This window comes from Drosophila eugracilis, unplaced genomic scaffold, assembly GCF_018153835.1.
Source record: "Drosophila eugracilis isolate 14026-0451.02 unplaced genomic scaffold, ASM1815383v1 contig_1930, whole genome shotgun sequence".
NCBI lineage: Eukaryota > Metazoa > Arthropoda > Insecta > Diptera > Drosophilidae > Drosophila > Drosophila eugracilis.
In genome coordinates, this window is record NW_024572789.1 from 1,570 (window position 1) to 73,658 (window position 72,089).

Sequence of the window (72,089 nt, forward strand, 5' to 3'; positions counted from 1 at the left end):
TGACAGACTGACAGACTGACAGACTGACAGACTGACAGATTGACAGACTGACAGACTGACAGACTGACAGACTGACAGACTGACAGACTGACAGACTGACAGACTGACAGACTGACAGACTGACAGACTGACAGACTGACAGACTGACAGACTGACAGACTGACAGACAGACCTGACAGACTGACAGACTGACAGACTGACAGACTGACAGACTGACAGACTGACAGACTGACAGACTGACAGACTGACAGACTGACAGACTGACAGACTGACAGACTGACAGACTGACAGACTGACAGACTGACAGACAGACAGACTGACAGACTGACAGACTGACAGACTGACAGACTGACAGACTGACAGACTGACAGACTGACAGACTGGCTGACAGACTGACAGACTGACAGACTGACAGACTGACAGACTGACAGACTGACAGACTGACAGACTGACAGACTGACAGACTGACAGACTGACAGACTGACAGACTGACAGACTGACAGACTGAGAGACTGACAGACTGACAGACTGACAGACTGACAGACTGACAGACTGACAGACTGACAGACTGACAGACTGACAGACTGACAGACTGACAGACTGACAGACTGACAGACTGACAGACTGACAGACTGACAGACTGACAGACTGACAGACTGACAGACTGAGAGACTGACAGACTGACAGACTGACAGACTGACAGACTGACAGACTGACAGACTGACAGACTGACAGACTGACAGACTGACAGACTGACAGACTGACAGACTGACAGACTGACAGACTGACAGACTGACAGACTGACAGACTGACAGACTGACAGACTGACAGACTGACAGACTGACAGACTGACAGACTGACAGACTGACAGACTGACAGACTGACAGACTGACAGACTGACAGACTGACAGACTGACAGACTGACAGACTGACAGACTGACAGACTGACAGACTGACAGACTGACAGACTGACAGACTGACAGACTGACAAACTGACAAACTGACAAACTGACAAACTGATCAAACCGACAAACCGACTGACAAACTGACAGACTGACAGACTGACAAACCGACAGAACCGACAAACTGACAAACTGACAAACTGACAGGGATTGACAGACGTCGGACAGACTGACAGACTGACAGACCGAGGCAGACCTGACAGAGACTGACAGACTGATACAGACTTTGGGACAGACTGGACAGGGACTGGACAGACTGACGGACTGACAGACTGACGGAGGACTGACAGACTGACAGACTGACAGAGCCCGACAGACTGACAGACTGACAGACTGACAGACTGGACAGACTGACAGATTTGACAGGACTGACAGACTGACAGACTGACAGACTGAGCCAGACTGACAGACTAGATAGTAGTAGACTGACAGACTGACAGACTGACAGACTGACAGACTGACAGACTGGACAGACTGACAGGACTTAAGACAGGTATAGAACCTTACAGACCATAAACCCTTACAGACTTACAGACACTGACAGACTGAGCCAGACTGACAGACTCGACAGACTGACCGACTGACCGACGGACCGACTGATCGGGACTGACCGACTGAGTCAGACTGAGACTGACAGATTGGAGAGACTGACAGACTGAGCGCAGACTGGACAGACTGACAGACTAACAGATCAACAGACTAACTGACCAACACAGACTAACAGACCAACAGACTAACAGACTAACAGACTGACTAACAGACTAACAGGACTTGACAGACTGAGCCAAAAGACTGACAGAGACTGACAGACTGGAAATGTGGAAAGACGACAGACTGACAGACTGACAGACCGACAGACTTATTTGTGACTGACAGACTGACAGACTGACAGACTGACAGACTGACAGACTGACAGACTGACAGACTGACCAGACTGACAGACTGACAGACTGACAGACTGACAGACTGACAGACTGACAGACTGACAGACTGACAGACTGACAGACTGACAGACTGACAGACTGACAGATTTGACAGACTGACAGAGCTGACAGACCCGGACAGACCTGACAACATCAGACAGACTGACAGACTGAGTGACCTGACAGAGACTGACGACTGGACAGACTGACAGACTGACAGACCGACAGACTGACAGATTCGACAGACCGACAGACTGACAGGACGGACAGACTGACAGACTGACAGCCTGACAGACTGACAGACTGACAGACTGACAGACTGACAGACCGGAGTGATCGGACAGACCGGACAGACTCGCACCGACAGATTCGAGGGTGGATCGACAGACTGACAGACCGGACAGGGGACACCGACAAACCGACAGACTGACAATGATTGTATCGACAGGACTGACAGACTGACAGGACTTGACAGACTGACAGACTGACAGACCGACAGTATTCGACTGGACTGGACTGACCGACAGACTGACAGATCGGACAGACTGACAGACTGCGATGACTGGACAGACTGACAGACCGACAGACCAACAGACTGGACACTGGACAGACTGTGGACAGATCATCAGACTTGACAGATTGGGTAGACTGACAGACTGACAGACTGACAGACTGACAGACTGACAGACTGACAGACTGACAGACTGACAGACTGACAGACTGACAGACTGACAGACTGACAGACTGACAGACTGGACAGACAGACTGACAGACTGACAGACTGACAGACTGACAGACTGACAGACTGACAGACTGACAGACTGACAGACTGACAGACTGACAGTGACTGACAGACTGACAGACTGACAGACTGACAGACTGACAGACTGACAGACTGACAGACTGACTGACTGACAGACTGACAGACTGACAGACTGACAGACTGACAGACTGACAGACTGACAGACTGACAGACTGACAGACTGACAGACTGACAGACAGACTGACAGACTGACAGAACCGGACAGACCGCGGACAGACCGACAGACTGACAGACCGACAGACTGACGGAGACTGACAGACTGACAGACTGACAGAGACAGACTGACAGACGGACAGACTGGACAGACTGACAGACTGACAGACTGACAGACTGACAGACTGACAGACTGATGACTGACAGACTGACAGACTGACAGACTGACAGACTGACAGACTGACAGACTGACAGACTGACAGACTGACAGACTGACAGACTGACAGACTGACAGACTGACAGACTGACAGACTGACAGACTGACAGACTGACAGACAGACAGACTGACAGACTGACAGACTGACAGACTGACAGACTGACAGACTGACAGACTGACAGACTGACAGACTGACAGACTGACAGACTGACAGACTGACAGACTGACAGACTGTCAGACTGACAGACTGACAGACTGACAGACTGACAGACTGACAGACTGACAGACTGACAGACTGACAGACTGACAGACCGTGGACAGACCTGACAGACCTGGACAGTGACTGACAGACCGACAGACTGACAGACCGACAGATTCCGACAGACTGTGACAGACTGACAGACTGACAGACTGACAGACTGACAGACTGACAGACTGACAGACTGACAGACTGACAGACTGACAGACTGACAGACTGACAGACTGACAGACTGACAGACTGACAGACTGACAGACTGACAGACTGACAGACTGGCAGACTGACAGACTGGACAGAGTGCCCAACAGACTGACAGACCGACAGACTGACAGACTGGGATATGTGACTGACAGACTGACAGACCAATGGACAGACCGACACGACTGGGACTGATGACCGACAGACTGACAGACCGACAGACCGGACAGACCGATTGTGACTGAGACCGACAGACTGACAGACTGACAGACCGGGTCAGACGACAGACTGGACAGACTGACAGATTGACAGACTGACAGACTGACAGACTGACAGACTGACAGAGACAGACTGACAGACTGACAGACTGACAGACTGACACACTGACAGACTGACAGACTGACAGACTGACAGACTGACAGACTGACAGACTGACAGACTGACAGACTGACAGACTGACAGACTGACAGACTGACAGACTGACAGACTTACGAGACTTTTTGCCGAGACCCTGGGAGGGTGACAGACTAACAGATTGCAACGTGACAAGACTGACTGGGTGACTGACGACGACTGACGAGACTGACAGACTGACAGACTGACAGACTGACAGACTGACAGACTGACAGACTGACAGACTGACAGACTGACCGACTGACAGACTGACAGACTGACAGACTGAGAGACTGACAGACTGACAGACTGACAGACTGACAGACTGACAGACTGACAGACTGACAGACTGACAGACTGACAGACTGACAGACTGACAGACTGACAGACTGACTGACTGACAGACTGACAGACTGACAGACTGACAGACTGACAGACTGACAGACTGACAGACTGACAGACTGACAGACTGACAGACTAAGACTGACAGACTGACAGACTGACAGACTGACAGACTGACAGACTGACAGACTGACAGACTGACAGACTGACAGACTGACAGACTGACAGACTGACAGACTGACAGACTGACAGACTGACAGACTGACAGACTGACAGACTGACAGACTGACAGACTGACAGACTGACAGACTGACAGACTGACAGACTGACAGACTGACAGACTGACAGACTGACAGACGACAGACTGAGCCAGACTGACAGACTGGACAGACCTGACAGACTGACAGACTGACAGACTGACAGACTGACAGACTGACAGACTGACAGACTGACAGACTGATAGACTGACAGACTGACAGACTGACAGACTGACAGACTGACAGACTGACAGACTGACAGACTGACAGACTGACAGACTGACAGACTGACAGACTGACAGACTGACAGACTGACAGACTGACAGACTGACAGACTGACAGACTGACAGACTGACAGACTGACAGACTGACAGACTGACAGACTGACAGACTGACAGACCGACAGACTGAGGTGACTGACAGACTGACAGACTGACAGACTGACAGACTGACAGACTGACAGACTGACAGACTGACAGACTGACAGACTGACAGACTGACAGACTGACAGACTGACAGACTGACAGACTGACAGACTGACAGACTGGCGGACTGACAGACTGACAGACTGACAGACTGACAGACTGACAGACTGACAGACTGACAGACTGACGGACTGACAGACTGACAGACTGACAGACTGACAGACTGACAGACTGACAGACTGACAGACTGACAGACTGACAGACTGACAGACTGACAGACTGACAGACTGACAGACTGACAGACTGACAGACTGACAGACTGACAGACTGACAGACTGACAGACTGACAGACTGACAGACTGACAGACTGACAGACTGACAGACTGACAGACTGACAGACTGACAGACTGACAGACTGATAGACTGACAGACTGATAGACTGACAGAGACTGGACAGACTGACAGACAGACCGGGATGACAGACTGACAGACTGACAGACTGACAGACTGACTGGACAGACTGACAGACTGACAGACTGACAGACTGACAGACTGACAGACTGACAGACTGACAGACTGACAGACTGACAGACTGACAGGCTGTCAGACTGACAGACTGACAGACTTACAGAATGAAAATGGTTGTTTTTATTTTTATAAACTAACACCCCGTTCATTTTTGGTCCTTTGAGAACTACTGCAGTTTTCCCTGACCAGTGGTAAGACTCAGAGGAAAGGCCAGCTCCCTAAAAATCTGTACAAAATTCTGTTATTAAGGATTGCTAAAAATTATTGACTTCTGTTTTTCCCCACCAGTGACAGAGTACAAATCTAAATCTAAACAGAGTATAAATCTAAAAGCAAAGAGTCATAAAAGAGTCTTTATTGTTTAAAAAATTTTAAACAATTATTGACATCAAATTTTTTGTACAAAATACAAAATTGTGGTCGAGAAATCGAAAAAAAAATGGAAAATCAAAAATTTGTGAAAAACTCAAATTGTGGTCGAAAAATCGACAAAAGTTAAAAAAAATATAAAATAAAATATGAAAATAAAATATATTTTAAAATAATAGTGCCATCGAGCAAATATATTTTGGCGTTTTCAAGGTCTTAAAAAAGTAAATTGTAAGATCTGGCGTAAAATTAAAAAAATTTTTTTTCTTTTTGTATTTAAGTTAAAAATAATTAAGATTATGTCTGCTGAGACAATTGCCCTTATAAAAAGGCAGGTAGAAATAACCGAACCCAGTCGACAGTTAAAAGAGCTTCCAAGCGCTTGCAAGCCTAAGCTTAAATTATATTAAACAGTTAGATGATTTAAAGCCCGAATGCTTAAAATATCATTTGGCACTATTAAGAATTGGAGTAGTCGATCACGACTATTTCAAAAAGAAGCCTTTTGAAGCCACGATGTCGTCTTTTGAAAAAATGAAAACTAAAATTAAAGAAGCCCTGCAAAAGACAAAATTGAAATTGATCAAAAAGTTAGTAGTAGCAGGTTAGAAAAAGCGATAGAGCAACTGAATATTTATTTAAAAGAAACCATAGAAGATATCAAAGAGGATAAATGGAAATCCTTTGATATTAGAGTTCAGAAAATTGATTTTTATTGGAAAAAACTAATTAGTCCAAAAGAAGCCGAAATGACTAATGTCACTAAGTATGATGATAGTCAAGATAAGCTAGAATATGATATTTTAACCGTCACAAATGACATAAAAGAAACTCTCGCAGAAGTTGCGCCAAATGAAGGTACCAAAAGGGTACCAAAAATTCAGGTACACACATTTTTTGAGATTCCACATATTGGGACCTGTTTTATGAGTTATTCAATGAACTCATTCATTTAAGGGAAGACATGAGTCCGTCCCAAAAATTTAATTATCTTAAGATCTCAATTAAAGGAGAAACCAGGAATGTGATTTCCCACTTATTGTTGGGATCAGGTTAAAATTATGAAGCCGCTTGGGAACTACTATATAACCAAGGGGTACGAAAATAAACGGAAAAAATACGGGAAAAACGGGTATAAGAGGTTATTAATGGCTTAGAGCGACTTAAGGTCATTACTTTACACTTAGAGCCGTTAAGATTTAGTATCTTTGCAGAGCACCAAAATTGAAAGTTGTTTAGGTAAGATTACAGTTTTCCCTGGTAGGACACATCTCTATATTGAATACAAAGTTTCACATCATCTGCGTACATTAATATAAAATAATTTTTTTAAGCGATTGGAAGGTCATTAATGAATAATGTGAAAAATAGCGGACCTAAAATGCTTACTTTCCTGAGGAACACCAGATAAAGCAGTAAGCAAACCAGACAATACAGCTTTAAATAAAACACGTTGCGTTCCACCAGTCAAATAACTTTCAACCCACCTAAAAGATCAAATGGGAATCCAAATAAGTCGAATTTATGTACAAGAAATGAGGAATTTACAGAGTCAAATGCTTAAATAAAGTCAGTGTAGATGACACTTGTCTGAAGACTTTTTCGGAACCCAGTGATGACATAAGATGTTAATTCGAGTAAGTTTGTTATTGTAGACCGTCGTTTCATGAAACCATGGTGATATGCAGATATTACTGATCTACACAGAGGTTGCAAATGGGGCACAATAATTTTCTTAAAGTTTTTGTTTTGTTTTGAATTGTTGATGATTTAGAGATACCTCTATATTTAAAAGCATCCGAAGTTTTCTCTTTCTTATGTAAAGAAATGATGAAAGATTCCTTCCAAATAGGGGGAAACGTAGCCGTTTCAAATGAGAGATTAAAGAGTTTGAGAAGAGGATTGCTCATGGAAGAAGCGCAGTACCTAAGCAGATAGCCGGGAACGCCGTCAGTGCATGGGGAAAAGGTCGGCTAAACACTCTAAATATACTTAAGAATACCACTCTTAGACGTCGTGTGACGAGGTTTGACTGCGGAACACCGTAGACATAAGGATGCCTAGGGGTTGTCAAACGAAATTATAAAATTGTTTCGGATCCAGTGTAAATTGGGTCCTACAACGAGCTAAAAATGTTTTCTAAGACTGAGCGTTAAGCGCGGTAAAATTTGACCGAGAAACTAAGTATTGAGAGTAACTAAGCGGAGTTCTAGTTTTTAAGTATTTTTTCTGAAGCCTGAACTTTATTTTTTATGGTGCTTAAGCCCTTGGTATAACAAAGGGGTTCCGTTCTGGGCGGTACCTCATCGGAACACATATATCAAAAATTAGGTTTAATGCATGGTAAAATGTGTTTAAAGATCTTCAGGGCGTGTAAGTGTAGGAACCCTAGATATAAATACGGAGTCCGAATCTGAGATAAAGCATAGCTCGAGTAACCGACCCAAAGAGTTTTTAACACGGTTAATTTGTTCCAGGGTCATATCTAACATACCTGCAATAAAATTGTGATGTGAGTAGGGTGTTAAAGCTAAACTACTTTCGTTTGTGGACCAGTTAATTTGTGTATGTTAAAATCACCCAGAACCACTAGCTGTCCCAAAACGGATAATAGCGTAAAAACGGACTGTATGGCCTAGGGAGGGATGTAAGAACTTGTAATAAATAAAATCCTACCAGGAAGCTAAAGTTTAACACAAATGAATTTGATAACACCAAATTGAAGATTAATATCCTCGGATACGAGTTTAGAGTCTACAGGAATTAACTCTCCTCCCCCGGATCCGAGTGTTCGATCAAGCCTATATGTTACATACCAACCAGTAAAAATTTCAGGGCTAAGAATTTCCGAAACTAGCCATGTTTCGGTAAAAACAATTATTTGGGATGCAAAAGAAAGACTCTCAGAATATAGGTAGCTTAGAACGCAACCCACTTGTGTTCTGATAGGAAAGAAAGAGAGAGGAAGTTAGTTTATGCCGGGGTTGGCTTTTGTTTGAGGGGAGATTTACCGCCGCAGGTCGATTAATTTTCTTTTTTTATGTCCCGGTCGATGTTTTTGGACGAAAATGTGATCCGGCCAGAACTTGGTTGTGCACATTTTGTCAAATTCCACCGAGGGGACGCGTATCTTAAATGATGATACTTTCCTATTATCCTGACTCAGACGTATCATCGGAAAGCCGGGAAACGAATATATGTTTCTCAGGTAGGATTACCTTTAGGGGCTTTGGTGTATCAGGTTCTAATCCTGCACTGCCAATGCATGACGGTAGTCCGGGCACGGAATTCCCCTGCAGAGTATCGGGCGGGTTCATTTTTTTTTCGCGACTCCAGTTGCTTGACGTGCAACCCACCTCCAGCCCAACAAACCGAGGGGCGCTGCCGTCTTACGTACGGCTCGCAACACGGGGAGCCGTGTTAAGCTAAATAGTTCTTATAACACTGAGTGTTATGCACGGTAAAGTTAGACCGAGCCACCATATAATTCATATAACAGTCATTGCTATTAGTTCTTAAGTATTTTTTAAAGAATCTTAATTTGATATTTTTTAGATTAGAAAGGTGCCTTGTATACCAAGGGGGTTATCCGCCATAGCCGGATACCGCAACGGAACAAAGCAATCAAAAATTAGGCTTAATGTACTATAAAATATATCTGGAGCAGTCGACATATCGGTACATGCGTAAAAATGGGACCAGTCAAATTCTGAACCAAAGTTATTAATTTTTTTAAAGTCGGCTTTTACGAAAACATCGAATTTAATTATCAGCGTATTTCTTCTTAGGCTTAGTACATAGCCCCGTATCGATCGTAAGATCTAATGTTGGATGATAAGGATCTTCAGGGTGTGTGAGAGGTGGAGCTCTGTATATGGATACTGCGTCCGTATCAGAGAGAGACATGTCTAACATGCCAGCAGTAAAGTTGTTACCTTTACGAAAAACAACCAATACCTGACCGAATTTTTAGTCTGCCGCATAAACGTGAAAGGGAGTTTGAGAGAAACAGTTAGTAAGCGTAAGCGAGAGTAGAGAGAGTAAGCGAGAGAGTGTTAGCGAGAGAGAGGCGTTATAAGAGAGTACAAGTTGTATAAGTTGTATAAGGAAAGAGAGTGTGTTTTCGAGAGCTACAACCTGGTGGGAGATACAGAAAAGAGATCTACAGATGTTGTGCTGGAGAGGTAAGCGGTGGAAGTTCCGTTCCTAATAGCACAAAGTAAAGTAAAAAATATGTTAGAATACAGACCACAGTTGTTAATATTTGCTTGCAATAAATGCTTTATGCAAACAGATAACAATAAATGCACTGCACGACGCGGAATCGAAAGACGGATTTTTCAAGTAGATAAACGTTTGCAAAAAGTAGCAAAAACGAGGTTATTCGGGGAATAAATTCAAAGATTAAATCGCTAGAGAGAACACGCAAAAGCCAAAAACACAACCGTTCGCTCTGAAAGAGAAGTGAAGTGTCATTATTATTATGATATTAATTGAAATTGGCTTTATAGCAGCAACTAAGAGTTTTTAGTTGCTTTAGAATAAATACATCGGTTTAAATCAAAACCAAATAAACTCCGCAACAAAACCACGCCGAATGCAAGAAGAGGTACAGCTTTACTACAACAGCTTCGAGCTACAGCAATTCTACAAAAGCATACACAAAGTTTATGTACAAGAAATGAGTGATTTACAGAGTCAAATGCTTTAATAAAGTCTGTGTAGATGACACTTGTCTGAAGACTTTTTCGGAACCCAGTGATGACATAAGATGTTAATTCGAGTAAGTTTGTTGTTGTAGACCGTCGTTTCATGAAACCATGCTGATATGGAGATATTACTGATCTACACTGATGTTGCAAATGGGGCACAATAATTTTATTAAAGAGTTTTGAATAGTAGATCATTTAGAGATACCTCAATATTTAGCAGCATCCGAAGTTTTCTCTTTCTTGTGTAAAGAAATGATGAAAGATTCCTTCCAAATAGGGGGAAACGTAGCCATTTCAAATGAGAGATTAAAGAGTTTGAGAAGAGGGATTGCTCATGGAAGACGCCCAGTACCTAAGCACACAGCCGGGAACGCCGTAAGTGCCTGGGGAAAAGGTCGGCTTAACACTCTAAATATACTTAAGAATACCACTCTTAGACGTCGTGTGACGAGTTTTGACTGCGGAACACCGTAGACATAAGGATGCCTAGGGGTTGTCGAACGAAATTAAAAAATTGTTTCGGATCCTGTGTAATTGTTTTCTAAGACTGAGCGTTAAGCACGGTAAAATTTGACCGAGCAACTAAGTATTGAGAGTAACTAAGCGGAGTTCTAGTTTTTAAGTATTTTTTCTGATGCCTGAACTTTATATTTTTTAAGGTGCTTAAGCCCTTGGTATACCAAGGGGGTTCCGTTCTGGGCGGGTACCTCATCGGAACACATATATTAAAAATTAGGTTTAAAACATGGTAAAATGTGTTTAAATCTGAAGTTACATCATTGCATGCGAAGAGATCGGACCATTCAATATTAGGGATGAGAATATTAAGTTTATGAAAGTCTGACATGCTAAAACAGCGAACCTTTTTGACAGCCCTAATAGGCTCAGTCACTTGGAGTGGTCCAGCATCGATCGCCAACTCAAGAGTGTGATGATAAAGATCTTCAGGGCGTGTAAGTGGTGAAACCCTAGATAAAGATATGGAGTCCGAATCTGAGATAAAGCATAATTCGAGTAAAAAGAAAGAGTTTAAACAAAGTTAATTTGTTCCAGGGTTATGTCTAACATACCTGCAATAAAATTGTGATGTGAGTAGGGTGTTAAAGCTAAACTATTTTCGTTTGTGGACCAGTTAATTTGTGTATGTTAAAATCACCCAGAACCACTAGCTGGTCCAAATTTGATATTAGCGTAAAAACGGACTGTATGGCCGCTACGTGAAATTAACCCTCCTCCCCCGGATCCGAATGATCGATCAAACCTATATGTTACATAACAACCCGTAAAAATTTCAGGGCTAAGAATTTCCGAAACTAGCCATGTTTCGGTAAAAACAATTATTTGGGATGCAAAAGAAAGACTCTCAGAAAGTAGGTAGCTTAGAACGCAACCCCCTTGAGTTCTGATAAGAAAGAAGGAGAGAGGGTGTTAGCTTTTACCAGGGGGTTGGCTTTTGTTTGAAGGAGATTTACCGCCGCAGGTCGATTAGTTTTCTTTGTTGTATGTCCCGGTCGATGTTTTTGGACGAAAATGTGATCCGGCCAGAACTTGGTCGTGCACATTTTGTCAAATTCCACCGAGGGGACGCGTATCTTAAATGATGATACTTTCCTATTATCCTGACTCAGACGTATCATCGGAAAGCCGGGAAAGGAATATATGTTTCTTAGATAGGCTTACCTTTAGGGGCTTTGGTGTATCAGGTTCTAATCCTGCAATGGTAATGCATGACGGTAGTCCGGCCACGGAATTCCCCTGCAGAGTATCGGGCGGGTTGATATTAATTGAAATTGGCTCTATAGCTGCAACTTAGAGTTTTTAGTTGCTTTAGAATAAATACATCGGTTCAAATCAAAACCAAATAAACTCCGCAACAGAACCACGCCGAATGCAAGAAGAGGTACAGCTTTACTACAACAGCTTCGAGCTACAGCAGTTCTACAAAAGCATACACAGCCTAGACACCGCACGCCTTGTCTTTCTAACAGCTGTCTTTAGTTCTATTTATTTTTATAGATCAAAACACTGCAGCTGTCAGCCTCTAATGGCCATCTCATTGTTGCCCCTATTTTTCCCTTATGTTTCACGGACTTGCCCACGGGATTGATCTCCTTGTGCTGGTACTCCTCCCGATGTCCTGATACTCCTGCAGTTGATGGGTCATCTCTTCGCGCATAAGCTTCTTCTCGAGTTGACCCACCTCTTGGCCGTGATGCTCGCGAGTGTTATCTAGTTTCTGCTCCAATTCACGTACGATCTTAAAATCGTGAGTCTTGGCATTTAGACTGTCAATAGGAACGCGTGTCGAGCGTAACTCTTTGATGGACTTGTGCGTAGAATTGGATGTGCGTGCAGCGGCTTCTTGTAGACGACAGATGTCCTGTGAGTGGATCTGATCCTTGAATGACAGCTCCTCATGCAGGCTTGCGCGTGTCATTGAACTGCTGGCGCAGACGATTGAGCTCCTTGGTCATATGGATCAGTTCATCAGTAATCTTCTTCCGATCTGCATTGGCCAGGTTGAATTTGCTCAGCTCATTGAAACGCGACTCGTACAATCGGGCATTTCCCTCAGCAGTGCTGCACTCCTTGATTTTCTTATCCAGACGGTTCTTCAGCTCCTCGTTCTCCTCCCACAGACGCTTGCTATCGATCTCTCCACAGGCACAATCCCTGGCCTATCATCCCGAAGACGACACGTCTCGTGTCCCTGGTGGTCTGCACCTCAATGCTAAGGCGGGAGTTCTCTGTCTCTAAGTTATGCACAAGGTCAATATAGGTAGCAGGCGATCGTTCAGGCTCAACAGCTCAACCTCCTCAGCCACGCGAGAGTGGCAGGTGGAGCTTAGGGGCTGGGTTCCGCCGATGAAGCGGCCACACGAGGTTTCCCTGGGGTGCAACCATCTCCAGAAACGACCCATCCAGAGCGCGTATTCTGCAAAAGAGGCAAACCGTCTTCTAGTTGCTGAGAGCAGATAGAAAAACAGTCAGCAAATCCACACCCTGCGCTCTGTGGCAGTTGGGATCTGCCAGAACCACATTGACAGGAACCTTCCAGTTGATGTTGACGCTCGGCGGTGTGAGACGCCACAACTGCCGCAATGCAAACGGAATAAATACGTGGATAGGCGAACATTAACCGATGCTCTATTCGTAGTGACTTCAGTGTCTTTAATAAAGCTGAAGTTGGCTGGCCAGCCGCGAAGTGATGACATGAACTAGCGAGGCAGAATCAAGTAGCGCTCAGCAGGGAAGGAAGACTCCTGATCGGCCACGAACCAGATTGTTGGCTGTTTGCAGGAACACTGCTTCAGCGTGGCTTTCCTGGGTCACAAACACGTTAGCTGGCGGAGCCCGTGAGGTCGCAATGCCAGCCTCATTGGCAGGATTCACGCAAGGATGTAACATGCCATGATGTCGGCCATTACACGTTGGGTATGAGCATCCACGGGCTAAGTATCCAGACTTGAGGGAAATGAAGCAGAGGTCAAGTCTCCGGATTTCATCGCGACGTTCCTCAACTGACAAGGCGTGGATCATTGGGCAAGAAGGAACAGCATGCGACAGGATACCGCACAGGGCACACGCAGCCGGCGGCGCATTAATGAGCATGCACCAACGATTATTAAACGGCCTACGTCGGCTCACTTGATCCGCTGGCAAATGCGAAACTAAGGCCAAATCCACAATCTCAAGTGTACGGCATCTCTGTACCAAAAATCGACCCATAGATCCCCAATTTGGCAGGCTATCAGTACTGTTTCCTGCGAGAGAGTCTTTCCACTTAGCCTTTGTGGCAGGGTCCAGCTTTTGAAAGCTGATCTGGCTGAGGAGCCATCCTTGAATTTCTTCTGCCGTCCCGGAACTTATGAGGACCAGCATATGAGCATTAAATCAGTCGGATAACTTCCGAAGAGGTGCAACGGATCCCGGTTCGAATCTCGTTGATGTGAGGCTGAAAAATGAATCGTCGATTACTGAAATGTTTGCGCAAGAGATTAAGGGCAACATCATAATTTGCGTCAGTAGTCTCCAACGCTCTCACAGTCTCCAAGGCTGACTAGCGCAGACATGAAATGAGCCACCTGAGTTTCTCCATCTTGGTCAAGTGAGGATGGCTGTCAATCGTCGTCTTAAACAGGGCGCGGAAATCCGGCAACTTGGCAAGCCCACCGCGGAATGTTGGCATCGGCAATGAGGTTGCAGGCGTGTATGGAGTGGATGAAATACCAGCATCACTGGTTCCATCCAGTAGCGTAGAGTGGGCAGCAACTGTACTGGACCGCTTGGCAACTTTCACCTGGATGTCAACGTGCACGTCCATGGCTAGCTGGGAGAATTTCCACTACAAACCACTTCCGATTTCACTCTTTTAGCTCCTCCAATTCCTCCTAAAGTGTGGCAAATCGGTCAAGCAGAAGCTTCGCCATTGTCTCGAGGGCTGTGACCTTCTGATGCAGAGCATCTATTTCTTTACAGGTCACTTCTGCTCGTCTCCATAGCATCCTCTCCCTGCTTGCAGCAGCAGATCCAACGGCGTCAGCTCCAGACTTCATTATGTAATTAATGTAAGTACACGGTTATTACAATAAAAACAACAATTTTCCGTAGCACTTTTAAAGTGATCACAATATTCAAAACGCGCGGTAATCACGTCGGGGTCACAAAAATCGCTGGCTTTACGAAAAGCGCCGAGCCACTCAAGAAAACCATTTTTTATCTGCCGCATAAAAGATCTAATTTCCCTTTAAGTACCCCGACAACTTTCACAGCAGTAATGTTAGCCGGAATTGCCACGTGCCAAAACGTCCGATACGATGGCACGAAGATTGGCACATTTAGCATGAACCAAACACAAAGCCAACACAAAATGATCGGTTGGTTCGTTGTGATTATTTTATTACATGACATGCTATTTAAAGCAGACAATTTCAGACATATTGGGAGATAATTATTATTTTAAAACACTATTTAATCGAACAAAGCCCACTGTGCGCGAACAGAAAAGGAGAAAGAGCTAAGGAAATAGATTAAAAACAAGATAAGTTTTAAATATGCACACAAGAAGAAGGGAGATAGAGCGGAGGGAATAGATTAAAAACAAGATAAGGTATAGATGAGCACACGAGAGAAGAGCGAGCGGAAGAGCCCCGTAAATCGCGACAGACGAGAAAACGATTAAAGTAATTTAAAAGTTTAAACAAAAAAACAAACGCTACACAGCTTAATTCACTGCGCGGAAGTAATTAATATACGTTTAAGTTAATATTCACATATTTAGCAAAGATAAAAGAGATTAAAACAAGAAAAGTCGCTATAGTCGAGTGCCGATAAGATACCCGTTTCTTTTTTACACAATTTTAAAATATTCATTTTGCTAGTGGAAATTCCCCAAGTGCCACCGATTGTCGGAGAAAGCATGTTGAGTAGCTGTCGACTCTAAACTCGTATCCGAGAAGATTAATCTTCAATTCGGCGATATCGAATTCATTTGTGTCGCTTCCTGGTAGGTCTTTATTTATTACGTGTTCTTTCGTCCCTCCCAAGTTCGAGCCATCCACGTATGAGTTGCACCTAACGGCCATATAGTCCGTTTTTACGTTATTATCAGATTTGGATCAGTAAGTGGTTCTAGGTGATTTTAACATACCACAAATTAACTGGTAAAAAAATGAAAATAGTTTAGCTTTAACACCTTCCTCACATCATGATTTTATTGCAGGTATGTTAGACATGACCCTGGAACAAATTAACCCAGTTAAAAACTCTTTGGGTCGGTTACTCGATCTATGCTTTATCTAAGATTCGGACTCCGTATTTTTATCTAGGTTTCCACCACTTACACGCCCTGAAGATCTTTATCATCTTACTCTAGAGCTGGCGATCGATGCTGGACCACTCCAAGCGACTGAGCCTACTAGGGCTGTCAAAAAGGTTCGAAGTTTTAGCATGTCAAACTTTCTTAAACTTTATATTCTTATCTCTGATTTTGAGTGGTCCGATCTCTACGCATGCAATGATAGACTTCAGCTTTAAACATATTCTGCCATGCATTAAACCAAATTTTTGATTTATGTGTTCCGATGAGCCGCCCAGAACGGATAACCCTCCTTGGTATACCAAGGGCTTAAGCACCTTAAAAAGTATAAAGTTCAGGCTTCAGAACAAATACTTAAAAACTATAACTCCGCTTAGTTACTCTCAAAACTTAATTGCTCGGTCAAATTATTTAGCTCGTTGTAGGAATTTACACAGGATCCGAAACAGTTTTATAATTTCGTTAAGACTAAGCGTAGACCAAAACGTTTCCTTCAGCACTAACGTTTGAAAACTCAACGGCGAGAACTGATCAGGCAATAGCCGATATGTTCGCCAAGTTTTTTCAATCCACATATTCACCTTCGACAACCGCTAGGCAGCCTTATGTCTACGGTGTTCCGCAGTCGAATCTCGTCACGCGATCTTTTCTATCTAAGAGTGGTATTCTGAAGGATCTTCAGAGTATTAAGCGGACCTACCCTCCGGGCCCCGACGGCGTTCCCGGCTGTGTGCTTACGTACTGCGCGTCTTCCATTTACAATCCTCTTCTCAAACTCTTTAATCTCTCATTTGAAACGGCTACGTTTCCCCCTATTTGGAAGGAATCTTTCATCATTCCTTTATACAAGAAAGGGAAAACTTCGGATGCTGGTAATTATAGAGGTATCTCTAAATTATCAGCAATTCCTAAACTCTTTTAGAAAATTATTGTGCCCCATTTGCAACACCAGTGTTGATCAGTAATATCTCCATATCAACATGGTTTTATGACTCGACGGTCTACAACTACAAACTTACTTGAATTTACCTCTTATGTCATCACTGGGTTCCGAAAAAGTCTTTGGACAGATGTCATCTACACTGACTTTAGTAAAGCATTTGACTCTGTAAATCACTCACTTTTAGTTCATAAACTTTACTTAATCGGATTTCCATGCGATCTTCTTAGGTGGGTTGAAAGTTATCTGACTGGTAGAACGCAACGTGTTTTATTTAAAGATTTCTTGTCTGGTCCGATTTAAGCTTCATCCGGTGTCCCTCAGGGAAGCCATTTAGCTTCCAAAAAAGCTTTCTCTTATTTGCTCTTCGTGGCCAAAATTGGGATGCAAGCTTACATCTTCCCTCCTATAAAAACAGACTATTACTAATAAACTTACCGACCCTTGCTAACCGTATTACAATGCTTGGCGTTGTTTTTATTAACAATCTTATTAGTGGGGATATTGATAGCCAAGCCCTAATAGGTCCCTTAAACATCAATGTGCCCGCTAGGCCCACTAGAAACTATATTCCCTTATTCTTGGGACATTGCAGCTCAAACTTTGCCCTTCATGAACCATTTAGGGTATTATGTTCGAATTACAATACCCTCTACCACATTACATCCAATACTTCTCCTACTAACGTAAAAATTGTCTTACTAAACCACTTAGAATATATTTAATTTCGTAGTTTATAACATTTTCCACTCGGTACTATCCCCGTGTTCCGAGCCGTACGATAAACGGCAGCGCCCCACGGTCGGTTGGGTGGGTTGCACGTTAAGCAACGGGAGTCGCGAACAAAAAAATATGGATAGCTTCCAGAGGTGGTATGATTTTAAACTCTTCAATTTAAATGGTCTTAGTTGTAATATTATGACTTTTTATAGGGGCATCCCTATATTTTAATGATCCTTATACAACCAAATTGTTACACACTTCCTGTTTCAGACCAATCCTGAAATATTGCTGTGCTGTTTAGAGTCCCCAGTATCAAGTACACATTGACCGTATTGAGTCAGTAATGAAGAAATTTCATAGTTTTGCCTGGTCCAGTTTGAACTGGGATCAAAATGTAATGTTGCCTAGTAAGCTTATTTTCGCTTAATCTTCCTACCCTCTTAAATCGAGGAATTATGTTTGGTACTATGTTTATGACTAATCTTATTCGTGATGAGGTAGACTTTATTTATTTACTAACCCGTTTAAATTTAAATGCACCTTCTATACTTACACGTAATTAGATTCAACACCTTGCTTAAAAATACTAGTTCTAAGGTATTTACGTGGTATTTATGCAGTTTTTTTGAGTGTTTTATATGTTTTCTGCGATTTCGATTATCCAAATTAATAAGGGCCCCGCGCGTCAGAAGCGCATTCTTCGTGTCTTTGAGCCTTGATTGTACTGCTCTAAGTGCATCTGGTGCATCAGTTCTGGCAAAATCTCAATAATTCTATCAGTAAGATAGCAATTTGTCCGAAAATTAAAATAGCCTCAGCAGAAGGCAGTGTATTGATTCTGAACCATTCAGCATGGTATTTACATAGTAAATACCATATCAACGTCCAAAGTGCATTCAAAAGACTACTAAATACAACAAATACAGATCAGATAGTCAAAACAAACAAATAAAACATGAACCACTTTCAAGCCATAATGTAGTTAAAACATACTCAGAAAACAGAGAAAAATCTGTATTAACCAAACTTTCGGAAAATACTCTCCCACAATTTCATACACAACTAACAACATTATGCACCGAATATAGCCACGGATTCGGACTAGAAACCGAATAACTAAAAGTTATTTTTATAAACCAAAACTAAGATTGAAGGTCGATGAACCAATATACACAAAAATATATAAATCCTTATAGTCAAAAAGACGAAATTCAAGAACAAGTCCAAAAATTCATTAATGACAAAATAATCAAACCATATGTATCTCCTTATGATAACTACCAAAAAGGTCACTTCCAAATTCCAAAAAAAAAGACGAGTAATTGACTATCGTCAGATTAATATAAAACAACTTTTGTATGATAAATTTCTTCTTTCTATAATTGAAGATATCTTTGATCAACAATCTATGGCTTATATCGATTCACGCGATTTCCATTCGGCTTAATAATAATGCCAAATTCCTTTCAGAGAATAATGACTATAGCTTTCTCTGGATTAGAACCTGCGCAAGCATTTCTTTATATGGATGACTTAATAGTTATAGTTGCTCATAGGTTGTTTAGAAAAACATATGCTCAAAAACTTAATTGATGCTTTTGAGAAATGTAGGTTGCGGATCACTCGGAATTGCAGAGTCTCGGTCAGAAAAATAGCCCGTGAAATCGGAGTGAATCGAGAAAGTGTTCGGTTGATTGCAAAAAATGAACTTAATCTCAAGCCCTACAAGCTTCGAAAAGTGCATCTTCTTACGGATGACAATAAGCGCGTGAGACTTCAAAGATACCGTCAGCTAAAGCGTCGGACCGCAGGTCCAAAATGGGAGCGTATTCTCTTCACGGACGAGAAGATATTCATTGGAAACTGTTGTGCTTCCTTGGGCCCAGCAGCACTTCGGTGATACGGAGTGGACGTTTCAACAGGATTCAGTGCCAGCCCATAGAGCCAAATTGATTCAGGACTGGTGCAAAACCAATTATTACATCCAGTGAATGGCCACCTTACTCGCCAGATCTTAATCCAATGGACTACAGTGTGTGGTCTATTTTGGAGTCCAGAGCATGTGCTAAACGCCACATAAGTTTGGAGGCGCTGAAGCAATCATTGCTCCGAGAATGGGATCGATTATCGGAAGAAGACTTGCGGCCCATTGCGCTCAATTTCCAGATACGTTTCGGGATCTGCATCGCAGCCCAAGGAAGCGACTTCGAAACTGGCTGAATATATGTTAACACAATACCTATTTAATAGTTGTGTATCTGCATTTTTTCTAAGATACAGTTTCTTAAAAAGTTATGATCAAAAATGTTTGACCGGGTTATTTATTGTCTTGGCCGACGACAAAAAGTACGACGTTATTCAAGATTATCCAGTCCCACATAGTGCGGACAGCGTTAGAGGATTCCTCGCAATTATTTGTAATTATTAAGGACGGGTTATACATAATTTTGCGGACTATTTTCGTCACATAACAAAAGTATGTAAGATGTACAATCCGAATGGACAACTAAATACCAAAACGCATTTGAACATATAAATCGCCATTAATGAACCCAACTATTTCCAGTTGCTACGCATCATTAGAGTACCTAATGCTAAATTAGAGTACGTAAAGGTAATTACAGTGGATCCAAGCTTATTTCGTGCAAGAAAAAATCGAAGTTTATATTTGATAATGCTACTAAACCAGCAGAGAAATCAAAAAAATTTAAACGCAGTAATGTTAAGAATGTCGCATATTATTAAAATAATAACATTTTCAAAATTTAAAAACTTCGATTGCTTCCTTGGTACTAGTTGTTTTGGTTGGATATAATCTGGTGAACTTTGTACATGCGTCGATTATTACTAGTATATGCTTTTTAGTTGTTTCCTTGCTATTTATCGGACCATAGTGATCAATATGAATGACTTCAAACGTACTTGTTCCTTTCGGAATGGGGTGTAAAAACCCCTCAGTTTTACCTGTTTTATTAGAAAATGCTATACACTTTAGGCAGCTCCTTATGTGACTCTCAACTTTCTTTCTAATACTTGGAAACCAATAACTCTTACTTATGAGGTCCGTTACTTTGTCAATTCCCACATGCCCTATCTCATCATGGTATTTGTACAGAACATTTTCTTCCATTGATTGCGGAACACAAAACAGTAGCCTATCGTTACTTTTCTTATATACAACACCATTTCGTAGTTCATAGTGCTTCCTCTTGACTTAACAACATTTCTTTAACTCTATTTATATTTTCATCTCTTCCCTGACATATAATTAGATTTTCTTCGAAAGTATTTGTTTCAATTACAAGAATGCTATTACTTCGACTAAGTGCATCCACATGCTGCATTCTTTTTCCCGATTTGTGCTCAAGCTCGTAGTCATCGTTTTGAAGCTCTAAAGCCCCCTTGCTATACGGGGATTTATTTCTGTTTTATTTAAAGTTAAAGTTAATGAATTGCAATCATAATTTTGAACCTAACTCCTTGCACATAAATTCGAAATCGTTTTAATGCGCTACCGCGGGCATGCTCGATTTCTCTACTCTTTTCTCTACATCTAACTCCTTCTCTAGATTGACTTCTACTTTGTTATTGTTTCCAAGATCGCTCTCTACTTTTGCCCCTACATCTACCTGTTTTTCTACATTGACTTCTACTTTGTTTGATAAATCACATTCGCACTTTTCCACTAAATGTATACCCACTGGCTTAACAGATAAATAGTTACCCTCGTTAATTACTTCTACAAGCTTAAAATTACTTAAATTTAATAAATCGCGTCCTACTACCATTACATTAAGTTTAATTTCGTTTATTCCGAAAAATGTATTATTCTACTTGTAATCTTCAATGACTAAGTTACTGACTACTTCCCGAATCTATGAGGCACTCTATGTAATAAAATTTGTAAGAAATGTGTATCGTATTTTTAAATTGGACTTTAAAATGTCTTACATATTCGTTGCTATATTCTCTCTTCTTGTACAATGAACACTCTTTAGCCAAGTGTCCAACCTCTCCACAGGCTTAGCAAGCTCTATCACCTCGTACCAGCTTGCGGCAGTCCTTAGCCAGATGACCAAGACTGTGGCTGTTAAAGCATTTGACCCTCTGTTCCGGAGTCGCAGCGTTTGATGAAGCCGTTCCTTGCATCCTACGTACCGGAGCTCTGGGTTTCTCTACATCTTGAAAGGCTTCCAACATATCAGCAGGCACTGCAAAACGTAGTAGTTTCGCTTGATTTTTAAGTTGTACATTTTGTATGCCATCTATCAAGTACTGCACTAGTTCGTGAACACTCATAGCGATGTTTTGTGCCAGAGTAAGCTTGTCAAAAAAGTAGATAGCAAATTTCTCGCCGAACTGCAACTTGCTGTTTTCAAACTTGCGTCGCATTTCCAAGACGTTATCCTTGGTTCCGACAAAAATTTTTAGTTTTGCCAGAATTAGGTCAATACTTCCAGCCAACAGTGATGGTCGAGATAACAGCCAAAAATTAGCCTTGCCCTTCAAGCGTGAGCAAATTAATGGACGCATGACGTCATTACTAACTTTGAACACATCACGAACGTTTTTAACCACCATCAACCATTCGTTTATGTTGCCATCGCCGTTGTATTCTGGGAGTAGCTCTCTGACGGTGTTTAAGTTCATCTCTGGCTTGGAAAGGCGGTCAACATTCTCGAAAATAAATTTTGAATTGCCTGTTCCATACCCGCAGCGTTGCCACCTGGATTACGTTGAACGCCAAAGGTTGGAGCACTTGGTTGAACGCCGTTTCCTTCAAGTTGAACGCCATCACGATCAACTGTCTCGACAAGTTTAGGTTCGTCGCCGAACACGTCGTCATCTTCTTCTTCGCTTTGTTCTTCGTTGTTGTTGTTAGCTGCATTGGCGACAGCCATCTCGCCATCTTGTTCTTCGTTGTTGTTGTTGGCTGCATTGGCGTCAGTCATCCCAGCACCAATTTCGCCTGTAGACACCTCGCAGTACAACTCCGGAGCAATTTCAGACGGTAGTACAGCATTTATTTGCGCAACTAGTGCGGCTTTGCTTCCTTTTGTGGATAAACCAAATTTGTCACAGAAACTTTTGATTTCCACTAATTTTAGTTCGCCGAGATTAATGCGTGAAGCCATTTTAATATTTTCCTATTCCAATATAACTCGGTTAGGTTCAGTTACCACTTCTGAATTATAGTATGGTGTCTTTATTGTATACTTGTAGTTATTCCGGTTCTTATCTTCCGATCACGCCGTCCACGTTTTATAGAATGTTTTTCTTTTTTTTCGTTTTCGCATTCCAGGGATGGAAGATACTCTCGATACTTTTACAAACCAGGGATAATATAAATAACTTAAACCTACGTTGACCATATTTATACTAAGAGTAGTTGCTTACATAGTTCTTATTACTACACTATGTAGCTCTTATAGGTCCCGAGATTTTTGCATTTTTGGTTTTCCGCTTGATCGGAAAAAAAGATTAAGGGCATCATAAAAACCTAAATGCTTAATCCGAACTTTCTATCTCTTATAGTTACCGAGATATCAGATTTCTAGAAAATCCGAAAACCGTCTTTTGAGCCCTGTGGGCGTATGTGTGCTTAATCTCAACTTTTTATCTCTTATAGTACCAGAGATCTCAGCGTTCATACGGGCAGACGGACATGGCTCAATCGTCCTCGCTAATGATTCTGATCAAGAATATGTATACTTTATAGGGTCGGAAACGCTTTCTTCAACCTGTTAAATACTCTTCAGCGAATCTCATATAAAAGGATATATGAGATTCGCTGAAGAGTATTTAACGGGGTAAAAACTTTTAGTATAAAAAAACTTCAGTATTACGTTATTTTTCAAAAGTAGGCTAAGGCATACTTTGTTTTACAGTGTACTTATGTATATAGTGACATATTCACATATTCAGTTATGTACCAAAAAATAAGAATATGCAGCGTAGGCGATCCCACGCTGAATCAATGTAAACAATCCGCATCCGGAGCAGGCGACGCCGCTCTTCAATAACATAAACAATTCTTGAAATCAATAAGTGTCGCAATCTGAGCGGCACTCTTACTCCCAAACTTATGTACAATCCATATCCCAATCGCTCCCAAACTTTTGTAAACAAAGGGCAGCACAAGAAAGTTTTTTGTCACAAGAAATTAGTCTTAAGCTGAGTTCATTTGAATAAAGACGTGAAACTAAATTCGTTGTTCGTTAATTTATTCTTCTTAGCGTTGTCCTTAGTCAACTGACGGGACATTAGTTCGACTCATAAAATTAGTAAACAATTTTACTATATATACACAAATGTCTCGGTCGTTAAATTCAAGTGCCCGGCAGTAAAATGATTGCGCCGCAGAGCCTAGTTTTTGGGAAGTGCTAGTGCCATCACATATCCATAGCCCTAATTCATATACATAAAATGCATGCATATAGAATTTCACTTGCTCTTTCGCTGTCACCCGCCTTATGTATGATGATTGAACGTTCTTATGTACAAGGCCGCTGCCGACCGCTCCCGACCTCTGCTGGCCGCGAGCCAATGACTGTAAAATCACTCTCATTTTGGACTGCAAATAGAGAACATCCAAATAAATGGAACTGCTTCATAAATAAAATTGCTGGGTGCCAGATAATTACCAACAACTATAAACTAACAACGATCATAGCATGAAAACCGTGTCATTGAATCAAAATCTTTGGATACCTGAATTGTGAAATATGGAAAATCAAGAAGTAAAGAAAAGGGCCGGAAGTAAGGGCGAGGACTGGTAGAAATCAAGAACCAATTGGTACGGCACGGCATATAGATAGAAACAGAAAAAGAGTCTGAGTGATTAGATCTCGAGTGAAGGTATCGACAATAAAATTAAGAAAGGGGTAGCACACATATAGTGGCTATTCTACACAAATACACCAGCTCCCGCGTGGACTACAGCCCAAAAATTACAAGCCAAAACGCCACAAAATCGGAAAAAAAAATTGTTCAGCAGCAATGTTAATTGGAAGTGAATAACTAAACCACAATGCCGAAAATAGTGCCACATTGTCCAAAAGTGTGCCCTTACACGATTGCCCTGAATCGCTATACAGTGTTCACTGTAACTACACCTGTGCCAGGACCGGCACCGAAAGCGCCTAAGCCCAGGACGCCATCTGCGCCATAGAGGGAGCATCAGCATGCAACAATCTGGCTACGCCCAGCTGATGCTAAAGATGGTCCTATACAATGTCAAAATTTTTTTCTACATTTAAAATAATATGATGAAACAAAATTAATGAATAAGAAATATTTGTAAGTTTGAGCGGAACACTTTTTGCCCGATTAGAAGTAGTAGAAACCATAATAACTAATATAATTATTAGATATTTAGATAAAAACTTTTTAATGAAAAGCAATAGTATAAGTAAGACAGATACAAAATGTTTGTATGCATCCAACAAAATGAATTTAATATAATACCCAAGATGGGTTTTGTAGATACAAACAGTAAAAAAAGTATTTATAATAATTCTCATTATACATACTCGTACATACATACATTGCTAATTTATTTTTAAAATTATTCATATGACACGACAAGTGCTTGAAGAAAAGGATAGAAAGTCAAATGACCTGGCTAATGTTTAAAACCATGATGAGCACATGATTACGAGTTTTTTTTAAAGTAATAAAAAGTGTAATCCGTTAATGAAATAAAACCTTATTTAATTATATGTATATACTATAGCGTTTCCTCTTGTTTTTTTAATTGTTTATATATATAATATATATATTTATATATATTAATGATAAAGACAAAAAAAAATAAATATAAATAAATAAATATATAATGATAAAGACAATAAAAAAACAAGAGGAAACGCTGTAGTAGAGTGCCGCGACTATAAGATACCCGTTACTATTTTACACAATTTTAAAATATACATTTTGCTAGTGGAAATTCACAAGGCGCCACCTATTGTCAGATGAAGCATGTTGAGTAATTGATAGTGACGTCACCAGCCTTGTGAGGCCTTATAACCTAAATTTCTTCATAAATAGCGAAATATTGTTCTGATTTTAAAAATCTTTGGTAAATCGATAGATATAAACAGAAATAAATTATACAAGGTCAAACGAAGGCATAACAATATTATACACGCCAAAGTTTTCCGCGGCTTGTAGGCGTTTGAGTGTGCGTGGCCGGATGCAACTTCGTGGCAAGTAGCAGTGTCATCTCTTAAATACGTATTCTTAAGCACAACTTTGTAGCTCTTATAGTTTCCGAGACTTTTGCATTTTTGGTTTTTCGGGTTTTGCGTGGCTTGATCGGAAAAAAACAACTCGCATTGGGAGCATTCATTGAAACCTACATGCTTAAAATGCGAAAACAGTCTTTTGAACTTGGTGGGCGTATGGGTGAGTGTGGTCGGATAATAGTACTACTATAAGATGCGATGGCATCTAAAGATTATACATACTGAATTTCAACTTTCTAGCTCTAATAGTTCCTGAGATTTCAGCGATCAACGAGCGTGGCAGGATGCTGTAATAACCTTGCGCTGCGTAGAGACCTCAAGAATCTTCATGGTTAATCTCAAGTTTGTATCTTTTATAGTTCCTGAGATCTCAGCGTTCATACGGACAGACGGATATGGCTCAAACGACTTCGCTATTAATCCTGATCAAGAATATATATACTTTATTGGGTCAAAAAAGCTTCTTACTATCTGTTACATACTTTGCAACGAATCTAGTATACCCTTTTCCTCTACGGGTAACGGGTATACAAATTTCAGATATACATAAACATTACTACCATGACCATACTAAAGGTAATTAAGAAAGTATATAATAGGGAACATATTTTAATGAAAAGATTCTTACATTGGTCTCAACGACCCCGAGGCGCATATTAGGAGTTAATAACCAAAAAAAGTGGTTTTGAGAAATATTAAAAGTCGCTAACAAAAAATCGACAAATAAGCAATCTACTATAAATAAACATGTTGAAATATTAGTAGCCCACTTTAACACAGCGCTATACACGTATACTAATGCATAGCCAGACGGACCGGATAGCTATAACTCTCGAGTATCTATGTTATTGAAGAAACTAAGATAAATATCTATTCAGTATCAACTATCTTGTATAGCCCATTGACAGTACAAAATTGAACCGATTGGCAATCATAAGATTCACCAGAATTCGATACAGCAGAGGTATAACACTCTGATTCTGATAGTCCAAAAATAGAAGAGAAAGATTTAAATAATATTACAATTCTTGGTGTACTTTTCCAATCTAATCAATCAAATTCAGGAACAAACCGATTCTGACACCGAAATAAAGGAAAACCCCTTTATAAGAATGGCAGACGAAAGTGATGCCCAAAGAGCATACATTAATGACAACGAATCTAGTATAACTTTTTACTCTACGAGTATCTGGTAACAACAGAGGCATTTATTGCGGTATAGGCAATGGTCGCGATTATTCTAATAATAATAATAATTTTAAACGCAACAAGCAAGTTATAGAGAAAACTATACAGGAAATAATCACCACAGTGGGGGTTATAATTCATATAATAACAATAAAAATAATAATCGTTTCGGGAAACTCCCAACAACCTTTAGGTACTTCCAATAGGAAACAATAAAATTCACACTCTCAACCAACCGTCAATTAGAGCCTTTATAGATTAATTATTAGAGACTTTATAGATGGGCTTTTGAGCAGAGGTTCCTAGGCAGCTAGATCTGAGGTTTGTATTAGATCCGTCTGTTTTAGTAGTATCAAGAACTCCCCCTCTTCTTACCAAAGAACTGGCAATATCCCTGCTTCGTCTAGATTTTGACTCTCCCCTAATATCTAAATCAAGGTGCTTTCGTAAATGTAACTTTAATTAATGAAATCAGTTATTTCATATATGACTGGACAAATCTAAACAACTGCCTGGACGTAGAAAAAGTTGCTAATCATTTTCTAGTGCCAAGAACTCCTTCTTTAATCAGTGCGTTTCTTGCAGTTCCGCCAAGCGGAAAACCTCTGGGTTGCTTGTATCAGTACGCTTTAATTCATATAAAGCATCTACGGACTCTGATATTGCTAATTTCTTTTCTTAGCTATCCTTACCATTTAAATAGTTCAAATTACATTTTCTCCCTGTTAATTACGGAAAGTTCCGGGCCGGATGGGCTTTTCGGGATTGTTCTTAAGTGTTGTGCGTCATCTATTTATAAACCAATAATTAAAATTTACCAATTTTACTTGAATTGACTTCTGGCGTAGTTGATGTACTTAGCAATAAAATGCAGACCGATGTAATTTATACTGATTTCAGCAAGACTTATGGCTCCGTTAATCACTCCTTTCTTCATTTAAAGTTAGATCAGCTTGAGCTCTTGGATTTCTTGTTATTTGAGTGGAAGCAGGTTTTTTTTAAACTTTAATTTCCAACACCATCGACAGCAACCATTGGTTGCCACAGGGTAGCCATTTGGGTCCTTTGCTTTTTACGTTATTTATAAACTAGCGCGCCCGCCTTGCTTCGCTTGACACGCTCGCCTTTTAATGAGAATGGCGAGCGTCGCGCTGCGCGTCCGCTTCTCAAGCTTTACATAGTCTTCTAAGGGTTATGTACCATGCGCAGCCATACTAAAATAAATAAAATCATTTTCGTTTAGGTTTATATTCAACATTTATAGAAGTGCATTGGGATATACAATGTTTTTTCATCAGGTGCGAAAACGAATAAATCAGAAAATTTTCCGACGCGCGAGCAGGCCACATAGAGCTGCCCATGTGAGAAGCTTGGATTCTCTAAATTTAGTCCACACACTTGCAATGATTGTCCTTGTGGTTTGTTGGTGGTCATTGCGAAGGAAATACGCACCTGGAACTGGAAACGTTTGAATTCGAATGGCATATCCGTCGGAATCATTGGGATAAGTAGCAAAAGTACGCCTTCACCTTTATATTTACCAGTCAAAGTTGTTGTTTCGATAACATTGTTCATCAGTTTCTTGACTAAGAGCCTGGGTTCATTGCAAAGTCGAGTTGGATTAAAATTTCGAAGGAGAAGGATGGTACGCCAATTTTCAATGTAAGAACGTGCAGCGGCAAGCCAGGCAAACCGAGAATTTAGTTGAATATTTGACAACTTCGTCCCGATTCATTACAAAATCGGTGGAATTATATGTTCTCATTTCACCGGAATAGTGATGTTGATGGTGTTAGCATCAACGTTTTTAGCCGCCCATATAGCACGCGTACTTAGCCACTAATGATTTTTGTAGTTCGTATAAGCTTTCTGTGATCTTACAAAACTTTGTTGGCAAGGTGATAGATTGCGAAGATCATCAATTTGCATTCGCCCATTTCCAATATCCATAAGTTGTTTTGCAAATATTTCAGCCGATGCATCAAGCTGTAGTTGTAAACCCATGTTGGTTTCCAAAGTGAATTTGCAAGTGACGCCATAAAATGGATAATTTCAGGCATGCATTAAGTGGGTCAGAAGGTGTTGAACTTGGTATAAACGCCAGTGTTTGTCGAAAAATGTGTGCTCCACCAAAAAATCGGTAAGTTTATTTTACGATCAAGCGCTTCCAATGCTTTCTTGTGGGACATTATGCATTAGTATAATATAATAATATAATTAATAACACAATAATTTCACATTTATTGATGTTGCATATTGGAGCCTCAGTGTTTTGTAAATTTGTTCGTCCACCATCCAAAAGAGTTGCCGTAATTCCAGAGGAAGCAATGGCCAGTGCAATATTATTTCATGATCGTATGGTTGCCAAAAGTTTTTGCTTATATTTTTGTCAATATCTATCTATTTACCAAAGATTTTTCAAAGAGGTCATTTGCTGGTCGGTTTGGAGCAGGTATTCCCAGTTGCACCAGTGTCTTGTTAGCGATTGCCAAACATATGTCATCAACTAAAATCAATGCCTCGTTATACACGTTTGGTGTGAATAGATAACATAAATTTACCTATTCTCATAAATTCTTACGTAAACCACATAAAAATAAAACCTTAAAATAAACCAAATTTGAAATTTAACTGTTTAATAAGGAGGTGCCAGCTTAATTTCCAGACCGTTGCCATATACTCCCCTAGCTGACAACTATAAAAATGTAGTGCTGCCATTACCTAATTGTACAGAGCTACCAACTTTAATCTAATAGTAAGGCTTGCATATTAATTTTCCAAATTTTCAGAAATTTTCCTCGTTTATGTATATATATATATATATATATATATATATATATATATATATATATATATATATATATATATATATATTATATATTATATATTATATATTATATATTATATATTATATATTATATATTATATACTATACGAGGTGTGTTCAAAAAGTAAGGTGACTTTTCAAATTTCGCGGGCAACATATTTTCGATTATCGTTTTTTTGTTTTGTTATATTGGTACACTCTTCCCTAACATCTGTACCAAGTTTCAATGGAACATCCTCTTTTTGTTTGGTTGTGAGAGGCGTAAAGTTACAAGTTATTTTGCGAGCTCGGCGATTTTTTGCTATCGAAAAATATGGATCAAAGGATTTGCATCAAATTTTGTGTAAAAAATAAAATTAAGTGCTCTGAAACACTTGAAATGTTGACAGTGGCATACGGTGAAACTGTTCTGAGTAAAAAAATGTGTACAAGTGGTACAAACTCTTCCAAGATGGCCGGGAAGATGCCAATGACCAGCCTCGCTCTGGACGCCCAAGCACGTCAACAACTGATGAAAACGTTCAAGCAGTGACGAAAATTGTTTTGGAAAATCGTCGAATCACTATCAGAGAAGTTGCTGAAGATGTCGGTATATCGCTTGGCTCGTGCCATGAAATTTTTCAAACGTTTTGGGTATGAGTCGTGTGTCAGCGAAGTTTGTTCCGAAATTGCTGAATTTTGGCCAAAAGAACCGTCGCATGAGCATCGCTCAAGAGCTGTTGAATGACGTCAACGACGACCCAGATTTACTCAAAAGGGTCATAACTGGTGACGAATCATGGGTATATGGTTATGATATCGAAGCCAAAGCCCAATCGTCCCAATGGAAGAGCCCAGACGAGCCAAGACCGAAAAAAGCAAAAAATCGCCGAGCTCGCAAAATAACTTGTAACTTTACGCCTCTCACAACCAAACAAAGAGGATGTTCCATTGAAACTTGGTACAGATGTTAGGGAAGAGTGTACCAATATAACAAAACAAAAAAAACGATAATCGAAAATATGTTGCCCGAAATTTGAAAAGTCACCTTACTTTTTGAACACACCTCGTATATTATATATTATATATTATATATTATATATTATATATTATATATTATATATTATATATTATATATTATATATTATATATTATATATTATATATTATATATTATATATTATATATTATATATTATATATTATATATTATATATTATATATTATATATTATATATTATATATTATATATTATATATTATATATTATATATTATATATTATATATTATATATTATATTATATATTATATATTATATATTATATATTATATATTATATATTATATATTATATATTATATTATATATTATATATTATATATTATATATTATATATTATATATTATATATTATATATTATATATTATATATTATATATTATATATTATATATTATATATTTGTCGGGGGCAGGGGTATGTCGGTCGGCGGCAAGGGCATGTTATTCATGCTGACACTGTTATAGATTCTTGCAGTTACACAGTGAGTTCCGATCGGTTCGAATACCCAAGTTCAACTAACTCAGCATAAGCGCTCACGACATAAACTCACTCAAGTTGAGCGTATGCAGCCATCTCTGTCTTACTCAAGACTCTTGGTATCTTACCATCGGACCTCACTCAGCAGCAGAGCGTCTCTGCCCCTGCTGCCGTGCATTTGCTCAACATCAACGAGTGAAGCAGAAGCAGGGAATTCCCCGAATTCCCAAATTCCCCGAATTCCCAAATTACCAGAATGCTACATTAACTGGGAATCGCACTACGACACGGCCTTCCTGACCTATCACACGTCCTCGTGTGTTTAGTTTTCAATATAAAAATCACTTATATAAATATCAAATCTTCTGTATTCATTACACTTCTTTAAACATAATCTTATTAATTAATTTAGTTATTCCTTTATAACATTATTCTCTTTTGTAAAATAAAACATTCGTGCATTTCCTTTGACACATTTTAACAATTATGTAATTCCTGTAACACATCTTACAATATAACATTAGTGTAGTTCCTTTAACACATTACAATAATCTTTAGTGTAGTTCCTTTAACACTTTCTAACATTTGTGTAGTTCCTTTAACACATTACAATAATCTTTAGTGTAGTTCCTTTAACACTTTCTAACATTTGTGTAGTTCCTTTAACACATTACAATAATCTTTAGTGTAGTTCCTTTAACACTTTCTAACATTTGTGTAGTTCCTTTAACACATTACAATAATCTTTAGTGTAGTTCCTTTAACACTTTCTTTTTTTTTTTTTTTTTTTATGATTCTCTTTCTTGATTGTCAGACGCATCTTCCATCGTGCCGTCCCTATCTTCGCGTATTAGATCATTATTCGGCAAAGCTCTTAAGAATTCATGGGAGTATTTGTAAGTTCGCTTACTTGTTAAGGACTTTAACAGATATCTATCTCCATCTAGTATTTTGACAATCTCAAACGGCCCTTTAAATTTAGGGTCAAGCTTAGTTTGATGACGCTCCTCATTCTTAATCAATACGTGATCGCCTAAACTATGTTTAATAATTTTCGCCTTATTACTATCAAACCTGCGCTTATCAATATCGTGCGCCGTCTTCCATATTTTGTTTGGCTTGTTTTCTTAGATTTTCTTTGTCTATTTTGTCATCAACTTTTTCATCTATTGGTAGTAAGCCAAAAGGTCTAGCTTCCTTACCAATTAACAATTCTAATGGGCTAAACTTAGTTACTCTATTCGCCGTACAATTCATTGCCAATTGCACCTCGGCCAACGCATCCTGCCACGATCTATGACCGGTTTCCACAGCCGTCAACATACTTTTGAGTGTACTCATTACTCGCTCGACCTGACCATTGGCCCTACTCGCAACGGTGGCAATTAAATGCAAATTAGTTTTTTGAGAGGAACAAAATTCACGAAAATCTGAACTTGCAAAACAACGACCTTGATCCGCTATAATTCGGGTAGGCAAGCCAAATAAGGAAACAACTGATCTTACGGCCTTAATACAACTTTCCGTATCTATTTTCAAAGTGTGGTAAAAGTAAACAAATTTTGTAAATGCGTCTATTAAGACAATAACGTATTCTTTTAAGTCATTTTTACCACTCAATTTTCCTGTTATGTCAATATGTACCGTGTGCCACGGTATATCTATTTTGGGAATAGAATGTAACTCTGCCTGCACTTTACCTACGGGTGGCTTCGATAGTTTGCAAGTGATACAGTTCTCTACGAACCGACGAACATATTTTGACATATTTTCAAACCAATAATAGCTATAAACCTTATCTAATGTCTTTTCCCATCCCAAATGCATTATTGATTCGTGGACATGATTGATAATTGCCCATCTAAATGACCTTGGAATTACCGGTAGACATTTAGTTTTGCCATTTCGCTGTATTTTCCTATGCAAAATACATTTTCGTAATTCATAGGTTTTATCTAAATTATCTGGTAATTCATTATTTCTTAATTTAGTTGATATATCTAAAATCTCACTATCTCGCTGTTGCTCCGAAATCAATAAACCTATCCGAGTGACATCTCAACATATTGTTTAATATCGTCTTATCAGAATCAATTAAATTAGTATCAGAATTTATGATTTCTTCATACTTCACTAGACTCAGAACATTTACTCTTTTTATATTATAAAAGCAAAATTTATCTGCATCAATTGATACACCAAAGCCCAGGCTTAAAACATCACGGCCAATCAACACGTCATGCTTCAAATACTTGTCCATAACTACATGTAATACAACTTCTAAACAATATTGTTCAATATTAATATTACTCAGAACCATTTAAAGCTACAATATTGTGAAATCGTTTTCCGGTGAATTTATCTGCAACATTCTCCTTGACCAGTGAACATTCGGCTACAGAATCAAAACAATATGGAATAGACTCACCGGATAACGTAATTGTTCCACTTGGTGGAGCCAGTGTACAAACGTCAACTCGCTTCTCGTAGCTCTTGCTGATTGCATCAGTACGATTTTTGGGGCATACAGAAGCCACATGTCCGTTTTCACCGCACTTAAAACATTTAATTTTTGATCGATCCTTCACTCCGGTCGCGTTGCTCACGCTATAACTCCTTTCTGTTGGGGCTGATGCTTTCTCCATTCGAGAGCGGCATTCTGCATATTTGTGGCCAACCTTTCCACAAAAATGGCACTTCACCTGCGACTGCATTCTTGTTTTCTTCTTATCCGGACCCGTCGAATATCCGACCTCCTCGTTGTTACGCTTCTTGAAAGCGTAAGCCTGTAGCTGCTGCTGCGGCTCATTACGAGTCGTCACATTCGTTGTAAACAGCCAATGCCACTAATTATTATCAATTTGAGCCATGTGAGCTAACGGTACTGGTACCGCAATCTTCTGCAAATTCTTGGTTTTCCATTTTGACATAAGTAGCGTCACAATACGGCTGCCGTATTCGGCGAAGCCCTCCTTCGGCTTTCGATCATTCAGAACATTTAATAGCATGGCGGCAGAAGTCTCAATTCCAACAAAGCGTTGTATAAACAGCTCCTTGAACTGCGCCCAAGTGATGCCGGCAAAGCAAATTTGGGAAAGCCACTGAGATGCGCAGCCTTCTAGTGCCTTGCTTAGGGCGATCACCAGGTTGCTACCCTCGAGCACGTTATCCGCCAAAATTAGATCAACTGTTGAACACCAAGAGGAAGCATCCGCTCCAGCGATGTCAGGATAGAATTTTGGAAGAGTCACATATGATGCTTTTCCATCGGCTGGCGGTGCCCTTGGTGTCTGCATGTTTTTGATGATTTCCAGTAGGTTGCGGTTTTGTAGCTCCAACGCTGACAAATACGGATCGGTGGCATGAGCAGTAGGCAAAGCAGATCCCACTTCTGATGTCGGGGGCAGGGGTATGTCGGTCGGCGGCAAGGGCATGTTATTCATGCTGACACTGTTATAGATTCTTGCAGTTACACAGTGAGTTCCGATCGGTTCGAATACCCAAGTTCAACTAACTCAGCATAAGCGCTCACGACATAAACTCACTCAAGTTGAGCGTATGCAGCCATCTCTGTCTTACTCAAGACTCTTGGTATCTTACCATCGGACCTCACTCAGCAGCAGAGCGTCTCTGCCCCTGCTGCCGTGCATTTGCTCAACATCAACGAGTGAAGCAGAAGCAGGGAATTCCCCGAATTCCCAAATTACAAGAATGCTACATTAGCTGGGAATCGCACTACGACATATTATATATTATATATTATATATTATATATTATATATTATATATTATATATTATATATTATATATTATATATTATATATTATATATTATATATTATATATTATATATTATATATTATATATTATATATTATATATTATATATTATATATTATATATTATATATTATATATTATATATTATATATTATATATTATATATTATATATTATATATTATATATTATATACTATATCCAAACACACCCGGAGCCCCCATCAACATGTACAAAAACCACTTTAATATGCTCTGCCTATCTTAACATTTTAGCTAGAACTATTAATTTATGAGATATAAGCGATTTTACTTTTCCGTGATTTGTGGGTGTGGCAGGATGCTGAAACAAACTTGCGCTGCGTAGGCATCTCAAATATCTGTATGCTTATTCCAAACAGTGTATCTCTTATAGCTCTTGAGATCTCAGCGTTCATGCACAGTCGGACATTGTTTAATTGACTTGGCTATCGACCTTAAACAAGAATATATGTTACATACTTTTCAACGAATACAATATATCCTTATAGATAATAATTAATTAACTTTCATTTCTAAAACAATATATTCTATTAAGAATTTGCCACAAATAAAAAGGAATTGTTACCTATGGTATGGGCGAAATTAAACCTCAGCAAATAAGATGAAAATTTACTAGTTGATATTTTCAACTTCTAGAGTCTAACATTTTAAACAGGCATTGGTGCACATTGAAAATATTAAATTGTCAAAGAAATAAACAAATCAAAGACAACAAACTTGCTTGACCAATAAGGCCTAGCAATGGGACGCCTCCTGTCTTTTCTAGCAAATCGATACCAAATAATGCGTTAAATGAAGATAAGTCAGATAAAATAAGAAATGTAGCCTTCGAATTAAATATTGAAACGAAGCTTTTCTTCGTGATTGGGTTCACGCCATGATCGGACGCTTTTCAACCTGGAGTGGTGTTCTGAAGAGACTTTACATCAGACTACAGATTTTTGAGGACAAATTATATTTAGGCATTTTAGCCTGGACAATAGGTGGTGTGCATACCTCGCCAAAAACTGTTAACCTATTCATGCGGTCTAAAAATAAGTGTTTTGCACTCAGACTTAGAGCAAAAAGTCTGCTTGTATACAAATTTTGCTCGCGCTCAGCCGAAGAACAGCTTTTTCTCTTCTCTTTTGGTCTGCACACTCTCGGACCGTTTGCTTAAAAAGCTTAAAACGCTGAGGTCTTAGGAACTATAAGAGATAAAAAAGTCACCCCTGCTCTAACGCCCTCAAAACACGGAAAATCAAAAATGCGAACATGCGTGAACTATAAGAGCTTAAAAGTTGAGATTAAATATAATCTTGAGATGCCATCGCATCCTTTGTTGGTATCGTTATCTGGACTTACACACTCTTACACCCACCAAGCTTGAAAGACAGTTTTTGCTTATGTTTTTGTCAATATCTATCTATTTACCAAAGATTTTTTAAATCTCAAACCTATTTCACCATTTATGAAGATGTAGATGAAGCCTACATATGGCTATAAGGCCTCACATGAACATTGACGTCACCCCCATGTAGTAAACATGATTTTTTGACAAAAGGTGGCGCTTTGTCCATTTGTTTTGTAATTAAAATAATCAAAATATTAGTTTGAAATATGAAAAATGTATGCTTAAAATTTCATGAAGTTTTTTTGTGAAAGTTGAATGTAAATTAGTACACAACGTACCACTGTGCAGCATAACGAAGACAATTATTGAAAATACTTTTTCCGGTTTCTTTTTCAGTCAATCGATCTTTTAATGAGTCTTTCTGCGCGAGCGTCACTCGTATTTCTCATTGTGCGATGTTCGGTAAACCGCCGTTTCACGATCAGCTCATCGTATGTCACTCACTGGTGCTCTTTATCGGTTGTTCTCGGGAGCAGAGCGTAAGGAAAAAAATGGTTAACAGTTATCAGCGAGCTAAGGTAGTGTGCTTTGCTTAGGCTACCCGCAAGTATGAGTCAAGCAAGATTAGCGGGTCGTTATAAAATGGAGGAATTTATATCGGGGCACCGATTCGAATTGAATTTAAAAGGGATTAAATTGTTACGGGTTGTTATAGTCTCCGCCCTCAAAATAGCGTTTCTTCTTATTTTTCTGTCAATTTTGCTTATCCAAACAGTTACGGTTTACCTCATGTTCTTAAGGTCAGGCCAGCCTGATCATTTGATGAGCAGTAAGGTAAATAAAGTGGGCGCAGGACTGTTTCAGCATAAGGAAACCGCAATCTGGCGTCCATAAAAAGCAAATGCAGATTATGGAACTGCCTGAGGTTTGGTTATCGGAGTCACGTGAGTTATTAAACGTAGTAAATTCTACACAGCATGAATTATTTTATTCTTTACGCTCAAATAACGGACTAATGGGTATCCGATAGTCGCCGCACTTAATTATAGCTTTTATGGTCGTGCACTGGAATCTCATGAATCTCTATGCTTAAACCTAACTTTGTAGGTTACATACTTTTCACTTTAACTCTTCGAGTAATTCAAAAGCACGATACCCATCTTTAGATAAGACAACTACACAGATTAAGCTGGTTTTGAAAAGTACTCACAGTTAAAGCAATGACACTTTTAATACCCCAAAATTACTGTGCATGTTTATATTAGGTGCTATAGCACTGAGATTTTTATACCCGTTACTCGTAGAGTAAAAGGGTATAATAGATTCGTTGAATAGTACCGTTGTACTACATCCAGCCACAACCACTCATACGCCCACCAAGCTCGAATGATGGTTTTCGCACTTTGTAGAAAAGCTGATATCTCGGTTACTATAATTGATAGAAAGTTCGGACTAAACATGTAGGTTTTTATGCTGTCCTGAATGTAAGTTGATTTTTCCCATCTAGCCACGTCTACCCTAACGCCAATAAAATCCGGAAAACCAAAAACGCTAGTTTTCATCTGACCACGCCCATTCCAAAGCCCACAAACCGCGGAAAACTGTGGCGTCTATAATATCATAGTGTATGTCCTCGATTGACCAAGATTTTTCAAATCGGAACAGTTTTTTTATTTATAGAGAAATTTAGGTTCTAAGGCCTCGCATGGCTTGTGACGTCGCTATCAGTTACTCAACATGCTTTCTCTGACAAGAGATGGCGCTTTGTGAATTTCTACTAGCAAAATTAATATTTTAAAATTGTGTAATACAGTATCTTAAAGTCGCGGCACTCGACTATAGCGTTTCTTCTTGTTCTTTCTGCCTTCTTATTGTTTCACACGAATTCAATATAATTTTTTGTTGTGTTTTTTCTCAAATCAAAAATGACTGTGCTTTGAAGCTATTAGATATACGTAGATATAATACAAAAATACTTGCTTGTTCTGAGACATACCCAAATGTTTGTTTGACTTTGAAACTAGACGATTAGAATATATAATATTTTGAAGATTAAATATTTTACCTGTCATAACTTGCATAAATTCTGTAAAATACAATTTTATTATTTTGTATTTAAGAAATTAATAAGGCATTTTTACCGTCGAAGTCAACCGTACCGGACCCATCAGCATCGATTTCTTCTATAATCATATCTAAGTCTTGGTTTGACAGTTTATCATCTAATTCATGAAGAATTCCTCTCAATGTGGCAACTGTTAGATATCCTTTTCCTTCTTTATCATATACACGAAAGGCCTCTTTAAGCTCATTTTGAAGGGCTCCTACATCTTCCTCAACTTCAATAAAGCGGGCGGCCAGTTTGCAGAACTGGCTGAAATCTAATTTACCTGTTGTGCTTTTATCTACCTCTTTAATAAGTGCCTTAACCGCCGGCGGCTCCAATTTTTGACCTAATATTTCAAGTATGCTTGATACATCTGCGTGATCGATCCATCCAACTCCGTCATGGTCGAAGGCTTTAAAAGCATTCCTTAGAACTAATGCAACAATTTTTAATGGTTGTTAATATAATTTAATTGTAAACTTACTTCTTAATTGTTCCTTGTCATATTCTCCTTCAGCCTGCAAAGGTATAATTATTAACGAGATAAGACGATAAAGTCAGCACGTTGCTGTGAAACTGAAATTAAAATACCTATTTTGCTAGCAGCTAATGACGTCTAAAACTTTTTTACTTTAATTGAATATTTTCGTAAATGAGTCTTATGTATGCCTGTCCGTATAAGGGCTTAGACCTCGAGAGATGTACATAAGACGAAAAAAATTGGGATGCAGATTTCAACGAAGTCATCGTTTTTCATTCATTAATATTTTTAACATCCGGGAGGATGTCGAAAACGATGGCCTCTTCCATATTAGAATATATGTTTTGTTTTGATCACATGGGATGTAATGTCCCTAGTCAGTTATTCAAAAAAGTTGCAAATGTTTTAATCCCAAGAAAACGCTAGTTCAATTCAATCTTCAATGATTATTAGAGTAATGCGTATCCGATAGTTCAGCCCTTAACTAATAATAATAGGAGGTGCTGAACTAAGAGGTGCTTGATGTACGAAGGTCCGAAATTAAAATAAATATATAATAATAATAATAAATAGGATTAATCGACAATTATAGCCATATCCCTATACGTTGTAGCAATGGCATTGCTATGACAATTCTGTCAAATAGAGAGCTAACATAAATTAAAATAATGAAAGAAAATGTTGTCATGAAATGGAAGCCTAATGCTTCTATTTCGTTTACAATCGGCCAAGGTGCCATTTACCAATAATATTTATAGCTTATGAACAGTACTCCGAATTGGTCTAAAACCTTGCATTGTTTTTTATAAAATTTAAAGGAAAAATGAAGTTGTTCTTTAAAAAATTAACTTAAATAGACAAGACACAAACTCGAAATTACGCAATAAGTAAACATACAAATACATTTCGATATTGTAAAACCTATTGTACAGTTTCAGACACTCTTTATAATTTGTTTTGCCATTCATTGCACACATGAAGATATAAAGATATTTTCAGCTTTATTATACCCGTTACTCGTAGAGTAAAAGGGTATACTAGATTCGTTGAAAAGTATGTAACAGATAGAAGGAAGCTTTTGCGACCCTATAAAGTATATATATTCTTGATCAGGATCAATAGCGAAGTCGATTGAGCCATGTCCGTCTGTCCGTCCGTCCGTCCGTCCGTCCGTCCGTATGAACGCTGAGATCTCAGGAACTATAGCAGATACAAAGCTGAGATTAAGCATGAAGATTCTTGAGGTCCCGGGACAGCGCAAGTTTATTACAGCATCCTGCCACGCCCACTCTAACGCCCACAAATCGCAAAAAAACTAAAATTGCTGAAATCTCAGGAACTATTGTAGATAGAAAGATGAAATTCAGAAAGTACAATCTTTAGATGACAGCGCATTTTATAGTGCTACTACTATCCGGCCACACCCACCCATACGCCCACAAGGCTCAAAAGACGGTTTTCGGATTTTCTAGAAAAGCTGATATAGCGGTAACTATAAGAGATAGAAAGTTCGGATCAAGCATGTATGTTTCTATGATGCTCTTAATGCGAATTGTTTTTTTCCGATCACGCCACGCCCACTCTAACGCCCACAAAACCCGAAAAACCAAAAATGCAAAAATCTCGAAAAATATAAAAGCTACACAATTTTTCTTAGGAAAACGTATTTAGGAGATGCCTCTGCAACTTGCCACGAAGTTGCATCCGGCCACGCCTACTATAACGCCCACAAACCGCGGAAAACTGTGGCGTCTATAATATTATTATGAATGCCTTCGTTTGACCTTGTGTAACTTATTTTTGTTAATATCTATCGATTTACAAAAGATTTTTCAAATCGGAACATTATTTCGCTATTTATAAAGAAATTAAGGTTATAAGGCTCCACATGGGCAGTGACGTCACTATAAGCACACTCAACATACTTCCTCTGACAATAGGTGGCGCCTTGTGAATTTCCACTAGCAAAATTAATATTTTAAAATTGTGTAAAACAGTAACGGGTATCTTATAGTCGCGGCACTCGACTATAACGTTTCCTCTTGTTTTTCTTATCTTTTAATGTGATGTAGATTTATAGATGCCGGTTTATATATGTATGTAGATATGTTATTTAAAATTTTTGTAATATTTAAAAAAATGCACTTTAGTAAAATTAAGAATGCAAGTAAATTAATACATCAAAAAATGATAGTCCTAAAAACTTTTGTTCGCAGTTTAAAGATATATTAAAATTATAATCATTTTACTTACCATTTTAAATAACTTGTTTATATCCTAGATTTTCTTTATAAAAACCTGCAGTAAATTATAAAAAATGTTAATATTAAGACTATTATTGATTTAGGATGCAGGACGAAAGAAATTAAGTATCGTACGGTAAGTTCAATTATCTTCAAGCTTCTAAGCAATTTGAAATATATTCTACTAAAACAACACTAACAATAAAAATTAAAACAACTACAAATATGTTGAAACTACTTCGAAACGAATTATCTTCCTAATCGATGAATATAAAATAAAATCAGTGAACACAAGGAATGTGAGGGTGGACCTCACCTTTTGTAGGTTACAAAAGAATTAAGGAATAAAAAAAACAGAAAAACAATAAATAATAATTTAAATAAATATAGATAAACATTTTTTTTTGTTTTAATGTAAATAAAATTATATTCTTCGTTTTGTCAGTTTTTACAAAATAATAAATAATATCTATTGTTGTAAAACGAAATAGCACACAAGTTTAAAATGGGCAAATTAAGAAAAAATTCCAGTAAAGGTAGAAGAAAACACTTCCATCATTACTGTTTCACATTATTTCACAGGTCTTAAATGAACTGGGTAACACAATTTTACAAAAAATTCATTTTGCTAGTGGAAATGTCCTTATAACCTAAATTTTTTCATAAATAGCGAAATAATGTTCCGATTTGCAAAATCTTTGGTAAATCAATAGATCTTGACAAAAATATGTTATACAAGGTCAAACAAAGACATACACTATTATATTATGGACGCCACAGTTATCCGCAGTTTATGGGAGTTATAGTGCGAGTGGCCGGTTGAAGCTCACATCAAGTTGCAGTGGGATCTCCGAAATATGTATTTCTAAGCCGAACTTTCTTGCTCTTATAGTTACCGAGATTTTAGCGTTTTCGGCTTTCCGTGGTTGATGGGCGTTAGATAGGGCGTAGCTGGATAACGGCACCACCACGAGATGCGCTGGAATCTCAAGATTATACATACCTAATGCCAACTTTCTAGATCTTATGGTTTCTGAGATTTCAGCAATTTTCGTTTCTCGTGATTTGTGGGCGGTATAGTGGGGGTGGCAGGATGCAGAAATAAACTTGCGATTCGTATAACTATTCAGTACCAACTATCTTGAAAAGCCCATTAACAGTACAAAACTGAACCGATCCACAATCATAAGATTCACCAGAAGTCGATACAGCAGAGGTAGAAATCTGATTCTGATAGTCCAAAAATAGAAGAGAAAGTAATCTTACAGTTTCTCTACTTTTCCAATCTAATTAATCCAGATCAAGAACAAACAGATTCTGACCCCGAAAAGAGGAAAACCTTAATGAGAATGGGAGACGAAACTGATGCCCAAAGAGCATACATTCGGGACATAGCAAATTGTCTCTCCAACGAATCTTGTATAACCTTTTACTCTACGAATAACTAGTATAAAAAGGCCCAGACCAGCTTGGTAATTAAAACATCAGAGGCATTTATTATAATAAATATATTATTTATTATAATATATTATATTATTATAATAAATAATAATAATAATTTTAATCGCAACAACGGCCAGAATTATAAGTACGATAATAATTACAGAGGGAAAGATAGAGGAAACAATAGAGGAAGTTATTGAGAAAATTATAGAGGAAATCACCAAAATGGAGGTTATAACTCATATAATAAGAATAACAATAATAACAACAACAATGTTAGATAATAACAACAACAATGTTAGAGTAGCCCAAATCGTTTCGGGAAACTGCCAACAACCTTTAGGTACTTCCAATAGGAAACAATAAAATTCAATTCAATTCAAGTCAATTAGAGCCTTTATAGATTAGTTATTAGAGACTTTATAGATGGGCTTTTGACCATAAAATTTTAGGCAGCTAGATCTGAGTTTTGTATTAGATCTGTCTGTTATAGAAGTATCAAGAACTGCACCTCTTCTTACCAAAGAAGATCGACAAACAAAAGTTGCTAATCATTTTCTAGTGCCAAGAACTCCTTCTTTAATCAGTGCGTTTGCCTGTAGGGCAAAGTGGACTTTCATGGTTTACTTCAAGGAACTAGAAACCTATAGTTTAACACTTGTAAAAAATACAAAAGGATACTCGGAATTTAGTGCTTTTAAGTGTTGTTGTTATCTTAAATCGATGTAGAACTGAATTTTCAACTGATCTGAAGCAGTTTTATAACTTTGTTAACGCCAAGCGGAAAACCTCTGCATAGCTTATATCGGTATTCATTTAAATCATCTACGGAATCTGATATTGCTATTTATTCCCGTTACTCGTAGAGTAAAAGGGTAACAGGAAACACGAATCTTTTTCAACAAGGCCCGGACCCGGCCCGGCGTGGCACGAAACTTATCTACACATATAAGGAAGGAAATTTAAAAGACGTGCAATAAGTTATGGCCGGAGGGGGAGGAAATTTTCCCGAATATTACCTAGTTAGGGTTACCTGCAACGTTGTATCTCTGGTTTTCGATGCAAAAAAGACATGCAATAAGTTATGGCCGGAGGGGGAGGAAATTTTCCCGAATATTACCTAGTTAGGGTTACCTGCAACGTTGTATCTCTGGTTTTCGATTCCTTCGTCCTTCCTTTCATAACATAATTTTTTCTTTATACGATTTTACTTTAAAATAAAACATTAATCGTTTCAGAACGTTACAATGATTTTATTGCTTACATTAAAAGATATACAAAAGTGCAGTTCCGTTTGTAAGCAAAGTAGGCTTGGAATATTCGACTGCCTGACCGACGTTTTGATAAGGGAGGCTGTCCATCTCGGGATCCAAGTGAATCGTGTTGACCTCTCCAGCCTTTCCCCACGTAGATAGTGGACGCAAATGTAATCATAATGATCAGGATGAATAGCGAAGACGATTGAGCCATGTCCGTCTGTCCGTATGAACGCTGAGAGCACAGGAACTATAAGAGATACAAATTTGAGATTAACCATGAAGATTTTTGAGGTCCCTACGCAGCGCAAGTTTTTTACACCATCCTGCCATGTCCACTCTAACGCCCACAAACCGAAACACAGTGGCGTCTATAATATTATTATAAATACCTTCATTTGACCTTCGTATAATTTATTTATGTTAATATCAATCGATTTACCAAAGATTTTTTAAATTGGAACATTATTTCTCTATTTATGAAGAAATTAAGGTTATAAGGCCTCACATGGGAAGTGACGTCACTATTAGTTACTCAACATTCTTTCTCTGACAATCGGTGGCGCGTTGTGAATTTCCACAAGCAAAATGAATATGTTAATGCTATGTTAGTCGCGGCACTCGACTATAGCATTGCATTGTTGCATTCTGTTATTGTTGAGTTTTTTTGTTTTAATTTTTAAATCCATCCTAAATTAGATTTATCTTAATTATTTTTGCTTATATCTGATATTGGTTTGTTCGTGTTTGGAGGAGGTTATGAGATAGTGAAACGATTGGTACGCATTTCCTTTTAAGGTTTCAGATGAATTTTAATATTTTAAGGAGTTAAGATGTTCTGTTGCCAGCCTTCCCTACCGAGATAATAAAAACTACATGTGTTGACCAAAAAATTAATGTCCTATGTCGGACTTATTAAAGATTTTTCCCGACCTTGTCTGGATAGTGTCCCTTCGGTCATCTTGAACCTCCTCTGCCTTGAACCGTTGATTTTCTTCGGTTTTTATCTGTTTATTGGCGACATTTTTATATATTTTATATATATTTTTATTGCCTCGAATGTCCTCAAGAGTTTGCTGTTTAAAATGAGATAGTCCTTGGTAGTTGATTCTAGAAAAACGGTTGAAAAAAATGTCTACGGCTGTTATACTCGTCACCGAGTGGACAGAGTTATTGTACTTCTCTACGACAATAGAGATAAGCTCGGTGGCCTTAAAAGTGGTATAATTCGCTATTAAGCATCGATATATTTCCATGAAGGTAGAATGGAATCTTTCTGGCCGTTTACATCGCTTTTCTGAGTTTGGTCATGTTAGTGTATAGGTGTGTCCCCTTGTATTTGACTAGCAAAGATTCATTATAAGTGGGGTTCCCAGGCAATGCAAAACAATAAAAGACAAATTCACAAGAATCACGTTTATTAATATATGACATATGCAAATAGCGCCCGCGTTAGATGCGACGTGCGTGTTCTCTCGCTTGCCGAAGACGACTGGCTTTGCCCTCTTCCCGCTTTCGTTCTCGCTCCCACGCATCGTCCCAAAGTGCGAGAGCGATCAGCTGATTGCTCTCCGCTCCTCGCTCCCAGCTTCCATCACACTGGGACAAGCAGCAAACTTAACAGATAGAGTTCGGTTTCCAATGTTCTCAAGTAGTTTAGAACAGTACGGCATAGAAAGCCTCTTTCGTTATCAGTTACTATCATTCTAGGCGCCGTGAAGTAATGAAGTGCGTCCAAGAGTGTATCGCGAAGATTGATAGCTGATTTCGATTGTAAGGGGAAAAGTTTGTCAAATTTGGCGAATTTGTCGGAAGCGTTTCCGACCCTATAAAGTGTATATATTCTTGATCAGGATCAATAGCGAAGTCGATTGAGCCATGTCCGTCTGGCCGTCCGTCTGTCCGCCCGTCCGTCCGTATAAACGCTAAGATCTCAGGAACTATAACAGATGCAAAGTTGGGATTAAGCATGAAGACTCTTGAGGTCCATACGCAGCGCAAGTTTATTTCCGCATCCTGCATCCTGCATCCGCATCCAAAAACTGAAACCGCCAAGATCTCGGGAACTATTTGAGCTAGAAAGTGAAATTCAGTATGTATAATCTTTGGATGCCAGCGCATCTTATAGTGGTACTACTATCCGGCCACACCCACCCATACGTTCACCAAGCTCAAAAGACGATTTTCGCATATTCTAGAAAACCTGATATCTCGATAACTGTAAGTGATAGAAAGCTGTGCTTAGGAGTACGTAATTAAAGGATGCCACTGACACTTGCCCCTAGTTCACGGTCACGCCCACTCTAACGCCCATAAACCGCGGGAAACTCTGGCGTCTATAATATTATTATGAATGCCTTCGATTTACCTTGTATAACTTAATTCTGTCTATATTTATCGATTTACCAAAGATTTTTTAAATCGGTACATTATTTCGCTATTCATGAAGAAATTTAGGTTATAAAGCTTCAGATGGGCAGTGACATCACTATCAGTTACTCAACATGCCTTCTCCGACAATAGGTTGCGCTTGGGGAATTTCCACTAGCAAAATAAATATTTTAAAATTGTGTAAAACAGTAACGGGTATCTTATAGTCGTGGCACTCGACTATAGCGTTTCTTCTTGTTTTTTCTCCAATCTCACATGGGTAGTTAGGGATAGGGGTTGGCTGTAGTGGTGTTTTATTTGGGTGCCTGTCATATTTGTGCAATTTGCAAGTGGCACAGGTGGGCAGTTGTGTGCGAAGAACTTCAGTTATCTTGGGGAAGTAATACTTCTCTAGGATTTGAATACGGACAGCTTTTGAATTTCTTTGCGATCTGCGATGCTCTTTTTAGCTGACTTCGCAAATTTGCTCTTCATCCGTAATATCCTGCACTAAGCGCTGCGTTGTGCGGATTTTGAACAATTTAAAATTCTGGAAGCAACAGGTTTGAAGGAGTTGTAGTTAATGGTCCGGAATTTTAATTCCATTGATTACCGAAGGTTTCAAGTACTTTTGTAGTGAGTTTAGAAGGTTTGAAGAGGTGTAGTCGTTAATTTGAATTGAGTGGCGGACATATCCAGCATGTGGGTATTCACATGAGTAATCGGACAGATCTGGATAAAAATTCAATTGTTTCCGGTAGGAGATAACCGGTGTTTCTACGTGGGGAATTAAATGAGACGCGTCTTGAAGAGCGTTTTGTATGCGGAAGAAGCCTCCGACTCGGAGGCGGTAATAATTAGGTGATTTACAGACTTTGTATCCATTGAAAGGACACCGGCCACTATATTTGAGTTCCCCGGTTTGTATATTAATTTGCAATTGTATTCCTCGATTCGGGACTTCCAGCGTTTCAACTTGGCGTTAAAATTTCTATTGCCTAGTTCAAATGTTAAAGGCTGGTGATCGGTGTAAATCTTAATAGGCACAGCCCCATACAAGTAAGACCGAAGGTTCTCTAAGGCCCAAACTATGGCGAGCAAATCTTTTTCTTTGGTGGCATAGTTCTCTTCCGTCTGACTCAAGGACGGACTTGCCAGAGTTCACTTGAGAAAGGACTGCTTCGATAGCGAAGCTTGACGCGTCTGTGGTTATGTGGAATGGTTTAGAAAAATTTGGGAATGCCAAGAGCTCTGACGATGAAAGGATAGATTTAAAATCATTGCGGTCTTGTCGTTTTCAAAGGGAAATTTTTTCGTATGTGAAGACTTAACTCTATCGAACTCTCCTCGAGTCAAATTAGACAGTGGTTTCGCGACTTTTGCATAATCTTTAATAAATTTTCTATTGTAAGATGTCATTCCAAGGAAACTCCTTAGTTCCTTTACGTTGGTAGGTGGTTTCGTTTTTGTGACACCCTCTATCTTTTTCTCGTGTGCTTTGATACCATCGGATATGTAGAAACATATCGTAAAAATTCTACATGCGTTGATAGAAAATTTGTTTTTTCTAAGTTGACCTGCGGTCTGGCTTTCTCCAGGTTGTTGAATACAGCGCGAAGGTTTTACCAATTGCTATCACTGCAGACTATTATGTCGTCACTAAAGACTATTATGTCGTCGATGTACACATAGCAGATTTTACCCATGTGTTCCTTTAACAAAAATGGAATTAATGTCCGGTATCAGATAAGTATCTGCAATCGTGACCGCGTTCAAGCGTTTAAAGTCAATGAACATGCGGTGTTGTTTCCGTTTCCGTCTCTCCGTTCGGTTTGGGTTTCTTTGGTACTACCCAGGCCGGGGAGGTGTAGGGACTTTTAGATGGTTTGATGATCCCATTCCGCAAGAGTTCCTCTATCTGTCTATCCACTTATTATTGTTAAATTGATGCATCTGGGCGAACCTTGGTGGATTATGAGGTCTAAAACTCTGGTAATTTCGGTTAAAGGTCGGTCTAAACAAAGGCGCCCTTGACGTAGGGTTTCTTGGTTCCATCTTTTGTAACTCTAAGCAAATAGAGTATGCTTCGTCCGCAGGCTTACTAATTATTAGTAGCCTAGAAACATTGCCGTTTAGTTCCCTTAGAAAAGTATTAAGAGCTTTGTTCCTTTGACCGGCAAGAAAAGCATCCGTTATCATCGTAGGGAAATTCTTGTTTTTCATTTTGTTCATAATAAGCGAGACGTGATTATTGATCCCAAGGTAGAAGTCGTTCAGTTTTGGTCCAATCGTCATCCTGCACATTGTAGCCGTTTCCACTAATTTTTTGTCTAATCTGTATAAGGACTGACCCATACACGGGTTTCTCCCGAATGACATTGAATTGGACCCTGTTGATCCAAGAAATGCATTTTTTGGAATCTCCTCTAAAAGCTCCTTTATGCAATCCGGTACGGAGATTCTTTAAGTTCGTACTCTGTACTTGGACGCACGTGGACCGGGATGCGCTGTTCGAAGTCAGTGTCTAAAACGTTGAACCAATTCCCTATTTTCCTAACCTCTTCTTTCATGTCTACCTTCTGAGGGGCTTGGGCCGCAATGTTAGCATCAAGACGGTTCAAAACTTCTTTAATTTCCTCCACCACCGGCCGAATACCACACATACACACTCTCGCACACTTTCGCTGCCATTTCTTTCGACCTCTCTTTGCATTTTCGTTTCAGTCATTGGACAAAGCAAGCGTTGTTGTTGTTTTTCGCAGCGTTTGCGGTATTAGTGCCGAAAAAATTAACAAATAAAATATTAATTTTATATTGTTTTTTCGAAAATTAATCGACAAGTTCCCTACTTGCCTACGTTCGGAATATACCACTCGTTTAATTGTTATTTTTTATTTTACTCGTTATTTCTTTCGATTTAAAATAAATTTTATATCACACTCTTCGCTTCTTAAAAAATTTTAATAAATAATAACATATCGAGCAAAGATATCGAACAGCTTAAAAATAAACGAGATGGAATAATGCGGGGTATATCCCGAACAAAGCAGTATTTACAAGAGGGTCGACAATCTCTAAATTCAGTCGGATTAGAATGTCGATTAGAAATTTTGAATTCACACATTGAAAATCCTTCTTTGATTCAGAATCAATTCGAAGCAAATGACGCAGAGGATTTGTTCCGCGAAGAACTGGAAAAAACTGCCGTAATGGCAAAGTCATTACTGATTTCGCTAATAAGCAAAGGGAGGCGTATGAGCGCCGATGATGCTGCTCCGCCGGTGAAGCGCACTTCCCAATGCCGTTTGCCGAGCCTTGCTCTTCCAACCTTTAGCGGATAGCACTCCGAACCTAAAAATTTTATAATAATAATAATAATAATTTCAATCTGTCGAAAATGTCCAGCTATCTGTAGCCTTGAGAAACCTGATCGACACAGTCAGAGCTCTTTATGATTCTCTGCTCTCTATTGGGGATGACAAACGGATAACGAATGCCATCCTCATCCATTTAATAATGAGCAAAGTCGATGCATGAACAAAGGGAATTTGGGAAGAACAGTTGGACTATACTTCGCTTCAGCCTAGCAATACGTTCCCGAAGAAGAGTGGAAATAAATGTTTTTAGTTGGTTGCTGCCAGGGGCGACACTGCCTTATGTGTGATATGACGCCCAGGAGGCGCATAAAAGTTAAAATAATGAATAGCATTAGGAAAGTAAGGATAGCCGTAAGGACAATCATGGGGTCTATAAGATAGTTCGTTTTATTGTTATAAGTAGAAAAAACACTGAATTACTCGTTTTGTTAAGTTGATTAGTTAAGGAGAAATAAATAAGATTTGAATTTGAATGCGCGGGCGCGCCTTAGTAAATCACGAACGGTCACACTGCCGGGCCGAACGGGCACACCACATAAAGGGATTTCCGGGAACGGGCACACTGACTGCAGCCGCGGGGTATATAAGGAGGACCGGTTTCTGGGAAGAGTCACTTTTGCGGTGGATCTCGCCCAGGTAAGATCAGCCCTCTCCCTCAGTTGGGCACCCTCACCAGCACTAGTCACTTTTTGGTCGGATTTAGCCTAAGGCGAAATCTAATACATTCGACCTCGGACATAACGAGGGAGCACTGCCATCGGCCACTCGCCGATGCTTGCCCGCAGCAGATCCACTGGATCACTGCCTGCACTCTCGCAACAGCCTCACCAGGCTTTGCATTTCTCACGCGTCGGACCCCAAGGGCCTCGCGTCATCTCTCGCAGAAGTCCCACCAGGGCCTTGCATCTCTTACGCATCGGACCCCACGGGCCACACGTCATCTTTGTTGGGTCGGATTTAGCTGGGGCTAAATCTAATACATTCGGCCTCGGTCGTACCGAGGAAGCACCCGCCGATGCCCGGCCGCAGCAGGTCACTGCCGGCATCTCTCGCAAGAGACCCACAGGGCCTTTGCATCTCTTACGCGTCGGACCCCAAGGGCCTCGCGTCATCTCTCGCAAGAGCCCCACGGGGGCTTTGCATCGCTCACACGTCGGACCCAAAGGGCCTCGTGTTATCTCACGCAAGAGTCTCACAGGGGCTTTGCATCTTTTACGCGTCGGACCCAAAGGGCCTCGTGTTATCTCACGCAAGAGACCCACAGGGGCTTTGCCTTTGTTACGCGTCGGACCCGTCATCATCTCACCCGAGACCCACTGGGTTTCCATTCACTCTTTCTCATACCGAACCCCAGGGTTCTTTTTATACCCGTTACTCGTAGAGTAAAAGGGTATACTAGATTCGTTGAAAAGTATGTAACAGATAGAAGGAAGCTTTTGCGACCCTATAAAGTATATATATTCTTGATCAGGATCAATAGCGAAGTCGATTGAGCCATGTCCGTCTGTCCGTCCGTCCGTCCGTCCGTCCGTCCGTCCGTCCGTCCGTCCGTCCGTCCGTCCGTATGAACGCTGAGATCTCAGGAACTATAGCAGATACAAAGTTGAGATTAAGCATGAAGATTCTTGAGGTCCCGGGACAGCGCAAGTTTATTACAGCATCCTGCCACGCCCACTCTAACGCCCACAAATCGCAAAAAACTAAAATTACTGAAATCATAGGAACTATTGCAGTTAGAAAGTTGAAATTCAGAAAGTATAATCTTTAGATGACAGCGCATCTTATAGTAGTACTACTATCCGGCCTCACCCACCCATACGCCCACAAGGCTCAAAGACGGTTTTCGGATTTTCTAGAAAAGCTGATATCTCGGTAACTATTCGTAATAGAAAGTTCGGATTAAGCATGTAGGTTTCTATGATGCTCCCAATGCGAATTGTTTTTCCGATCAAGCCACGCCCACTCTAACGCCCACAAAATCCGAAAAACCAAAAATGCAAAAATCTCAAAAACTATAAGAGCTACACAATTTTGCTTAGAAACACATATTTAGTAGATGCCTCTGCAACTTGCCACGAAGTTGCATTAGGCCACGCCCACTCTAACGCCTACAAACCGCGGAAAACTGTGGCGTCTATAATATTATTATGAATGCCTTTGTTTGACCTTGTATAACTTATTTCTGTTAATATCTATCGATTTGCCAAAGGTTTTCAAATCGGAACATTATTGCGCTATTTATGAAGAAATTAAGGTTATAAGGCCTCACATGGGAAGTGACGTCACTATAAGCATACTCAACATACTTCCTCTGACAATAGGTGGCGCCTTGTGAATTTCCACTAGCAAAATTAATATTTTAAAATTGTGTAAAACAGTAACGGGTATCTTATAGTCGCGGCACTCGACTATAGCGTTTCCTCTTGTTTTTCTTTTCTTTTTACATTCACACTCGCTCGCGTGACTGGCCCTCGGGCCGACACACGCTCCATCATTTCTATTCTTCTTCCACTTTCTTAGCTAGCGGATCACCACGACGGCCTGGCCCTGTCCTCACGCGGCATCCACACGGCCCACGACGGAGCATCGAACCCCCGGCTACCCCCTTCGGAAGCTCTCTCTCCCAGGCCCGCAGACCATCCACGGCAACGACCAACCGATCCCTGTGAATTAACTCTGTAACCATAGATATGAAATAAATAACTAAGATCTGTTCTATTCTTAACTAAACAAGCTGCGTCTTACTCTAGGTGGAATCTTCTTTGCAGCAACCACGCCTGACATCAAATTAAATGTTGGAACGAACTGCTGGTATCCGGTGAACTGTCCCAGCCACCCCAAAGCAGGACCGTTACAGTGTTTTGCATCGCAAGGGTCACACTGTTAAAAAATGCAAGTCGAACAGGTGCAGGGTGTGCAAATCTTCTCACCACATATTGTTGCACAGATACTCTGCAAATACACATCTCGCGTTGCCGCCTCCTCCTCAGCCCGCGCTCACGCAAGAGGGTCCATCCACTTCGCATGTTTTGCATGCGACTGTATCAGATAGACTTATTCTTGCCACAGCTATCGTGAGCGTATTAACAAAATGTGGCGAATTTGTGGTGGCTCGAGCGTTGAGCTCGCCCAGAGACTGCTCAGCAACAAAAGAAATACACGCAATAGTGTAGTCGCGAATAGGAAGTAGTCAGTTGTCGGCCGATTTTTATGTTTTAAAAAATATTTCTAGTTATCATCCCGATCAAACGGTGAACACCAGCGGGGTGAGAGTACCTGAAAATATTTAATTGGCAGATCATTCCTCCCACAAAATTGAAATGATTATCAGCCCAGATTCATTCATTGAAATTCTGTCAGTTGGCCAGATAAAGCAGGGGCCTGAACTTACCATTTTACAAAAAACTGTTCTCTGCTGGATAGTGTCAGGGAGATGTGCCTCGGAAAACAAAATAAAGACAGAAAATTCGGTATATCTCAGCTGTCAGGAAGAAGCGTTGGAGTCAATCGACACCACCCTGCAGAAATTTTGGTCTGTAGAGGACTTGCCGGCTAAAGTCCATACTCCTGAGCAGCAAATTTATGAACAAGACTTTGGGAGATTTTCGGTTCGTTTGCCGTTCAAACATGACCCAATAGCTCTTGGTTCGTCATATGAAGTTGCGAAACGTAGATTTTTGTCGCTTAAAAGGAGATTGTCAAAAGATCCTTCGTTAAAGATAATGTATCTGGATTTCATGGAGGAATATGTATCACTGGGCCACATGTCCTCTACTAATGATATAATTCCAGATGGCCCAGACTATTTCATTTCGCACCAATGCACCAAAGCACCTTAACCAAGTAGTGAGTGGTATTCGATACCTCAAGCCGCACATCGACGCAGGTTGCGTTGAATGACATCCTGATGGTAGGCATCACTATTCAAGAGGAGCTATATTCTACGCTGCTTCTGTTCAGAATGCACAAGTTTGCCCCTGCAGCGGACATTAAAAAGATGTACCGCCAAGTAATGGTCGACGAAGCCGAAACTTCCAGCTCATAGTGTGGAGGCGAGATCCTTCTGACTCTTTGAAGATCTTCAAGTTGAATACCATAACATATGAAACTACGCCAGCTCCGTTTATGGCGATCCGGTGTTTAATGCAGCTTGGAGAAATGGCGCAAGCTAAGTATCCAAATACTACACTTCTCTTTCAAAGCGAACGGTTGTGTTTTTGGCTTTTGCGTGTTCTTGAGCGATTTAATCTTTGAATTTATTTCCCAATCACCTCGTTTTTGCTACTTTTTGCAAACGTTTATCTACTTGAAAAATCCGTCTTCGTTTCCGCGTCGTGCAGTGCATTTATTGTTATCTGTTTGCATAAAGCATTTATTGCAAACAAATGTCAACAACTGTGGTCTGTATTCTAACATATTTATACCCGTTACTCGTAGAGTAAAAGGGTATACTAGATTCGTTGAAAAGTATGTAACAGATAGAAGGAAGCTTTTGCGACCCTATAAAGTATATATATTCTTGATCAGGATCAATAGCGAAGTCGATTGAGCCATGTCCGTCTGTCCGTCCGTCCGTCCGTCCGTCCGTCCGTCCGTCCGTCCGTCCGTCCGTCCGTCCGTCCGTCCGTCCGTATGAACGCTGAGATCTCAGGAACTATAGAAGATACAAAATTGAGATTAAGCATGAAGATTCTTGAGGTCCCGGGACAGCGCAAGTTTATTACAGCATCCTGCCACGCCCACTCTAACGCCCACAAATCGCAAAAAACTAAAATTGCTGAAATCTCAGGAACTATTGCAGTTAGAAAGTTGAAATTCAAAAAGTATAATCTTTAGATGGCAGCGCATCTTATAGTGGTACTACTATCCGGCCACACCCACCCATACGCCCACAAGGCTCAAAAGACGGTTTTCGGATTTTCTAGAAAAGCTGATATCTCGGTAACTATAAGAGATAGAAAGTTCGGATCAAGCATGTATGTTTCTATGATGCTCCCAATGCGAATTGTTTTTTTCCGATCACGCCACGCCCACTCTAACGCCCACAAATCGCAAAAAACTAAAATTGCTGAAATCTCAGGAACTATTGTAGATAGAAAGATGAAATTCAGAAAGTACAATCTTTAGATGACAGCGCATTTTATAGTGCTACTACTATCCGGCCACACCCACCCATACGCCCACAAGGCTCAAAAGACGGTTTTCGGATTTTCTAGAAAAGCTGATATCTCGGTAACTATAAGAGATAGAAAGTTCGGATCAAGCATGTATGTTTCTATGATGCTCCCAATGCGAATTGTTTTTTTCCGATCACGCCACGCCCACTCTAACGCCCACAAAACCCGAAAAACCAAAAATGCAAAAATCTCGAAAACTATAAAAGCTACACAATTTTTCTTAGGAAAACGTATTTAGGAGATGCCTCTGCAACTTGCCACGAAGTTGCATCCGGCCACGCCTACTCTGACGCCCACAAACCGCGGAAAACTGTGGCGTCTATAATATTATTATGAATGCCTTCGTTTGACCTTGTGTAACTTATTTCTGTTAATACCTATCGATTTACCAAAGATTTTTCAAATCGGAACATTATTTCGCTACTTATAAAGAAATTAACTTATAAGGCTTATAGGCCACATGGGCAGTGACGTCACTATAAGCATACTCAACATACTTCCTCTGACAATAGGTGGCGCCTTGTGAATTTCCACTAGCAAAATAATATTTTAAAATTTTGTAAAACGGTAACGGGTATCTTATGGTCGCGGCACTCGACTATAGCGTTTCCTCTTGTTTTTACTTTACTTTGTGCTATTAGTAACGGGGCTTTCACCGCTTACCTCTCCAGCACAACATCTGTAGTTTTTTTTTCTGTATCTTCCATCGACTTGTAGCTTTCGAAAGCACACTCTCTCTCCCTCTCTTATACAACTTGTACTCTCTTATAATGCCTCGTAGCTCTCGCTAACACTCTCTCGCTCACTCTATTGCCCCTTATTGTTTCTCTCAAACTCCCTTTCTTCTTCCCTATAATAGTTTTCTGGCACAGTGGTTTACATATTATTAAATATTTGCCAAAATGTGCATTAAAAAATTCAATAAAATTTTGTCGGTTGACCAAGTAAGCGCCCACTGTTTGCTGTGTGATAACATTACGCACTCCAAGTGTGCAGGGCTTAAGTCAGCCACCATTCCGGATGCTTTGGGTCGTTCCGACTCTGGTTTACACTACTGTTGTGTCAGATGTCGTGAGGCTCAGAAGGAAATTAGATCGTTTATCCGGCAGACTAAAAATGGGTTCGGTCAGGTATTGGTTGCTTTTCGAAAAGCTAACGACCTGTTTTCTGCGCTGGACGCTCAGTTCAACAATTTACAGCTGTTGAATGAGTCTCCTAAGCGCAAAAAAACGTCCCGTTTGCCGCCGGCGGTTACCGCCAGTAATGCAAATAACTCACTAACTCACTAACTAACCCATATTTCGGAGCCCGAAAATGTTGCTAAGGTGTGTAGGCATTTGTCCGACGAGCAGTCCGAGGTAGTCGCATTGGACCCTCCCGTGCCAAATGTTGTACATGCCCAAAAGAATTTACCCTTGACTCACCAGAGGAACTTAGGGTCCGGTTTAACGGCACCCACTGGTAGCGTCGGCCACCCCGCCAAAGCCCGTGATTGGTGTTCCTCTAGAGAAACACATTTTTGTTTCCCGGTTTTCCCCTGATACGTCCGAATCGGATATCTTAGCTTACATTCAAGCAAAACTTAAAGTCGATATTAGGGTGGAAAATATCACTAAGTATAAATATCCCTATGCTAGGAACGAGGCATCTTTCAAGATCCGTGTACCTCCGATGGCTTTTGACGATATCTGTGCGACCAATTTCTGGCCGCAACATATTTTCGTTCAAGAACATCAGCTTAAAAATAAAACGAAGAAAAAAGGTGGCCTTTTGGAGTAAAGCTTCCACAAGTAAACGCTCCTGCCAACCTAAAAAACTAACATCATCCATTATTTTTTCGTACCAGAACACAAGACATTTGTTCTCGGTAAGCTTTTCGCTTGCATCCCAGGCCATTGTGTTTACCGAAACCTGGCTAACTTCAGAAATTCTTAATTCTGAAGTTTTCCCCAGTAGGTACACAATATATAGGCTTGACCGATCCCTCGGAAATGGTGGTGGAGCCCTAATTTCAGTGGACTCTAATCTCGTTTCCGAGGTGATAAATCTTCAAACTGGAGACTTAGAATTTATCACAGTTAAAATTTTATTATCTAGGTTAAATTTATATATCACTTGCTCTTATATTCCGCCTAAGTCCGATTCCTTGACATATGAGCGGCACCTAGCAGCCATTCAGTCTGTCTTCTCAATGTTATCAATGTTGGTGTTGGGTGATTTCAACCAGTAGATTGGAAACGCTGGTTCTGGCACAGATTTATGGGCTATTAAGCTGTCACATTAGTGATAAAAACATGGTTTCCCCCACCCCGAAACCCATTATCCGTCGTCTCCTGTGATAAGGATTCCCCTTCACCCTTTTAGTCAGTATGGATTCTGGCACAGAAATCATAAACCAAAAGAAGTAATAAAATGTGACGATTGTGTCACGATTAGTTTTCCGACCCCCCTATCCGTAATTTGGGATTATTGAAATGTATTCCTGACCCTAATTAGAAGGATTGGGAACGTCCTTTTCTCAAAACACACTGTCAATTTCTATATATGTAAGCCTCTATCTACGTGTGTGCGTGTGTATGGTTGAGTGGGAGCCCCAGATGTGTGTGGAAACATGACATTTGTAACCGATGAGGAAGATCCATTCCAACACATAGATAAAAAAGACACACATTAGTGATTAAAACATGGTTTCCCCACCCCGAAACCCATTATCAGTCGTCTCCTGTGATTAGGATTTCCCCTCACCACCCCGCAGGCCATTTTAGTCAGTATAGATTCTGGCACAGAAATCATAAACCCATAAATTATAGTTTTTAAAATCAGTGCACGTGTTCAAAGAAGTAATAAAATGTAACGATATGGAGAACCGATTCACATTCATGGACGCACCATAATAAAATTGTTAAGTGTATAGTCAAGTATAAGTTAATGTTTCAAGTTGTTGATTCAAATTTCAGATTTTAGATTTCAGTAAGTAAGGAGAAAGGGGATACAAGTAACGTTGTAGTAATTGTTTTCTGAGAACATGTTTCTAAGAAATTTCTAGTAGCTAGAACATAGGACATAGGCTGATTATAATACATCAGTTTTATGTTTAGCTTAATTGATTTTAAAATTTAAAATACTTTTAGGCACGGATACTCGGTATGTATGTGTGCGCCGGTGTCAGGTATTCTATAAGATCCTCCATCCATTGGTTTTCTGAAAGACATGACCCTTTGCTATCTCTGGGGCGAATCCACCTGGGAACATACCCCAACCCTCAAGTGTGTGCTGATATCTGCTTGTGCGCGGAGGTGTGGAAATTTATTTTTAAGCGTTTAAATGAAAAGTTTCAGTTTTTAACTTACAATCGTATAAAGCATACTATTGGAAAGGGCTTGAAAAATGCTTTCCAATGACACCAAACACAACAAAAGTAATGTAATGATCTTGGACTATGATCTATACCCGAAATATAGAAATTGAAAAGCATTTTGTCTAAATTCTCTAGATCTGAGCCGAAAAGTCTCCAAGCTACAGGAATTACACAAGCGAACTCTGGAGTTTACGCAATACCGGAAGCAGCTTGAGGTTCCATTTGTCGTGTACGCCGACAGGCAGGATTCATTAAATTGTCATATTTGTAAAAAAATATTATTAAATGATACATTTAGGGATCATTGCCATTTAACACGTTTATTTAGGGGTGCAGCTCATTCTAAATGTAACTTGAAGTATAGACTATGTAAATTATACCAGTATTTTTCCATAATTTTTCTAAATATTTAGGGAGGGTCTATATTGAGACCCCCAATTACCAAAATTTTTGTTTTTTTAGGGTAGTAGTGAGCACTTGGGGGAAAACGCAATGAATTACGAACGTAATGTAATGATCTTGGACTCCTATCACCTATAACCGAAATATAGCAATTGGAAAGCTTTTTGTCTGAATTCTCTGGATCTGCGGATGCTGCTCTAAGACATAAGACTGTTATTATATAAAATTAAGTGTGCCTTTGATTCTAAGCTAGATAAATTTGTAACAAAAACAGGTAGTAACGCAGGATAAAATTTTGTAGACTCTCTTGTACAATTTTAAACTTCAGAATTCATTAAATTGTCATATTTGTAAAAAAATATTATTAAATAATACAGTTAGGGATCATTGCCATTTAACACGTTTATTTAGGGGTGCAGATCATTCTAAATGTAACTTGGAGTATAAACTATGTAAATTATACCAGTGTTTTCCATAAATTTTCTAAATAATTAGGGAGGGTCTATATTGAGACCCCCAATTACCGAAATTTTTACCTTTTTAGGGTAGTAGTGAGCACTTGGGGGAAAACGGAATGAATTACGAACATAATGAAATGATCTTGGACTCCTATCACCTATACCCGAAATATAGGAATTGGAAAGCATTTTGTCTGAATTCTCTGGTTCTGCGGATGCTGCTCTAAGACATAAGACTGTTATTATATAAAATTAAGTGTGCCTTTGATTCTAAGCTAGATAAATTTGTAACAAAAACAGGTAGTAACGCAGGATAAAATTTTGTAGAATCTCTTGTACAATTTTAAACCAATCATAATGACTCCTGAAGACGAGTTTGAATTTCAGGATTCATTAAATTGTCATATTTGTAAAAAAATATTATTAAATGATACACTTAGGGATCATTGCCATTTAACACGTTTATTTAGGGGTGCAGCTCATTCTAAATGTAACTTGGAGTATAGACAATGTAAATTATACCAGTATTTTCCATAAATTTTCTAAATATTTAGGGAGGGTCTATATTGAGACCCCCAATTACCGAAATTTTTACCTTTTTAGGGTAGTAGTGAGCACTTGGGGGAAAACGGAATGAATTACGAACATAATGAAATGATCTTGGACTCCTATCACCTATAACCGAAATATAGGAATTGGAAAGCATTTTGCCTGAATTTCTGATTTGCGGATGCTGCTCTAAGACATAAGACTGTTATTATATAAAATTAAGTGTGCCTTTGATTCTAAGCTAGATAAATTTGTAACAAAAACAGGTAGTAACGCAGGATCAAATTTTGTAGACTCTCTTGTACAATTTTAAACCAATCCTAATGACTCCTGAAGACGAGTTTGAATTTCAGGATTCATTAAATTGTCATATTTGTAAAAAAATATTATTAAATGATACAGTTAGGGATCATTGCCATTTAACACGTTTATTTAGGGGTGCAGCTCATTCTAAATGTAACTTGGAGTATAGACAATGTAAATTATACCAGTGTTTTCCATAAATTTTCTAAATATTTGGGGAGGGTCTATATTGAGACCCCCAATTACCGAAATTTTTACCTTTTTAGGGTAGGAGTGAGCACTTGGGGGAAAACGGAATGAATTACGAACATAATGAAATGATCTTGGACTCCTATCACCTAAACCCGAAATATAGGAATTGGAAAGCATTTTGTCTGAATTCTCTGGATCTGCGGATGCTGCTCTAAGACATAAGACTGTTATTATATAAAATTAAGTGTGCCTTTGATTCTAAGCTAGATAAATTTGTAACAAAAACAGGTAGTAACGCAGGATCAAATTTTGTAGACTCTCTTGTACAATTTTAAACCAATCATAATGACTCCTGAAGACGAGTTTGAATTTCAGGAATCATTAAATTGTCATATTTGTAAAAAAATATTATTAAATGATACAGTTAGGGATCATTGCCATTTAACACGTTTATTTAGGGGTGCAGTTCATTCTAAATGTAGTTTGGAGTATAGACAATGTAAATTATACCAGTATTCTCCATAAATTTTCTAAATATTTAGGGAGGGTCTATATTGAGACCCCCAATTACCGAAATTTTTACCTTTTTAGGGTAGTAGTGAGCACTTGGGGGAAAACGGAATGAATTACGAACATAATGAAATGATCTTGGACTCCTATCACCTATAACCGAAATATAGGAATTGGAAAGCATTTTGCCTGAATTCTCTGGATTTGCGGATGCTGCTCTAAGACATAAGACTGTTATTATATAAAATTAAGTGTGCCTTTGATTCTAAGCTAGATAAATTTGTAACAAAAACAGGTAGTAACGCAGGATCAAATTTTGTAGACTCTCTTGTACAATTTTAAACCAATCCTAATGACTCCTGAAGACGAGTTTGAATTTCAGGATTCATTAAATTGTCATATTTGTAAAAAAATATTATTAAATGATACAGTTAGGGATCATTGCCATTTAACACGTTTATTTAGGGGTGCAGCTCATTCTAAATGTAACTTGGAGTATAGACAATGTAAATTATACCAGTGTTTTCCATAAATTTTCTAAATATTTAGGGAGGGTCTATATTGAGACCCCCAATTACCGAAATTTTTACCTTTTTAGGGTAGTAGTGAGCACTTGGGGGAAAACGGAATGAATTACGAACATAATGAAATGATCTTGGACTCCTATCACCTATACCCGAAATATAGGAATTGGAAAGCATTTTGTCTGAATTCTCTGGATCTGCGGATGCTGCTCTAAGACATAAGACTGTTATTATATAAAATTAAGTGTGCCTTTGATTCTAAGCTAGATAAATTTGTAACAAAAACAGGTAGTAAGGCAGGATCAAATTTTGTAGACTCTCTTGTACAATTTTAAACCAATCATAATGACTCCTGAAGACGAGTTTGAATTTCAGGATTCATTAAATTGTCATATTTGTAAAAAAATATTATTAAATGATACAGTTAGGGATCATTGCCATTTAACACGTTTATTTAGGGGTGCAGTTCATTCTAAATGTAGTTTGGAGTATAGACAATGTAAATTATACCAGTATTTTCCATAAATTTTCTAAATATTTAGGGAGGGTCTATATTGAGACCCCCAATTACCGAAATTTTTACCTTTTTAGGGTAGTAGTGAGCACTTGGGGGAAAACGGAATGAATTACGAACATAATGAAATGATCTTGGACTCCTATCACCTATACCCGAAATATAGGAATTGGAAAGCATTTTGTCTGAATTCTCTGGTTCTGCGGATGCTGCTCTAAGACATAAGACTGTTATTATATAAAATTAAGTGTGCCTTTGATTCTAAGCTAGATAAATTTGTAACAAAAACAGGTAGTAAGGCAGGATCAAATTTTGTAGACTCTCTTGTACAATTTTAAACCAATCATAATGACTCCTGAAGACGAGTTTGAATTTCAGGATTCATTAAATTGTCATATTTGTAAAAAAATATTATTAAATGATACAGTTAGGGATCATTGCCATTTAACACGTTTATTTAGGGGTGCAGCTCATTCTATATGTAACTTGGAGTATAGACTATGTAAATTATACCAGTGTTTTCCATAAATTTTCTAAATATTTAGGGATGCTGCTCTAAGACATAAGACTGTTATTATATAAAATTAGGTATGCCTTTGATTCTTAGCTAGATAAAAGTGTAACAAAAACAGGTAGTAACGCAGGATCAAATTTTGTAGACTCTTTTGTACAATTTTAAACCAATCATAATGACTCCTGAAGACGAGTTTGAATTTCCGGATTCATTAAATTGTCATATTTGTAAAAAATATTATTAAATGATACAGTTAGGGATCATTGCCATTTAACACGTTTATTTAGGGGTGCAGCTCATTCTAAATGTAACTTGGATTATAGACAATGTAAATAATACCAGGGTTTTTCATAAATTTTCTAAATATTTAGGGAGGGTCTATATTGAGACCCCCAATTACCGAAATTTTTACCTTTTTAGGGTAGTAGTGAGCACTTGGGGGAAAACGGAATGAATTACGAACATAATGAAATGATCTTGGACTCCTATCACCTATACCCGAAATATAGGAATTGGAAAGCATTTTGTCTGAATTCTCTGGTTCTGCGGATGCTGCTCTAAGACATAAGACTGTTATTATATAAAATTAAGTGTGCCTTTGATTCTAAGCTAGATATATTTGTAACAAAAACAGGTAGTAACGCAGGATCAAATTTTGTAGACTCTCTTGTACAATTTTAAACCAATCATAATGACTCCTGAAGACGAGTTTGAATTTCAGGATTCATTAAATTGTCATATTTGTAAAAAAAATATTATTAAATGATACAGTTAGGGATCATTGCCATTTAACACGTTTATTTAGGGGTGCAGCTCATTCTAAATGTAACTTGGAGTATAGACAATGTAAATTATACCAGTGTTTTCCATAAATTTTCTAAATATTTAGGGAGGGTCTATATTGAGACCCCCAATTACCGAAATTTTTACCTTTTTAGGGAAGTAGTGAGCACTTGGGGGAAAACGGAATGAATTACGAACATAATGTAATGATCTTGGACTCCTATCACCTATAACCGAAATATAGGAATTGGAAAGCATTTTGTCTGAATTCTCTGGATCTGCGGATGCTGCTCTAAGACATAAGACTGTTATTATATAAAATTAAGTGTGCCTTTGATTCTAAGCTAGATAAATTTGTAACAAAAACAGGTAGTAACGCAGGATCAAATTTTGTAGACTCTCTTGTACAATTTTAAACCAATCATAATGACTCCTGAAGACGAGTTTGAATTTCAGGAATAATTAAATTGTCATATTTGTAAAAAAATATTATTAAATGATACAGTTAGGGATTATTGCCATTTAACACGTTTATTTAGGGGTGCAGCTCATTCTAAATGTAACTTGGAGTATAGACAATGTAAATTATACCAGTGTTTTCCATAAATTTTTTAAATATTTAGGGAGGGTCTATATTGAGACCCCCAATTACCGAAATTTTTACCTTTTTAGGGAAGTAGTGAGCACTTGCGGGAAAACGGAATGAATTACGAACATAATGAAATGATCTTGGACTCCTATCACCTATACCCGAAATATAGGAATTGGAAAGCATTTTGTCTGAATTCTCTGGATCTGCGGATGCTGCTCTAAGACATAAGACTGTTATTATATAAAATTAAGTGTGCCTTTGATTCTAAGCTAGATAAATTTGTAACAAAAACAGGTAGTAACGCAGGATAAAATTTTGTAGACTCTCTTGTACAATTTTAAACCAATCATAATGACTCCTGAAGACGAGTTTGAATTTCAGGATTAATTAAATTGTCATATTTGTAAAAAAATATTATTAAATGATACAGTTAGGGATGTTTTTCCATAATATTTTTAAATATTTAGGGAGGGTCTATATTGAGACCCCCAAGTACCGAAATTTTTACCTATTTAGGGTAGTAGTGAGCACTTGGGGGAAAACGGAATGAATTACGAACATAATGTAATGATCTTGGACTCCTATCAAATAAACCCGAAATATTGGAATTGGAAAGCATTTTGTCTGAATTCTCTGGATCTGCGGATGCTGCTCTAAGACATAAGACTGTTATTATATAAAATTAAGTGTGCCTTTGATTCTAAGCTAGATAAATTTGTAACAAAAACAGGTAGTAACGCAGGATCAAATTTTGTAGACTCTCTTGTACAATTTTAAACCAATCATAATGACTCCTGAAGACGAGTTTGAATTTCAGGATTCATTAAATTGTCATATTTGTAAAAAAAATATTATTAAAGGATACAGTTAGGGATTATTGCCATTTAACACGTTTATTTAGGGGTGCAGCTCATTCTAAATGTAACTTGGAGTATAGACTATGTAAATTATACCAGTGTTTTCCATAATTTTTCTAAATATTTAGGGGAGGTTTATATTGAGACCCCCAATTACCGAAATTTTTACCTTTTTAGGGTAGTAGTGAGCACTTGGGGGAAAACGGAATGAATTACGAACATAATGAAATGATCTTGGACTCCTATCACCTATACCCGAAATATAGGAATTGGAAAGCATTTTGTCTGAATTCTCTGGATCTGCGGATGCTGCTCAAATACATAAGACTGTTATTATATAAAATTAAGTGTGCCTTTGATTCTAAGCTAGATAAATTTGTAACAAAAACAGGTAGTAACGCAGGATCAAATTTTGTAGACTCTCTTGTACAATTTTAAACCAATCATAATGACTCCTGAAGACGAGTTTGAATTTCAGGATTAATTAAATTGTCATATTTGTAAAAAAATATTATTAAATGATACAGTTAGGGATTATTGCCATTTAACACGTTTATTTAGGGGTGCAGCTCATTCTAAATGTAACTTTTTGTAGACTCTCTTGTTTATTTTTAAACCAATCATAATGACTCCTGAAGACGAGTTTGAATTTCAGGATTAATTAAATTGTCATATTTGTAAAAAAATATTATTAAATGATACAGTTAGGGATTATTGCCATTTAACACGTTTATTTAGGGGTGCAGCTCATTCTAAATGTAACTTGGATTATAGACAATGTAAATTATACCAGGGTTTTTCATAAATTTTCTAAATATTTAGGGAGGGTCTATATTGAGACCCCCAATTACCGAAATTTTTACCTTTTTAGGGTAGTAGTGAGCACTTGGGGGAAAACGGAATGAATTACGAACATAATGAAATGATCTTGGACTCCTATCACCTATACCCGAAATATAGGAATTGGAAAGCATTTTGTCTGAATTCCCTGGATCTGCGGATGCTGCTCAAAGACATAAGACTGTTATTATATAAAATTAAGTGTGCCTTTGATTCTAAGCTAGATAAATTTGTAACAAAAACAGGTAGTAACGCAGGATCAAATTTTGTAGACTCTCTTGTACAATTTTAAACCAATCATAATGACTCCTGAAGACGAGTTTGAATTTCAGGATTAATTAAATTGTCATATTTGTAAAAAAATATTATTAAATGATAAATTAGGGATAATTGCCATTTAACACGTTTATTTAGGGGTGCAGCTCATTCTAAATGTAACTTGGAGTATAGACTATGTAAATTATACCAGTGTTTTCCATAATTTTTCTAAATATTTAGGGAGGGTCTATATTGAGACCCCCAATTACCGAAATTTTTACCTTTTTAGGGTAGTAGTGAGCACTTGGGGGAAAACGGAATGAATTACGAACATAATGAAATGATCTTGGACTCCTATCAGCTATACCCGAAATATAGGAATTGGAAAGCATTTTGTCTGAATTCTCAGGATCTGCGGATGCTGCTCTAAGACATAAGACTGTTATTATATAAAATTAACTATGCCTTTGATTCTAAGCTAGATAAGTTTGTAACAAAAACAGGTAGTAACGCAGGATCAAATTTTGTAGACTCTCTTGTACAATTTTAAACCAATCATAATGACTCCTGAAGACGAGTTTGAATTTCAGGATTCATTAAAATGTCATATTTGTAAAAAAATATTATTAAATGATACAGTTAGGGATCATTGCCATTTAACACGTTTACTTAGGGGTGCAGCTCATTCTAAATGTAACTTGGAGTATAGACTATGTAAATTATACCAGTGTTTTCCATAATTTTTCTAAATATTTAGGGGAGGTCTATATTGAGACCCCCAATTACCGAAATTATTACCTTTTTAGGGTAGTAGTGAGCACTTGTGGGAAAACGGAATGAATTACGAACATAATGAAATGATCTTGGACTCCTATCAGCTATACCCGAAATATAGAAATTGGAAAGCATTTTGTCTGAATTCTCTGGATCTGCGGATGCTGCTCTAAGACATAAGACTGTTATTATATAAAATTAAGTGTGCCTTTGATTCTAAGCTAGATAAGTTTGTAACAAAAACAGGTAGCAACGCAGGATCAAATTTTGTAGACTCTCTTGTACAATTTTAAACCAATCATAATGACTCCTGAAGACGAGTTTGAATTTCAGGATTCATTAAAATGTCATATTTGTAAAAAAATATTATTAAATGATACAGTTAGGGATCATTGCCATTTAACACGTTTACTTAGGGGTGCAGCTCATTCTAAATGTAACTTGGAGTATAGACTATGTAAATTATACCAGTGTTTTCCATAGTTTTTCTAAATATTTAGGGGGTCTACGAGGTGTGTTCAAAAAGTAAGGTGACTCTTCAAATTTCGCGAATTTCAAATTTTTCGATTATCGATTTTTTTGTTTTGTTATATTGGTACACTCTTCCCTAACATCTGTACCAAGTTTCAATGGAACATCCTCTTTTGTTTGGTTGTGAGAGGCGTAAAGTTACAAGTTGTTTTTGCGAGCTCGGCGATTTTTTTGCTATCGAAAAATATGGATCAAAGGATTTGGATTTTTTGGCCAAAAAACAACACCACAATAATGCCTCAGCCACCATATTCACCGGATTTGGCCCCCATGTGACTTTTTCTTGTTCCCAAAACTGAAGATAATCGAAAAATTTGAAAAATTTGAAATTTGAAAAGTCACCTTACTTTTTGAACACACCTCGTATAACTTCTAAAAGGTTTCGATAATCGAAAAATTTGAAATTCGCGAAATTTGAAGAGTCACCTTACTTTTTGAACACACCTCGTATATTGAGACCCCCAACTACCGAAATTTTTGTCTTTTTAGGGTAGTAGTGAGCACTTGGGGGAAAACGGAATGAATTACGAACATAATGCAATGATCTTGGACTCCTATCACCTATACCCGAAATATAGGAATTGGAAAGCATTTTGTCTGAATTCTCTGGACCTGCGGATGCTGCTCTAAGACATAAGACTGTTATTATATAAAATTAAGTGTGCCTTTGATTCTAAGCTAGATAAATTTGAAACAATAACAGGTAGTAACGCAGGATCAAATTTTTTAAACTCTATTGTACAATTTTAAACCAATCATAATGCCTCCTGAAGACGAGTTTGAATTTCAGGATTCATTAAATTGTCGTATTTGTAAAAAATATTATTAAATGATACAGTTAGGGATCATTGCCATTTAACACGTTTACTTAGGGGTGCAGCTCATTCTAAATGTAACTTGGAGTATAGACTATGTAAATTATACCAGTGTTTTCCATAATTTTTCTAAATATTTAGGGAGGGTGTATATTGAGACCCCCAATTACCGAAATTTTTACCTTTTTAGGGTAGTAGTGAGCACTTGGGGGAAAACAGAATGAATTACAAACATAATGTAATGATCTTGCACTCCGATCACCTATACCCGAAATATAGGAATTGGAAAGCATTTTGTCTGAATTCTCTGGATCTGCGGATGCTGCTGTAAGACATAAGACTGTTATTATATAAAATTAAGTGTGCCTTTGATTCTAAGCTAGATAAATTTGTAATAAAAACCGGTAGTAACGCAAGATCAAATTTTGTAGACTCTCTTGTACAATTTTAAACCAATCATAAAGACTCCTGAAGACGAGTTTGAATTTCCGGATTTATTAAATTGTAATATTTGTAAAAAAATATTATTAAATAATACAGTTAGGGATCATTGCCATTTAACACGTTTATTTAGGGGTGCAGCTCATTCTAAATGTAACTTGGAGTATAGACTATGTAAATTATACCAGTGTTTTTCCATAATTTTTCTAAATATTTAGGGAGGGTCTATATTGAGACCCCCAATTACCAAAATCTTTACCTTTTTAGGGTAGTAGTGAGCACTTGAAACAATAACAGGTAGTAACGCAGGATCAAATTTTTTAAACTCTATTGTACAATTTTAAACCAATCATAATGCCTCCTGAAGACGAGTTTGAATTTCAGGATTCATTAAATTGTCATATTTGTAAAAAATATTATTAAATGATACAGTTAGGGATCATTGCCATTTAACACGTTTACTTAGGGGTGCAGCTCATTCTAAATGTAACTTGGAGTATAGACTATGTAAATTATACCAGTGTTTTCCATAATTTTTCTAAATATTTAGGGAGGGTGTATATTGAGACCCCCAATTACCGAAATTTTTACCTTTTTAGGGTAGTAGTGAGCACTTGGGGGAAAACGGAATGAATTACGAACATAATGAAATGATCTTGGACTCCTATCAGCTATACCCGAAATATAGAAATTGGAAAGCATTTTGTCTGAATTCTCTGGATCTGCGGATGCTGCTCTAAGACATAAGACTGTTATTATATAAAATTAAGTGTGCCTTTGATTCTAAGCTAGATAAATTTGTAATAAAAACAGGTAGTAACGCAGGATCAAATTTTGTAGACTCTCTTGTAGAATTTTAAACCAATCATAATGACTTCTGAAGACGAGTTTGAATTTCAGAATACATTAAATTGTCATATTTGTAAAAAAATATTATTAAATGATATAGTTAGGGATCATTGCCGTTTAACACGTTTCTTTAGGGGTGCAGCTCATTCTAAATGTAACTTGAAGTATAGCCAATGTTTATAGACTATGTAAATTATACCAGTGTTTTTCAATAATATTTCTTAATATTTGGGGATGGTCTATATTGAGACCTTCAATTACCAAAATTTTTGTCTTTTTAGGGTAGTAGTGAGCACTTGGGGGAAAACGGAATGAATTACGAAAGTAATGTAATGATCTTGGACTCCTATCACCTATAACCGAAATATAGGAATTGGAAAGCATTTTGTCTGAATTCTCTGGATTTGCGGATGCTGCTCTAAGACATAAGACTGTTATTATATAAAATTAAGTGTGCCTTTGATTCTAAGCTAGATAAATTTGTAATAAAAACAGGTAGTGACGCAGGATCAAATTTTGTAGACTCTCTTGTACAATTTTAAACCAATCATAATGACTTCTGAAGACGAGTTTGAATTTCAGAATACATTAAATTGTCATATTTGTAAAAAAATATTATTAAATGATATAGTTAGGGATCATTGCCGTTTAACACGTTTCTTTAGGGGTGCAGCTCATTCTAAATGTAACTTGAAGTATAGACTATGTAAATTATACCAGTGTTTTTCCATTGTTTTTCTAAATATTTAGGGAGGGTCTATATTGAGACCCCCAATTACCGAAATTATTAGCTTTTTAGGGTAGTAGTGAGCACTTGGGGGAAAACGGAATGAATTACGAACATAATGTAATGATCTTGGACTCCTATCACCTATACCCAAAATATAGGAATTGGAAAGCATTTTGTCTGAATTCTCTGGATCTGCGGATGCTGCTCTAAGACATAAGACTGTTATTATATAAATTTAAGTGTGCCTTTGATTCTAAGCTAGATAAATTTGTAATAAAACAAGAGGAAACGCTATAGTCGAGTGCCGCGACTATAAGATACCCTTTACTGTTTTAAACAATTTTAAAATCTTAATTTTGCTAGTGGAAATTCACAAGGCGCCACCTATTGTCAGAGGAAGTATGTTGAGTATGCTTATAGTTACGTCACTGCCCATGTGGAGCCTTTTAACCTTAATTTCTTCATAAATAGCGAAATAATGTTCCGATTTGAAAAATCTTTTGTAAGTCGATAGATATTAACAGAAATAAGTTACACAAGGTCAAACAAAGGCATTCATAATAATATTGTAGACTCCACAGTTTTCCGCGGTTTGTGGGCGTTAGAGTGGGCGTGGCGTGATTGGAAAAAAACAATTCGCATTGGGAGCATTATAGAAACATACATGCTTGATCCGAACTATCTATCTCTTATAGTTACCGAGATATCAGCTTTTCTAGAAAATCCGAAAACCGTCTTTTGAGCCTTGTGGGCGTATGGGTGGGTGTGGCCGGATAGTAGTACCACTATAAGATGCGCTGCCATCTAAACATTATACTTTTTGAATTTCAACTTTCTAACTGCAATAGTTCCTGAGATTTCAGCAATTTTATTTTTTTGCGATTTGTGGGCGTTAGAGTGGGCGTGGCAGGATGCTGTAATAAACTTGCGCTGTCCCGGAACCTCAAGAATCTTCATGTTTAATCTCAACTTTGTATCTGCTATAGTTTCTGAGATCTCAGCGTTCATACGGACGGACGGACGGACGGACGGACGGACGGACGGACGGACGGACGGACAGACGGACATGGCTCAATCGACTTCGCTATTGATCCTGATCAAGAATATAAATACTTTATAGGGTCGCAAAAGCTTCCTTCGATCTGTTACATACTTTTCAACGAATCTAGTACACCCTTTTACTCTACGAGTAACGGGTATAAACAGGTAGTAACGCAGTATCAAATTTTGTAGACTCTCTTGTACAATTTTAAACCAATCATAATGACTTCTGAAGACGAGTTTGAATTTCAGAATACATTAAATTGTCATATTTGTAAAAAAATATTATTAAATGATATAGTTAGGGATCATTGCCGTTTAACACGTTTCTTTAGGGGTGCAGCTCATTCTAAATGTAACTTGAAGTATAGCCAATGTTTATAGACTATGTAAATTATACCAGTGTTTTTCAATAATATTTCTTAATATTTGGGGATGGTCTATATTGAGACCTTCAATTACCAAAATTTTTGTCTTTTTAGGGTAGTAGTGAGCACTTGGGGGAAAACGGAATGAATTACGAAAGTAATGTAATGATCTTGGACTCCTATCACCTATAACCGAAATATAGGAATTGGAAAGCATTTTGTCTGAATTCTCTGGATTTGCGGATGCTGCTCTAAGACATAAGACTGTTATTATATAAAATTAAGTGTGCCTTTGATTCTAAGCTAGATAAATTTGTAATAAAAACAGGTAGTGACGCAGGATCAAATTTTGTAGACTCTCTTGTACAATTTTAAACCAATCATAATGACTTCTGAAGACGAGTTTGAATTTCAGAATACATTAAATTGTCATATTTGTAAAAAAATATTATTAAATGATATAGTTAG

The 72,089-nt window shown here is 38.5% G+C and overlaps 2 protein-coding genes and 2 long non-coding RNA genes across 4 annotated transcripts; all 4 read right to left on the reverse strand.

The window, feature by feature from the left end:
• Window positions 1-21,776: 21,776 nt before the first annotated feature.
• LOC108103278 lies at window positions 21,777-23,441 on the reverse strand. Its single transcript, XM_017208689.2, has 2 exons — window positions 22,754-23,441; window positions 21,777-22,694 (listed from the first exon to the last, which is right to left on the reverse strand). Exons 1-2 carry the CDS (start codon window positions 23,175-23,177, stop codon window positions 22,066-22,068), a joined length of 1,053 nt encoding a protein of 350 aa, XP_017064178.1. The 5' UTR covers window positions 23,178-23,441; the 3' UTR covers window positions 21,777-22,065.
• Window positions 23,442-24,245: 804 nt separating this feature from the next.
• LOC108103280 lies at window positions 24,246-25,737 on the reverse strand. Its single transcript, XR_001772212.2, has 2 exons — window positions 24,687-25,737; window positions 24,246-24,616 (listed from the first exon to the last, which is right to left on the reverse strand). It is a non-coding gene; the product is annotated as an uncharacterized LOC108103280 (long non-coding RNA).
• A 2,971-nt stretch (window positions 25,738-28,708) lies between these two features.
• LOC108103281 lies at window positions 28,709-29,686 on the reverse strand. The gene is made up of 2 exons (XR_001772213.2): window positions 29,006-29,686; window positions 28,709-28,934 (listed from the first exon to the last, which is right to left on the reverse strand). It is a non-coding gene; the product is annotated as an uncharacterized LOC108103281 (long non-coding RNA).
• Window positions 29,687-38,868: 9,182 nt separating this feature from the next.
• Window positions 38,869-42,013, reverse strand: LOC108103279 (troponin C). Its single transcript, XM_041817824.1, has 5 exons — window positions 41,931-42,013; window positions 41,806-41,850; window positions 39,556-39,589; window positions 39,106-39,504; window positions 38,869-39,050 (listed from the first exon to the last, which is right to left on the reverse strand). Exons 2-5 carry the CDS (start codon window positions 41,806-41,808, stop codon window positions 38,884-38,886), a joined length of 603 nt encoding a protein of 200 aa, XP_041673758.1. The 5' UTR covers window positions 41,809-41,850; window positions 41,931-42,013; the 3' UTR covers window positions 38,869-38,883.
• Window positions 42,014-72,089: the final 30,076 nt, after the last annotated feature.

Excerpts from the sequence above, each read along its gene's own strand:
- LOC108103278 (XM_017208689.2), bottom strand. The coding sequence starts at position 23,177 with ATGGCTTCACGCATTAATCTCGGCGAACTAAAATTAGTGGAAATCAAA. Across the intron at positions 22,695-22,753 it reads TCCAGGTGGCAACGCTGCGG|AGATGAACTTAAACACCGTC; the intron begins GTATGGAACAGG and ends TTTCCAAGCCAG.
- LOC108103279 (XM_041817824.1), bottom strand. Across the intron at positions 39,505-39,555 it reads TGACAAGGAACAATTAAGAA|TTCTAAGGAATGCTTTTAAA; the intron begins GTAAGTTTACAA and ends TTGTTGCATTAG. Across the intron at positions 39,051-39,105 it reads CGGTACGGTTGACTTCGACG|AATTTATGCAAGTTATGACA; the intron begins GTAAAAATGCCT and ends TGTATTTTACAG.